This window comes from Mus caroli, unplaced genomic scaffold, assembly GCF_978045245.1.
Source record: "Mus caroli unplaced genomic scaffold, Mus_caroli_1 scaffold_17, whole genome shotgun sequence".
In the NCBI taxonomy this organism is placed as follows: domain Eukaryota; kingdom Metazoa; phylum Chordata; class Mammalia; order Rodentia; family Muridae; genus Mus; species Mus caroli.
The window spans coordinates 16,444,190-16,516,278 of NW_028227272.1; the positions used below are offsets into that span (position 1 = coordinate 16,444,190).

Below are 72,089 nucleotides of genomic sequence, written 5' to 3' on the forward strand. Positions count from 1 at the left end.
TTTTGTACAGTGTATTTTGATCCTATTCCTCCCATAACCAACCTCCTCTCAGATTCATTCCTACTTTTCTACCCACCCAATTTTGTACCCTCTTTTTAAGAAAACCCACCAGGTACAGTTTGTTTTAGCCACATACTCTTGTTTGCAAGATGGAACAAATAATTAGTAAGCAGTAACTCAGAATTATTGGTGATTATTATATAGATCCTAGCAGTGTGCAAGGTAGGCAGTGACCCAGCTATTGTTCTGTTTAAGACATATTAAAATACAAAGTCTGTGTGTGTCTTTCATTTGGAACATAAAACATTGAGATGGGAAGTGGCACTGGGTTTTATTAATTATTAGTTGATACAACAGATCTCAAAATAATAAAAGCAATATACAAGAAACCTATGGATAACATCATTCTTATTAGAGAAAAAAATCAGAGCATTTACACTAAAATCAAGAACACAATGTGCACTCTCCATTCTTCAAAAATGGACATCTGGGAGATACAAGTAGGAAAGTAAGAAATCAAAGTATCTTCATGTCCAGCTGATATGAGTCTATATGTAAAAGTTCCTTATGACTCCATCAAAATAGTCATACATCTGAAAAATACATCCAACAAAATAGCAGGATTCAAAATTTGCAACAACAGTAGTCTTCCTATATACAACAGAAGAAAACAATACAATTCCACAATGGTCTCAAAAATGTCTTGGAGTAAATTTAATCAATGAAATGAAAGACTAAAATGAATTTTTAAAAACACTGAAAAAAAGGAGTTAGAGATTTCAGAAAATGGAAAGACTTCATATGCTCATAAATGGGCAGAACAAATGTTATGAAATGGCCAAAATGATATAAATGATAACAAAATCTTGCTAGAGGGATCAACATCCCAGATTACAAAATATATTACAAAACTATAATGATAAAAATAGCAAGATACTTTAATTAAAATAGTTATTGGTCAATGGAATGGAATTGTGGATATACATATAAATCCACGCTTCCACAGTCATGTGATTTTTGATGAATAGGTCTTCAATACAGATTGAAGAAGAGATAAAAAACATTGTCAGCAAATGGTGCTGGTTAAATTGGACATCTACATGTACAAAAGATAGGGAGGTTTTGCTAGGTTAATGTCTCTCACTGTGCACAAAATTCAGTGACAAACAAATTAAAGGTCTTCATGTAAAACCTGATGCCCTGAATCTAATAGAGGAAAAATTAGGGAATGTATTTGAACTCATTGACACCAGAAAAGACTTTCTGTACTAACACCCAATGGACAAGCATCATGTCTAACAATTACTAGGACTGCAAGAAATTAGTTTCTCTGTAGAAAAGGGCATGATCACTTGAGTAATGATACAGACAACAGAATGGAAAAACTCTTTAGCAGCCACATATCCAACACAGAATCAATCCATAGAATACATAAGAACTAAAACTAAATAAATACATACATGCATACATACATACATACATACCAAGAAAAGAAACAAACCAACTAACACATGGACATAGAACTAAAAAGAGTGTTATGAAAAAATGAAACATGATGGCTGAGAAATAATTTTTTAAATGTTCAATAACTTTTGCTGTGAGAGTAACACAAACTAAAGCTACTTTGAAATTTAACCTCATTCCATTCAGAAAGGCAAAGGACTAAATAAATAAATGTATAAATAAATAAATAAATAAATAAATAAATAAATAAATAAGGACACTGGGATGGATATGTGGAAAGACAAATACTATTCATTGCTAGTGAGAGTGAAAACTGGTGCAGCCACTATGGAAATCACTGTGGAGGTTTCCAAATAGATCTACCATTTGATCCAACTGTACCATTATTGGGAATATCCCCAGTGGACTCTGTTTCTTACCTAGAAGGATACCTGCTCACTCATGTTCATTGCTGCTTTATTTACAATATCAAGGACATGGAAACAGCCAACATGTCTATCGACTGAGGAATCAATAAAGAAAATATGTTATGCAATGAATATATTCAAATTAAGAAAAACCATCTAGAGACTGCCATATCCGGGAATCCGTCTCATAATCAGCTTCCAAACGCTGATACTGAAAGAGGAAAATTACTGACCACCAGAACACTCACCCCAGAGTACATTCTGAACTCTCACACCAGAGTCAGACCCCCTCTCAAATGAAAACTGTTCCGGGGACATTTCTGAGATAAGGGTCTCCTGGAACGAACCCAGTCCAACCCCTCCCAACTAAGGACTGTGCCAGGGACATTTTTGAGATAAAGGGTGTGAGTAAAAACCTCAGTTTCAATGAATCAAGTACATGGCCAAAGTGTGGGACGCGGTTGCAAAAGCACTTTGGAAAAACCCTTGGTTGAATCACTTAGTGACGTAAAACCTGTATTTTCCCTGCCCTGTCCCCCCCTTACCCTTCTCCTATAAAAGCCTGTGAAAAGTTTGGGCTAATCGCCGGATCTCCTCTGCACACCTGCTGCATGAGGTCCGGCCCCAGATATCTGGTATTTATGTGCTTTTTGTTTGTTTTGTCTGCTTTCTTGTTGTTGCTATATTAAATCTTACTCTATACATCTTAAGTACCGGTCTCAGTGTCTTCTTGGGTGCGCGGCTGACCCGAGGCTTGAGTAAGTGCCTCCCTTTGGGAGTTTGGACTCTTTCAATACCATTGCATACACTAGCAAGCATTTGCTGAAAGGACCCTGATATAGCTATCTCTTGTGAGACTAGGCCGGGGCCTAGCAAACACAGAAGTGGATGCTCACAGTCAGCTATTGGATGGATCACAGGGCCCCCAATGGAGGAGCTAGAGAAATTACCCAAGGAGCTAAAGGGATCTGCAATCCTATAGGTGGAACAAAATTATGAACTAACCAGTACCCCGGAGTTCTTGACTCTAGCTGCATATGTATCAAAAGATGGCCTAGTTGGCCATCACTGGAAAGAGAGGCCCATTGGACTTGCAAACTTTATATTCCCCAGTACAGGGGAACGCCAGGGCCAAAAAGTGGGAGTGGGTGGGTAGGGGAGTGGGGGGGGAGGTTATGGGGGGCTTTTGGGATAGCATTGGAAATGTAAATGTGGAAAATACCTAATAAAAAATATTTTAAAAAAAAGAAAAATTATGAAAGTCATAGGTAAATAGATTGAGCTAGAAATAATTATTCTGAGTGATGTACCCAGGTCCAGAAAGATAAATGTCATATGCTTTCTCTCATGTGTCAATGTTAGTTTTGAAGTTTCAGATATGTGTGTTACATTTGGGATACTTTTAGAGGTCAGGAAATCATTAAGAAACTATGGATGTGCCTTTAAAAGGAAATGAGATAGAACACACAAGTATGTAGGGCTCAAGGGGGAAAAAACAAAACAAGAATGGTTAAATAGAGGTGCAGAGAGAGAGGACAGGATAGCAGGGGGGGAGTACAGGAAGAGACAAATAACTCTAAAGCCTTTCCAAATAAGTCATATGGCACAGGCAGGCAGAAGACACCCAGACTAGCCTGCTGCATGACCTGCCTGAAGAAGGAGCCACTACAGTATGCAAACATGTGGTAGAAAGATGGGGAAAAAGAGAAACAGAATGGTTTAAGCATTGTGAAGAGAGGAGGAACTGGAGAAGCAAAGGTAGAGAGTACTAGCTTGATGTGAGTAACCTGCACTGGCACCTGGGGCCATGGTAAAGTCCCTGCCCATGCTGCCAGTGGGGGTCATGCCTGGACCTATAGTCATGCAGCAGCAGATGTCCATGGCTCTTATTACCACTAAAGACCATGTAGACATACCTGATCTGGACTGTCATCTAGGAATATGAAGATGTCAAAGGGATTTGCAGAGCTTGACCCACCCTTCAATGACTGTAGCACTCAGGAGAGCTGGCTCTGCAGCTCTCCTGCTTGGATAGCACAATGGAGCTGGCCCTGGTGACAAAGTCAAAGTCGAGTAGTCCCTAAGGGTAGGAAAGCAGGAAAGATGAGCCTGCCCCTTGCTCAGTGGTATATTTTGTGAGCTAGCCAGGGCAGTGTAGGAAGGAGAGCTCACCATGTAGCTGTGCCACAGAAGAACTTGTGGACTGATGAACTCAGCTACTACCCAGATCTAGCGCTTTGAGTTGTCCCACACTAACGTCTACCTCATCAATAAACTACCAAAGTATGTGAAAAGGGGTTAGTCCTGCAGATCCAAAGCTGCAGGATCTCTATGATACCGGGCAACAACAGAATATCTGAGAGGAGTTCCAGTGAAGAGCCAGTATTGATGGTGGAGCAAAAACCAGAGGCCTCAACCCAGACCAATAACTCATTGCAATAAACATTTACAAGTAAAGATGTGTGGACAAAAGGGTATACTGTGGGACACACTATGACACACTATAGCTCCCATGGCAAGATGGCGGCATTTAGTTTATTCTAATTTATTTTATTTGGGGTGGGAGGTTGTAAGGATGGAGGATGGATATGAAGGGACAAGAAGATGGATAGCACAGGATCACTGTTAAAGAGGGACTGGTAAGAGACACAGGCAGTACAATATTACAATAAAACAGTGGGCTTATATGGAGTACTTGTTTCTATCCCATTGATCAATGTGCTTATTTTATTGACAATACCATACATTTTATTCACCAATTCTGTAAGATATAAAGTGGTCAGAGCTCCATAAAAACATTTGAAGAGTGTAGGACTGTGATAGGCAGCTTGGTCCCTTGTCAAGCACAGGCTTGAAACCCCAGTGATTCTGCAGGGAATAACCCTGCCAGGAATGGTAGGTATTTTGTCATGATCCTAGACACTAGGTTCTTGATATGAGGCCACATCTCTCCATAGGTTTGTGGCCATCGGTCACATAAGGGCAATGCCCCAAGCCCCTCCACAGGTAGAGGACTTGACCACAAGTCACATAGCCTCAAAACAGATCTCCATTTTAATGAGATACCTAAAGGCCTGGAGGCTTAGCCAATAAACTCTCTTTCCCAGACACTCCTCCCTACAAAAGGCATTTAACCTCAGTCCCACCCTGAGAAAATGGGGTACAGTTTTACTCATCATCACTGTCCACCATGACAATAAATGTCTTAAAACCATGGACTGTCTCTTTTCATCCAGATCTGCTGTATGGAGCAATGGAACAGGCCTTCACCTAAAGAGCAGCATCTAATCTCCCACAGAAGGCTTCTCAGCACTCACACCCATGGCCTCCACCCAGCCAAGCCACCAACTGAACAAGCCAAGGATTCTCTACCCCTCAGGACTCAGCCAGAGCTCCCCCCTCTTTTTTCCTTCTGCCCCAGGCTAGATGTGGCCTGAGGGCCCTCACTCTGTTCTCTGCTCTTCCTTGGCATCCAGCAGTGCCTGGGTACTTAAGAGCCTAAGAACCAGATGGCCCCCCCAAGCCATCTCTGACAGTCCCTGGGACCTCAGACTGCATTCTCTCACTCCCAGAGTGGGGTAAGCACAGTCAAAATGTGCCATGTCCCACCTCCCAAGCATCACAAGCCCTAAGCAGATGCAGACACCCACTAATCCAAGAGAAGAGCTTTGTTGTTGCTCTTCCCCTTGTGCCAGACCTTAGGGATGGAGATGCTGCTGTTCAACTGGATAAATTATATGTGCTCGATTTCATTGAACCTTAAAATATCAAGGGCCAAGTGGCAGCATTCATTTGACAAAGGCAAAGTAAGTATAGTTATTATAGTGCCCAGTTCAGGCAAATTCATGTCTATAATAGCACAACTCATATTGGGCAGTATACTGAAAATAGTATCTATAATGAAGTGACATGAACTTTTGATACTGGCTATTCAATCATAGTGTTTCCAGGAATAAAAGAGATAAGAAGTCTACTAAGCTTCTGATATTTCAGAAAACTCTGAATAAAACAATGAGGCAAAAAATAAGTTAATAAAAAATAGCTTAAGAAGTATATTCTTCCAGGCAGTGGTAGTGCACACATTTATTCCTAGCACTTGGGAAGTAGTGGCACGCAAATATCTGTGAGCTTGAGGCTAGCCTGTCCTACATAATGAGTTCCAGGTTGGCCACGGATACACAGATAAACCTTGTCTTGAGGAACAAATACAAACCAACAAACAAAAGTGTATATTTGTTTCTCTTATCTTACAGATACAGGCAAGCACGCTCATAAATGTGAAAAACTAACTCATGTCTTATAGGGCCCCACAGTCTTGAAGAGAGTCAGAGGTTTATCAAAGGCAGACTATTTCTTTATCTGCAACCTTCCTTTCATCCATTCAATGATTTTTTACATAAATCCATTCTCCTGTAGAAATGAAGCCAACATGGATAGAAAGCTTTTAGGCAGAACTTGTGTCCTTGTTCTTATTGGTAACTAGAGGTACAGAAAAGAATTCAGCAGGTGTACATGAGTTCCAGTTCTGATTTTGCCCTCTGTTGAATGGATAAAGGCAATAAATGAGAAACAAACAAACAGAAATAAAGGAAAACTATGCTGTTCCACCATCTGCACCCCTGAGCTGAAGCTGATCCACAGGCCACTGTGCATGGGTCCTACCAGGAGAAATCTATTCTTCCAGGAGTTCTTTCATTCCCCGGCTCGAGGTGAGACAGCCACTTTCTCTCCAATACAGCAGGGCAGCTAGGAGAACACAGGGTGCAAGAACACTGGAGCAGCTGGGACAGGATCCATCCGACCGACATCTGTACCCAGAGCTTGGGCTGTTCCAGAGCCCTCTGTACATAAGTTCCTTCAAGAGAGAGCTGGTCTCCCAGGAGTGCTAACACAAGCTTACAGAACCACAGCAGGAACAAGCTCCAGCTAGAGACAGCAATAACATCTAACACAAGAGATAACCAGATGGCAAAAGGTAAAAAGACTCCTACCAACAGAAACCAAAACTACTTAGAACACAGTTCTACTACCACAGCAAGTCCTGGATACCCCAACACACCAGAAAAGCAAGGTTTGGATTTAAAATCACATCTCATTCTATGATAACTAAACCATACAAAGACCCAACAAAGAAAGAGAACTTCAGAACAATTTCCCTTATGAATATTGATGCAAAAACACTCAATAAAATTCTCACAAACCTAATCCAAGAAAACATTAAAGCAATGAACCATCATGATCAAGTAGGCTTCATCCCAGGGATGCAGGGATGGTTCAATATATGGGAGTTCATCAATGTAATCCACTATATAAACAAACTCAAAAAAAAAATAAAACCACATGATCATTTCACAAGATGCTGAAAAAGTGTTTGACAAAATTCAACATCCCTTCATGTTAAAAGTCTTGGAAAGATCAGGAATTCAAGTCCCACACCTAAACATAGTAAAAGCAAACCAGTAGCCAATGTCAAACTAAATTGAGAAAAACTTGAAGCAATCCCACAAAAATCAGGAACTAGTCAAGGCTGCCCACTCTCTCCCTACCTATTCAATATAGTACTTGAAGTTCTAGCCAGAGCACTTAGATATGAAAAGGAGATCAAAGGGATACAAATTGAAAAGGAAGAAATCAAACTATCACTATTTGCAGATTGATATAGTATACTTAAGTGACTCCAAAAGTTCCACCAGAGAGCTCCTAAACCTGATAAACAACTTCAGCAAAGTAACTGGATACAAAATTAACTCAAACAAATCAGTAGCCTTCCTATACTCAAAGGATAAACAGATTGAGAAAGAAATTAGGGAAACAACACCCTTCAAAATCGTCAAAAATACCTTGGTGTGACTCCAACTAAGCAAGTGAAAGATCAGTGTGACAAGAACTTCAAGTCTCTGAAGAAAGAATTCAAGAAGGCCTCAGAAGATAGAAACATCTGGCATGCTCATGGATTGGAAGGATTAATATAGTAAAAATGGCCATCTTGCAGAAAGCAATCTACAGACTCAGTACAATCCCCATCAAAACTCCAACTCAATTCTTCATAGAGTTAAAAAGAAAAATTTGCAAATTCATCTGGAATAGCAAAAAAATCTAGGATAGCAAAAACTATTCTCAACAATAAAAGAACCTCTGGTGGAATCACCATCCCTGACCTCAAGCTGTACTAAAGAGCAATTATAATTTAAAAAAAAAAAAAACCTGCATTGTATTGGTACAGTGGCAGGCAGGTAGATCAATGGAATAGAACTGAAGATCCAGAAATGAACCCAAACACCTTTAGTCACCACAATATGAACTTACCAGTATTCCCAGAGCTCCCGGGGACTAAACCACCAACCAAAGGGTACACATGGTAGGATTCATGGCTCCAGCTGTATATGTAGCAGGGGATGGCCTTGTTGGTCGACAATGGGAAGAGAGGTCCTTAGTCCTGTGAAAGCTCTATGCCCCAGTGTAGGGGAATGCCAGGGCCAGGAAGTGGGAGTGGGTGGTTTGGTGAGCAGGGGGAGGGGGATAGGATAGGGAGTTTTCAGAAGGGAAACAAGGAATAGGGATAACATTTGAAATGTAAATAAAGAAAATATCTAATAAAAAAGGAAAGGAAAAATAAAATTTAGTGTAGGTGATGGATAGATTTTACTTCTTTTTAACTGAGAGTCATCTGTAAATAATGAAGATTATAAAAAATTAAAGTAAATTTCTTAGGATAACATGCTTGTTATATAAATAAGGGCCATGTTTGCATGATTATTGATGCTTCTGTATTATTTAGTTTTTTTGTCTATAAGCACCTATTTCTCTTTTTTTTGAACACTTAAAACCCGTTTTATTGAAATATAGCCATGCCTGCTGGTTTATACACATAAATGTGGCAGGTTACATCAGTGGTTCTCAGCCTTCCTAGTGCTGCAACTTTTTAGTACAGTTCTTCATGTGGTGACCCCCAAACATAAATTTATTTTAGTTGCTACTTCATAACTGTAATTTTGCTACTGCTCTGAACCATAATGTAAAAATATCTATGTTTTCCAGTGGACCATCAGGTTGAGAACTGCTGGGCTAGACCATCCACAAAGCCTAAAATTTAGTGAGAGTTAGAGTTTAAACATTGCCAGATACCACTCTTGGTGAAAATGCAGACAGAAACATTTTAAAATGAGATTCACTGTATTTTTTTAACTCTTTATTAAGAAGGATCCATGTCAGCACTGCTATGTAAACAATGAGAAAGATCAAGGGAAACACCTCAGGGATCAGAGACAGTAATATACATTGTCCTTTATATAATCAATGTATAACAGTTAAAGAGAGTTTAATCATTATTAAGCAAACATTTTTGCATACACAGCCTTCTCTTTAACTTTCTGTGCCTTTATCATATGTTTAACTTTAAGCAATTCTGCCTGGATAGCTTTATCTCCTGGGGCTAATCTCCTGTGCCTTCTTAAGATCAGCCAATGCTTGATCATATCCCTTCAATCCTTGCCATTCTTGAGCTTTTCGGTACAGTGCTTTAGTATTTGAAGGGTCCATTTCAAGAGCCTCTAAGCAACTGTCAATTGCTCCCTGCCAATTTGACATCTTCAGCTTACAAGTACCAATATTGAGCACACAACTTAAGGCTATAGGTTGCAGTTTGGGTCTACCTGCTTTCTCAATAACAGCCTTTGAACTATCCATATACCTTAAAACCTTCACATATTTTTTAATAGCCATCTCCCAGTTCTGAGACTTGAAAAAAGTACTCCCAATGTTTTCTAGTCTTCAGATATTAATAAAATTTTATCTACATCTTTTAAATCTATATCTGCATCCTCGGGGAAATCTGGATGACTGTCACCAGAGCCATCTTTGGGGAATATTCCCCAGTCATCCCCTTCTTTCAATTTTCCACATTCTGCAATAACACAGAGTTTGGCAGATTTTTCACCATTCACTTCTACATTTTCAAGCATCCTTGCCACACCTAGTCCTTTTATGACTTGACCAAATACCACATGTTTCCCATCCAAATGAGGAGTTGGAACTGTTGTGATAAAGAACTGAGAACCATTCATATTGGGGCCTGCATTTGCCATGCTCAGCAAACCCTCCCGATCATGCTTATAATGAAATTTTTCATCTTCAAATTTTTCACCATAAATACTTTAGCCACCTGTCCCATTCTGATTTGAGAAGTCTCCACCCTGCATCATATATTTCTTAATAATTCAGTGGAAAGGGCATCCTTTAAAATGGAGAGGCTTCCCGGTCATGGACCCAGTTCCTTTTTCTCCTGTACACAACACAAGAAAATTTTCTGCAGTTTGGGAACAATATCTGCAAACAATTCTAAAACAATTCGTCCAACTCACTCCCTGCCGATGTCCACATCAAAGAAGACTCGCGGGTTCTTGGAGTTGGAGGGCTTGGCTGCCAGGGATGTGTGGGACATCTTCACTGCAGGCGCTGGGAAGCAGGACACGGGCACCTCGTGCACGAGACCAGATCAAACTCTACCAGGCACCTATTTCTTTTTCTTTTTTTTTTTTTTAATATTTTTTAGTAGGTATTTTCCTCATTTACATTTCCAATGCTATCCCAAAAGTCCCCCATTTCTTAATCTTTGTTAATTCTGAAGCAAGATTCATGAAGAAAAAAATGTTTTTTCATGTAAAGTCTAAACAATATGAGATATGTTATTTTGATAACTAAAAATATTTAAATGAAAAAGTAGGTGAGTACCATGTCAGATATACATACATAAAATAAACATAGATAGTAAGAAAATCCATCAAAATATTCTTAAAATAAAAATGTTAATGTCAAAATACATTTCTTTAGGCAAACATCGGTAGGACTGACTAATTAAAGTCAATAATTATGGTTTATAATTTATAAATATCTACCACTTTTGAACATTATGCTAATTCTGTGTATCTCAAATATTCATTTGAGTAGTTAAATTTTTCCAACAAAAGCTAGAAAATACTCAATATCTTCCTTAGTCTTTCATGAAATAAGCAAAAATTTTAGGAATTGATATACTGCTTCAATTTGAATCACTAATCACTCATTGGTTTTAGTAGATGCCTCCAACATTCTGGAAATAATGACATTTTTTCTAGACTCTATTGCCATTTCCTTTGGTTACAAATTAGATTCTCTGGTATGCAGATGACTGATGCCTTTGACGGATTTTGTAAACACTAAGACCCACAACACAGATGATGACCACGATGATCGCAACCATAGGAAGCACAACTGTGTAGTCAGACAAACACTCGTTCACTATGAGAGAAAACAAATACAATATAGCAGGTAAGATTGGGTGATGGCAGACCAGAAAATAGACCAGAGACAAAAGGACATGAGTTTTGGAGTTAAACATATTTGTTCTTGACTTTTGCTTTGTTGATTGGTTGATCGATTGGTTGATTGATTGATTGTACTGCTCGGCATCTAACCAAAACTTTATGCCTAGTAGACAAGCACTCCCCTACTGAGATACATCCACAGCACTCATTATAACCTTGGGCAGATTAATTTACCTTTGGAATTCTCTCATTCATAAGATAAACATATAGTATATCTGATTCTTAAGTAATTACATAAATAAATAACTCCTATTTTTTTACCCATTAATACCAAATCATTATTATCCACATTTCTGGAATTTATAAAGCAGATTTCCAGAAGTGCTCCCTAAGAAGTAGGATGTTCCTATGTAAAAATAATAATAAATAAATAAATAAATAAATAAATAAATAAATAAATAGAATTTAAAAATACAAACCTTAATCACTCAATGTCCACATATTCTCTCAGATCATTTCACTTGCTTTTTAAATCATCATTCTCATTGTAACACTTTTATAGCATAACTCGTAACTGATGTTTGAGAATATCTATCATTTTCAGAGCTTAAATGTGAGATTTCATAAACTTGACACATTTATTTTGCTTCATTCCTCTGAGAATAACATACTCAGTTAATTAAAATGTAATAAATTTAGTCAGAGGCTCACCAATATCAACTGAAAAAAGATCAAATGAGCTGAGAATAAATGGAAATTTGGTAGAATTCTCAGTGGAATGTGGAGTTTGGGAGAACAGAGAAAATAAATGAAGAACTAGACCCATATCTTAGTCATAAGCAATCAGATGTTTGTTAAGTTTTGGAATGAACCAATCCTTCTATAGTTTCTATAGCCTGGGAATGATTCAAGGATGGCAATTACAGAACCCCCAAAATTAAAATGTATGCACCCAAGAAATAATATTTCCAATGAATTATTTAATTTGGCAGTAAAAAATACTTAGAGGATGTCTTATTTACAGATTCTGTTGTGAAGAGACTCCATGACCACAGCAACTCTTATAAAGGAAGCATTACATGTCAGAAGTTTATTTAGTTCATTATCATTATGATGAGAAGCATGACAAGCATTCAGGTAGAGAGGGAGCTAGAGAGGTAGCTCTGGGTTCTACATCTGGATTAGCAAGTAGCAGGAAGAAAAAGAGCCACTGGTCCTGGTTTGAGCATTAGACACCTCAAAGCCCAGCCCTAGTTACCTATTTCCTCCAAAAAGGCCATCTGTACTCCAACAAGGCTACACCTCCTAAAGGTGGCTCTCCCTAAGAGCCTATGGAAGCCATTTCCATTCAAACCTCCCCACAGAATTATAACATATATCTCATTATCTTGTTATTGCTACAAATTCTTTTTACTAGAGCAGAAGTCTACAACTGAAAAATATTAATTAATATTTTCTATGTGAAAAATAATGTTCTTTTAATTAAAATAAAATGAGAAGAAAAAGTTAAATAAAAATGAGGGGCCAGAATGATGGTTCAATGATTAAGAGCACTGGCTGTTCTTTCAGGGCATCCAGTTTTTTCCAAGGATATACATGGAACCTCATACCATCTGTAACTCCAATTCCAGAGGATATAACTCCATCTTCTGGTCTCCATGGTAACCAGGTATACAAATTGTAAGCAGGCATACATACAGGCAAAATATCCCCACAAATGAAATAGAATAAAATAAAATAAAATAAAATAAAATAGTAGTTTTGTAATACAACATTTTATAATGTAACTATATAATTTTCTCTCTTTCCTTTCTCTCCACCAATTACTCATGCACTTTCCTTGCTCTCTCACAAATTCATGGTCTCTTTTTCTTTAATTGTTGGTACATATTTTTATAAATATATAAATACAATCTGTTTAGTCCATATGTTATTGGTTTGTATATGATTTCAAGGATGACCTCTTGGTATTGGACAGCCTCTTGACAGAGCCATCTCTGGGGAAAACTACATCTCACTTTCTTGGCATCCCTTAGTCTCCTGTAGTTCTTAGTTTGTTATTGAGGCCTCCTGAGCTTCCTTGTTCCAAGTTCACTTGCCTATTCGTGTTGTCCTCACTTGCGGCTTGTTTAGGCACTTGTTCATGTTGATGAGACTTCATGGGTATAGCTTTTCTGATATTTCTAGGAAATACAACCTCGCAGCAAACTTGCTCTTCCTCTAACTTTTACAATTTTTCTGGCTCTTCTTCTGAAATTATCCTTGAGCCTTAGGTAGAGTAGTTGTGTAATAGATATATAATTTGGGAATTGGTATCATACAATTTCTTCTTTACTGTATTTTAATTAGTTGTGGTTTTTTGTAATAGTCTCCAACTGTTGCAAATAGTTTCTTTGATAAAATGTTGAGAATTATGCTTATCTGTGAGCATAAGCACAAATATTTAGAATGTAGTTAAGGGTTATGCTGATTTAGTAAAATGGAGGTTATAGATTCTTCCCCAAAATCATGACTTCAGTAAATCCATATAGTTTGCTAGGTTTTAGAATCAGGTATGACTTCCTTTTTGCTGAGTTGGTGTTAAGTTTATCACTGATAGGACTAAAAGAGAAATTGGTACCAGAAAGTAGGCTATTGTGACAGACTTGGACCAAGATTGTAGAAGGAGTTTTAAACTTTGTGCTAAAAACAAAAACAAAAACAAAACAAAACAAAATAAAACAAAACAGAACAGAACAAAAATGACAATGATGTTCAGAGCTTAATGGAATATCCTGGAAACATGACATATAATAAGAAAGCAAGAAAGACTATGGAATGCTGGCTCATTTCAGAGGAAGCAAAGACTCCGTAAGATATTTATGTGATAATTTCAATTAAAAACCTGTAGTTCTGGTGAAACCTAGATGAAAGATTGACTGTGGTAACAAGAAAATAGAACAACTAAAGTATAAGATTCTTTTTGCTTCCAGTTTCCATCTGCACCCCGGAGCTGACCCTATACCACATCTATCCTTACAAAAATTCCACCTTAAAAGAGCTGGTCACCCAACTAAAGTCACAGGGGAGACCACCACTTCTGCTCCAATACCTGGCCTAAATGGGACCTGCCCAAAGCCTACAGGACACAGGAACCAAGGAGCAAGTCAGGGACAGGATCCTTCCAGTTTCTATCTGTACACCATAGCCGATCCTGTGCCACAGCTCTATGTACCCAAATTCCACCCAGAGAGAGTTGGTCTCCCAATAGTGCTGGCATACCTAATATCACAGGCTCACAGGCTCACAGGCTCACAGGCTCACAGGAGGGACAAGATTCAGTTAGACAGAGCAAGACCAGGTACCACCAAAGATAATCATATGACAGGAGGCAAGAGCAAGAATGTAAGCAACAGAAACCAAGACTACTTGACATCATCAGAACCCAATTCTCCCACCACAGCAATTCGTGGATACCCCCAACACACCAGAAAAGCAAGATTCTGATTTAAAATCACATCTCATGATGATGATAGAGGACTTTAAGAAGGACATAAATAACTCCCTTTAAAGAATACAGGAGAACACAAGTAAACAGATAGAACCCCTTAAAAAGGAAACAAATGAATACCTTAAAGAATTACAGGAAAACATAACTAAACAGGTAAAGGAACTGAACAAAACCATTCAGGATCTAAAAATGGAAATGGAAACAATAAAGAAATCACAAAGGGAGACAACCATGGATATAGAAAACCTAGGAAAGAGATCAGGAGCCATAGATGCAAGCATCACCAACAAAATACAGGAGATAAAAGAGAGAATCTCAGGTGTTGAATATACCAGATAAAACATTGACACAACAGTCAAAGAAAATGCAAAATGCACAAAGTTCCTATCCCAAAATATCCAGGAAATCCAGGACAATGAAAAGACCAAACCTAAGGATAATAGGTATAGAAGAGAGAGAAGATTCACAATTCAAAGAGCCAGTAACTATCTTCAACACAATTATAGAAGAAATCATCACTGGCCTAAAGAAAGAGATGCCCATAAACATACAAAAAGCCTACATAACCCCAAAAAGATTGAACCAGAAAAAAATTCCTCCAGTCACATAATAATCAAATCACAAATGGACAGAACAAACAAAGGATATCAAAAGGAGTAAGAGGGAAATGTCAAGCATATTGAGGCAGACGTATCAGAATTACATCAGACTTCTCAACAGAGACTCTAAAAGCCAGAAGATCCTGGGCAGAGGTCATGGAGACCGTAAGAGAACAAAAGTGCTAGCCCAGGCTACTATATCCAACAAAACTCTCAATTACCATAGATGGAGAAACCAAGTTATTCCATGATAAAAATTTAAACAATATCTTTCCACATACAGACCTACAAAAGATAATAGATGGAAAAATTCAGTACAAAGAGAGTAACTACACACAAGAAAAAGCAAGAAAGTAATCTTCTTTCGACAAACCAAAACAAAGATAACCACACAAACATAATTCCACCTCTAACAACAAAAATAACAGGAAGCAATAATCACTGGTCCTTAATATCTCTGAACATCAATGAACTCAATTCCCCAATAAAAAGACATAGACTAACAGACTGGGCACATAAACATGACCCAGCATTTTGCTGCATACAGGAAATGCACCTAGTGACAAAGACAGGCACTACCTCAGAGTAAATGGCTAGGAAAACATTTTCCAAAAATATGGACCCAAGAAACAAGCTGGAGTAGTCATTCTAATATCAAATAAAATAGACTTTCAACCAAAACCTATCAAAAAAGATGAGGAAGAACATTTCATACTCATCAAAGAAAAAATCTACTAGGATGAACTCTCAATTCAGAACATCTATCCTACAAATGCAAGGAAACCAACATTCATAAAAGAAACTTTACTAAAGCTCAAAGCACACATTGCACCTCACACAAGAACAGTGTAATGTAATCAGTATAATATAACAGTGACCATATAATCAATCACAAATCAGACCTCAACAGATATAAGAAGATTGAAATAACATGATGCTGCCTATCAGATAATTACAGATTAAGGCTGGTCTTCAATAGCAACACAAACAACATAAGCCCATAAACACATGGAAGCTGAACAATGCTCTATTCAATGAGAACTTGGTCAAGGAAGAAAAAAAAAGAAAGAAATTAAAGAATTTTTAGAATATAAAGAAAATGAAGGTACAACATACCCAAACATATGGGACACAAAGAAATCAGTGCTAAAAGGAAAACTCATAGCTCTGAGTGCCTCCAAAAAGAAACTGGAGAGAGCATACACTAGCAATTTAACAACATACCTAAAAGCTTCAGAACAAAAAGAAGCAAATACACCCAAAAAGAGTATTCAGCTGAAAATAGTCAAACTTGAGGCTAAAGTCAACCAAGTAGAAACAAAAAGAAGTATAAAAAGAATCAACCAAACCAGGAGCTGGTTCTTTGAAAAAAATCAACAAGATCGATAAACCCTTGGCCAGACTAACCAGAGGGCACAGGAACAGTATCCAAATTTTTTAAAGTCAGAAGTGAAAAGGGAGATATAACAACAGAAACTGAGGAAATCCAAAAAAAAAAAAAAAAAATCATCAGATTCTACTGCAAAAGCCTATGCTCAACACAACTGGAAAATCTGAATGAAATTGATAATTTTCTAGACAGATACCAAATACCAAAGTTAAATCAGGATCAGATAAAAGATCTAAACAGTCCCACAACCTCTAAAGAAATAGAAGAAGTCATAAAAATTTCCCAAAAACAACAACAACTAAAAAGACCAGCACCATATGATTTTAGTACATAATTCTATCAGACCTTCAAAGAAGACCTAATACCAATACTCCTCAAACTATTTCACAAAATAGAAACAAAAGGTACTCTACCAATTCATTCTATGAAGCCACAATTACACTGATACCAAAACCACACAAAGACCCAACAAAGAAAGAGAACTTCAGACCAATTTCCCTTATGAATATCAATGCAAAAATATTCAATAAAATTCTTGCCAACCAAACCCAAGAACACATCAAAACAATCATTCACCAAGATCAAGTAGGCTTCATCCCAGAGATGCAGGGATGGTTCAATATATGAAAATCCATCAGCGTAATCCACTATATAAACAAAAGAAAAAAAACTATATGATCATCTCATTAGATGCTGAAAAAGCATTCAACAAAATCCAGTACCCATTCATGATTAAAGTCTTGGAAAGATCAGGAATTCAAGGCTCATACCTAAAGATAGTAAAAAAGCAATATACAACAAACTAGTAGCCAACATCAAACAAAATGGAGAGAAACTTGAAGCAATCCCACTAAAATCACAAACTAGACAAGACTGTCCTCTCTCTTCCTATCCATACAATATGGTACTTGAAGTTTTAGCTAGAGCAATTAGACAACAAAAGGAAGTCAAAGGGATACAAATTTGAAATGAAGAAGTCAAACTATCACTATTTGCAGATGATATGATAATATACTTAAGTGACCCTAAAAACTCCACCATAGAACTCCTACAGCTAATAAACAACTTCAGCAAAGTGTCCAGATATAAAATTAACTCAAATCAGTAGCTTTCCTATACTCAAAGGATAGAGAGTCTGAGAAAGACATTAGGGAGACAACACCCTTCACAATAGTCACAAACAATATAAAGTATGTTGGTGTGACTCTGTCCAAACAAGTAAAAGATCTGTATGACAAGAACTTCAAGTCTCTGAAGGAAAAAATCAAAGAAGACCTCAGAAGATGGAAAGATCTCCAATGCTAGTGGATCGGTAGGAATAATATAGTAAAAATGGCCATCTTGCCTAAAGCAATCTACAGGTTCAATGCAATCCCCAGCAAAAATCCAACTCAATTCTTTATTGAGTTAGAAAGAGGAATTCTCAGATTCATCTGGAATAACAAAAAATGCAGGACACCAAAAAACATTCTCTAAATAAAAGAACCTCTGGGGGAAATCAGCATCCTGGACCTCAAGCTGTACTACAGAGCAATTGTGATAAAAAAAAATAAAAATAAAAAAAAACTGCATCGTATTTGTATAGTGACAAGCAGGTAGATCAGTGGAACAGAATTGAAGACCAAGAAATGAACCCACACACCGACAGTCACTCGATCTTTGACAAAGAAACTAAAACCATCTAATGGAAAACAGACACCATTTTCAACAAATGGTCCTGGTTCAACTGGCAATTAGCATGCAGAAGAATGAAAATCAATCTATTCTTATCTCCTTGTACAAAGCTCAAGTCCAAATGGATCAAGGACCTTCACAAAAAAACAGATACACTGAAACTAATTTAAAAAAAAAAAGTGGGGAAGAGCCTCACACACATGGGCACAGGAGAAAATTTCCTGAACAGAACACCAATAGCTTATGCTCTAAGATCAAGAATTAACAAATGGGACCTCATAAAATTATTAAGCTTCTGTAAGGCAAAAAACACTGTCCATAAGACAAAACAGCAACCAACAGATTGGGAAAAGATCTTTAGCAATCCTACATCCAATAGAGGGCTAATATCCAATATATACAAAGAACTTACGAAATTAGACTCCAGTGAATCACATAACCCTATTTAAAAATGGGATGCAGAGCTAAAGAATTATCTGCTGAGGAATAAGAATAGCTGAGAAGCACCTAAAGAAATATTCAACATCCTTAGTCATCAGGGAAATGAAAATCAAACAACCCTGAGATTCCACTTCACACCAGTCAGAATGGCGAAGATCTAAAACTCAGATGACATCAGATTTTGGCAAGGATGTAGAGAACAGGAAGACTCCTCCACTGCTGGTGAGATTGCAAGCTGGTAAAAATTGCACTCTGGAAATCAGTTTAGCAGTTCGTCAGAAGATTGGACATAGTACTACCTGAGGACCCAGCTATATCACTCCTGGGCATATACCCAGAAGATGTTCCAGCACATAATAAGGACACATACTCCACTTTGTTCATAGAAGCCTTATTTATAAATCCAGAAGCTGGAAACAACCCAGATGTCCCTCAACAGAGGAATGGATACAGAAAGCATGGTACATTTACACAATGGAGTACTCAGCTATTAAAAACAATGAATTCATGAAGTTCTTAGGCAAATGGAAGGAACTGAAAAATATCATCCTGATGAGGTAACCCAATCACAAAAGAACACACATGGTATACACTCACTGATAAGTTGATATTAGCCCAGAAGCTCAGAATACCCAAGATGCAATTCACAGTCCAAATGAAGCTCAAGAAGAAAGAAGACCAAATTATGAATACGGCAGTCCTTCTTAGAAGGGGAAACAAAATACCCATGGGAGGAGATGCAGAGACAAAGTATGGAGGAGAGACTGAAGGAAAGACCATCCAGAGACTGCCCCACCTGGGGATCCATCCCAAATATAGTCACCAAACCCAGACACTATTGTGGATGCAAACACTATTCACAGGAGCCTGATATAGCTGTCTCTTGAGAGACTCTGCCAGTGCCTGGCAAATACAGAGGTGGGTGCTCTCAGCCAACCATTGGACTGAACACAAGGTCCCCAATGGAGGAGCTAGAGAAATGTCCAAAGGAGCTGAAGGAGTTTGCAGTCCCATAGGAGGAGCAACAATATGAACCAGCCAGTACCCTCAGAGCTCCCAGGGACTAAACCACCAACAACAGAGTACACATGGAGGGACCCATGGCTCCAACTTCATTTGAAGCAGCAGATGGCCTTGTTGGACATCAATGGGAGGATAGGCCTTGGTCCTGAGAAGGCTCAATGTCCCAGTATAGTGCAATTCCAGGACAAGGAAGCAGGAGTATGTGTATTGGTGAGCAGAGGGAGGGAGGGTGGGATAGGGGATTTTTGGAGGAGAAACCAGGAAAGGGGATAACATTTGAAATGTAAATAAAGAAAATATCAAATAACAATGATGATGATGATGATGATAAGAATAAGAATTTTTAAAAATAAAATTTTGAATATCTTTATTACATTTTATTATTTTAAATAAATTAAAATTTGAAATATAGAAAACAAAAAATCATGGAATTTGTAGGCAAATGTATATAACTAGAAATAAGTCATCCTGACTGAGGTAACTCAGACCCAGTAAGATGAATATGGTAGGTATTCACTTATATGTGGATGTTAACTTTTAAGTCATTAATAAGCAAGCTACAGTCCATATAAAAACAGAGAGTAGGTAGAGAGAAAGAGACTAGGTGAGAGAAATGGATCTCTCAAATATGGGGAAATAGAATAAATACTTTTGGAAGGATGGGAGCATGCTGGAAGGAGATCAAATGGAAAGGGGGAAGGAACATGGCTAAGCAGGGTAGCCCTTACTTTTGGGGGAATCACTAAAACAAAGGAATAATTGAAGGATTATATGGGAACCTAATACCATCGAAACTTCCTATAATAGATAGATAGATAGATAGATAGATAGATAGATAGATAGATAGATAGATAGATGAAGGTTATCAAGATGAAATGATGAAATTTCCAAGCAACAAGGGAGAAATAGCCCCATCTGGACATCTCTAATTATCCAATGAAGCTTTCTGGATAATGACTGGGTTACATCTAATCAAGTATTTGGCTAAGGGGGTCCCATGGGAACCCCAAAACAACCCAAGCTATTCCCAAGGCTCTCGTTGGTTGTGGTAGTTTGAAAAAATGACCACATTCACTCATATGCTTGAATGTTTAGTCACCAGGGTGTGTTATTATTTGAAAGAATTAGAAGGATTAAGAGATGTGGTCTTGAGAAAAGCACCGGGGCAGCTAGGGCGCAGGGTCGGCTGACACTCGCCAGCTACCCACAACACCCGCCACAGGATCTTAAGACTTCTGGTGAGTGGAACACAGCTTCTGCTCCAATCCAATTGTGCGCGGGACCTGAGACTGCATTAGTTAGGGAAGCAGAAACCGGCCTGAGTAGGGCCACAGGCCTCATCCGGCCGGATCAGCGCCGGGGTAGCTAGAGCGCAGGGTTGCCTGACACCCGCCAGCTACCCACGACCCCCGCCACAGGATTTTGGGACTGCTGGTGAGTGGAACACAGCTTCTGCTCCAGTCCAATCACGCGGGACCTGAGACTGCTCTGGTTGGGGAGAGAGAAATCCGGCCTACTTAGGGCCACAAGCCTCTTCCGGTCAGAAAAGCACCTGGGTAGCTAGGGCACAGGGTCGGCTGACACTCGCCAGCTACCCACAACACCCGCCACAGGATCTTAAGACTTCTGGTGAGTGGAACACAGCTTCTGCTCCAATCCAATTGCACGCGGGACCAGAGACTGCATTAGTTAGGGAAGCAGAAAACCGGCCTGAGTAGGACCACAGGCCTCTTCCGGCTGGACGAGCACCGGGGTACCGCCAGCTACCCACGACCCCCGCCACAGGATTTAGAGACTGCTGGTGAGTGGAACACAGCTTCTGCTCCAAACTTTAAACAGTGACAACGATAACAACTAACCCCAGAGATTACCAGATGGCGAAAGGTAAACGTAATAATCTTACTAACAGAAACCAAGACCACTCACCATCATCAGAACCCAGCACCCCCACTTCGCCCAGTCCAGGGCACCCCAACACACCGGAAAAGCTAGACACGGATCTAAAAGCATATCTCATGATGATGGTAGAGGACATCAAGAAGGACTTTAATAACTCACTTAAAGAATTACAGGAGAACATGGCTAAAGAGTTACAAGTCCTTAAAGAAAAACAGGATAACACAATCAAACAGGTAGAAGTCCTTAAAGAAAAACAGGATAACACAATCAAACAGGTAGAAGTCCTTAAAGAAAAACAGGAAAACACATTCAAACAGATGATGGAAATGAACAAAACCATACTAGACCTAAAAAGGGAAGTAGACACAATAAAGAAAACCCAAAATGAGGCAACACTGGAGATAGAAACCCTAGGAAAGAAATCTGGAACCATAGATACGAGCATCAGCAACAGAATACAAGAGATGGAAGAGAGAATCTCAGGTGCAGAAGATTCCATAGAGAACATCGGCACAACAATCAAGGAAAATGTAAAATGCAAAAAGATCCTAACTCAAAACATCCAAGAAATACAGGACACAATGAGAAGACCAAACCTACGGATAATAGGAGTGGATGAGAATGAAGATTTTCAACTCAAAGGACCAGCAAACATCTTCAACAAAATTATAGAAGAAAACTTCCCAAATCTAAAGAAAGAGATGCCCATGAACATACAAGAAGCCTACAGAACTCCAAATAGACTGGACCAGAAAAGAAATACCTCCCGACACATAATAATCAGAACAACAAATGCTCTAAATAAAGATAGAATACTAAAAGCAGTAAGAGAAAAAGGCCAAGTAACATATAAAGGCAAGCCTATCAGAATTACACCAGATTTTTCACCAGAGACTATGAAAGCCAGAAGATCCTGGACGGATGTTATACAGACACTAAAAGAACACAAACTCCAGCCCAGGCTACTATACCCAGCCAAACTCTCAATTAACATAGATGGAGAAACCAAAGTATTCCACGACAAAACCAAATTCACACATTATCTCTCCAGGAATCCAGCCCTTCAAAGGATAATAACAGAAAAAAACCAATACAAGGACAGGAACCACGCCCTAGAAACAACAAGAAGGTAATCCCTCAACAAACCTAAAAGAAGACAGCCACAAGAACAGAATGCCAACTTTAACAACAAAAATAACAGGAAACAACAATTACTTTTCCTTAATATCTCTTAATATCAATGGACTCAACTCCCCGATAAAAAGACATAGACTAACAAACTGGCTACACAAACAAGACCCAACATTTTGCTGCTTACAGGAAACTCATCTCAGAGAAAAAGATAGACACTACCTCAGAATGAAAGGCTGGAAAACAATTTTCCAAGCAAATGGTATGAAGAAACAAGCTGGAGTAGCCATTCTAATATCTGATAAGATTGACTTCCAACCCAAAGTCATTAAAAAAGACAGGGAGGGACACTTCATACTCATCAAAGGAAAATCCTCCAAGAGGAACTATCAATCCTGAATATCTATGCTCCAAATACAAAGGCAGCCACATTCATTAAAGAAACTTTAGTAAATCTCAAAGCACACATTGCACCTCATACAATAATAGTGGGAGACTTCAACACACCACTTTCACCAATGGACAGATCATGGAAACAGAAACTAAACAGGGACACAGAGAAACTAAGAGAAATTATGAATCAAATGGATCTGGCAGATATCTACAGAACATTCTATCCTAAAACAAAAGGATATACCTTCTTCTCAGCACCTCATGGTACCTTCTCCAAAATTGACCACATAATTGGTCACAAAACAGGCCTCAACAGATACAAAAATATTGAAATTGTCCCATGCATCCTATCAGATCACCATGGACTAAGGCTGATCTTCAATAACAAAATAAATACTAGAAAGCCAACCTTCACGTGGAAACTGAACAACACTCTTCTCAATGATACCTTGGTCAAGGAAGGAATAAAGAAAGAAATTAAGGACTTTTTAGAGTTCAATGAAAATGAAGCCACAACATACCCAAACTTATGGGACGCAATGAAAGCATTTCTAAGAGGAAAACTCATAACTCTGAGTGCCTCCAAAAGGAAACTAGAGAGAGCACACATTAGCAGCTTGACAACACACCTAAAAGCACTAGAACAAAAGGAAGCAAATTCACCCAAGAGGAGTAGACGGCAGGAAATAATCAAACTCAGGGGTGAAATCAACCAAGTGGAAACAAGAAAAACTATTCAAAGAATCAACCAATCAAGGAGCTGGTTATTTGAGAAAATCAACAAGATAGATAAACCCTTAGCCAGACTCACTAGAGGGCACAGGGAAAGCATCCTAATTAACAAAATCAGAAATGAAAAAGGAGACATAACAACAGATCCTGAAGACATCCAAAACACCATCAGATCCTTCTACCAAAGGCTATACTCAACAAAACTGGAGAACCTGGATGAAATGGAGAAGTTCCTAGACAGATACCAGGTACCAAAGTTGAATCAAGATCAGGTTAATGATCTAAACAGCCCTATATCCCCCAAAGAAATAGAAGCAGTCATTAATAGTCTCCCAACTAATAAAAGCCCAGGACCAGATGGGTTTAGTGCAGAGTTCTATCAGACCTTCAAAGAAGATCTAATCCCAGTTCTTCACAAACTATTCCACAAAATAGAAACAGAAGGTACTCTACCCAACTCATTCTATGAAGCCACAATTACTCTGATACCTAAACCACAAAAAGACCCAACAAAGATAGAAAACTTCAGACCAATATCCCTTATGAATATTGATGCAAAAATCCTCAATAAAGTTCTTGCTAACCGAATCCAAGAACACATCAAAACAATCATCCATCCTGACCAAGTAGGTTTCATCCCAGGGATGCAGGGATGGTTCAATATACGGAAATCCATCAACGTAATCCAGTATATAAACAAACTCAAAGACAAAAACCACATGGTCATCTCCTTAGATGCGGAAAAAGCATTTGACAAGATCCAACACCCATTCATGATAAAAGTCTTGGAAAGATCAGGAACTCAAGGCCCATACCTAAACATGATAAAAGCAATCTACAGCAAACCAGTAGCCAACATCAAAGTAAATGGTCAGAAGCTTGAAGCAATCCCTCTAAAATCAGGGACTAGACAAGGCTGTCCACTTTCTCCATACCTATTCAACATTGAACTTGAAGTCCTAGCCAGAGCAATTCGACAACAAAAGGAGATCAAAGGGATACAAATTGGAAAAGATGAAGTCAAAATATCACTTTTTGCAGATGATATGATAGTATATATAAGTGACCCTAAAAATTCCACCAGAGAACTCCTAAGCCTGATAAACAGCTTCGGTGAAGTAGCTGGATATAAAATTAACTCAAACAAATCAATGGCCTTTCTCTACACAAAGAATAAACAGGCTGAGAAAGAAATTAGGGAAACAACACCCTTCTCAATAGTCACAAATAATATAAAATATCTTGGCGTGACTCTAACTAAGGAAGTGAAAGATCTGTATAATAAAAACTTCAAGTCTCTGAAGAAAGAAATTATAGAAGATCTCAGAAGATGGAAAGATCTCCCATGCTCATGGATTGGCAGGATCAACATTGTAAAAATGGCTATCTTGCCAAAAGCAATCTACAGATTCAATGCAATCCCCATCAAAATTCCAAATCAATTCTTCAACGAATTAGAAAGTGCAATCTGCAAATTCATCTGGAATAACAAAAAACCTAGGATAGCAAAAACTCTTCTCAAGGATAAAAGAACCTCTGGTGGAATCACCATGCCGGACCTAAAGCTCTACTACAGAGCAATTGTGATAAAAACTGCATGGTACTGGTATAGTGACAGACAAATAGACCAATGGAATAGAATTGAAGACCCAGAAATGAACCCACACACCTACGGTCACTTGATCTTCAACAAGGGAGCTAAAAACATCCAGTGGAAGAAAGACAGCATTTTCAACAAATGGTGCTGGCACAACTGGTTGTTAACATGTAGAAGAATGCGAATCGATCCATTCCTATCTCCTTGTACTAAGGTCAAGTCTAAGTGGATCAAGGAACTTCACATAAAACCAGAGACACTGAAACTTATAGAGGAGAAAGTGGGGAAAAGCCTTGAAGATATGGGCACAGGGGAAAAATTCCTGAATAGAACAGTAATGGCTTGTGCTGTAAGATCGAGAATTGACAAGTGGGACCTCATGAAACTACAAAGCTTCTGCAAGGCTAAAGACACCATCAATAAGACAAAAAAACCACCAACAGATTGGGAAAAGATCTTCACCTATCCTAAATCAGATAAGGGACTAATATCCAATATATATAAAGAACTCAAGAAGGTGGACTCCAGAAAGTCAAATAACCCCATTAAAAAATGGGGCTCAGAACTGAACAAAGAATTCTCACCCGAGGAATACCGAATGGCAGAGAAACACCTGAAAAAATGTTCAACATCCTTAATCATCAGGGAAATGCAAATCAAAACAACCCTGAGATTCCACCTCACACCAGTCAGAATGGCTAAGATCAAAAATTCAGGTGACAGCAGATGCTGGCGAGGATGTGGAGAAAGAGGAACACTCCTCCATTGTTGGTGGGATTGCAAGCTTGTACAACCACTCTGGAAATCAGTCTGGCGGTTCCTCAGAAAATTGGACATAGTACTACCGGAGGATCCAGCAATACCTCTCCTGGGCATATATCCAGAAGATGTCCCAACCGGTAAAAAGGACACATGCTCCACTATGTTCATAGCAGCCCTATTTATAATAGCCAGAAGCTGGAAAGAACCCAGATGTCCCTCAACAGAGGAATGGATACAGAAATTATGGTACATTTACACAATGGAGTACTACTCAGCTATTAAAAAGAATGAATTTATGAAATTCCTAGCCAAATGGATGGACCTGGAGGGCATCATCTTGAGTGAAGTAACACAATCACAAAAGAACTCACACAATATGTATTCACTGATAAGTGGATATTAGCCCAAAACTTAGGATACCCAAGATATAAGATACAATTTGCTAAACCCATGAAACTCAAGAAGAATGAAGACCAAAGTGTGGACACTGTGCACCTTCTTAGAATTGGGAACAAAACACCCAGGGAAGGAGTTACAGAGACAAAGTTCGTAGCTGTGATGAAAGGATGGACCATTTAGAGACTGCCGTATCCAGGGATCCATCCCATAATCAGCTTCTAAACGCTGACACCATTGCATACACTAGCAAGATTTTGCTGAAAGGACCCAAATATAGCTGTCTCTTGTGAGACGATGCCGGGGCCTAGCAAACACAGGAGTGGATGTTCACAGTCAGCTATTGGATGTATCACAGGGCTCCCAATGGAGAAGCTAGAGAAAGTACCCAAGGAGCTAAAGGGATCTGCAACCCTATTGTTGGAACAACATGATGTACTAACCAGAACCCCGGAGCTCTTGTCTCTAGCTGCATATGTATCGAAAGATGGCCTAGTCGGCCATCAATGGAAAGAGAGGCCCATTGGACTTGCAAACTTTATATGCCCCAATATAGGGGAATGCCAGGGCCAAAAGAATGGGAATGGGTGGGTAGGGAAGTGGGGGGCGCTATGGGGGACTTTTGGGATAGCATTGGAAATGTAATTGAGGAAAATATGTAATAAAAATATTAAAAATCAAAAAAAAAAAGAGATGTGGTCTTGTAGTAGTAGGTATGGCCTTGTAGGAAGAATGTCATTAGGGTGGGCTTTGAGACATCCAAAGTTCGTTTTCTCTCTCTCTCTCTCTCTCTCTCTCTCTCTCTCTCTCTCTCTCTCTCTCTCTCTCCTCTCTCTGTCTGTCTGTCTCTGTCTCTCTCTCTCTGTCTCTCTCTCTCTGTCTCTCTCTCTGTCTCTCTCTCTCTCTGTCTCTCTCTCTCTCTCTGTCTCTCTCTCTCTGTCTCTCTGTCTCTGTCTCTGTCTCTGTCTCTCTCTCTCTCTCTCTCTCTCTCTCTCTCTCTCTCTCTCTCTCTCTCTCTCCTTCCTGTTCAGGATGTAGCTCTCAGCTGCATCTCTAGTACCATATCTGCCTGCCAACAAGCTCCCTGCCATGATAGTAATGCACTCAGCCTCTGAAACTGTAAGCAAAATCCCAATTAAATACTTTCTTTTATAAGAGCTGTCTTGTTTGCAGTGTCTCTTCACAACAACAGAACAGTAACTAAGAAAGTGGATCTCCACAAACTGATAACAACGGAATCACCAAAAGAAGGGGGAGACAAAGCTCCAACTAGATACCTCTTGCCACCATTTGAAACTTCCATAGTCCAATGAGACCCCATAGAAACTCCAATACAACTGAGGTTATTACCAAGGTTATAACTGATGGTAAGGCCTTATTGCTGAAATTCAACTCATTGAACACAGAGAAGTCAAGCTTTGCCTACCTAGAGCCTTCACACCTATAGATTCATAAAATACTACTAAACTATACTTGTCATGTTACCCAAAGAGAAAGGTAACCATCAACACAGTTACAAACCTTCCATCTTATAGATATGCTGGTGCAATGGTGACACAAAACTTGTAGGAGTTACCAACAACTATCTGATTTGAGTTAAAACCTACTCCATGAGAGGGAACCAATACTCAGTGCTACTTGGGCAGTCAAGGACCTGAGGACCTATGTTATCCTAGTCCCAATTACTACTGCTCTGACAAAAGAACATAACAATAAAGTGATTCTTAATGATGTTCTGTTGTGCCTGTAGATATACAGTTAGCCCCTCCCTTCAAATAAAATAATTGGAGAGAACTGCAGTGTCCTGAGTCAAACAGTAGAGGGAGACAAAGGTACAGTAAGCTCAAAATATGATAATAAGAATCATAAATTGATAATAAATAGATATATATTTTTTAGATACTTAAAGGTGAGAAATGAAGTAAATACCTTTTGAGCTTTATGGGATGATATTTTGAACTGTTTGTCAGGGATGAATTTAAAGGAAATTGACACCTTGTCAGTTATCATTGTTGCAATGTTAGTGTCTTCTCAAAAGACAGAGCCCTAGATAAAAAATTACGAGCCTTAGAAAACAGATTAGAGAATTTTATAGGACAGAAAATGCAGAAATTCATAGGTGAGACTGAGCAACAGAGAGATAAACTTGGAAACAGCCTAGAAAAAACACTAGAACTAAAGGTACAGAAATTTATAGGTCAAGATAAGCAACAGAGAGAGGAAAATGAAGGTTGGAGACAGGCGCTGAAAGTAATATTAGAGCAAAAATTGCAGAATTTCATAGATCAGACTGAACAGGAAATAGATAGTGATAAAATTTGGAAGCAGAGTCTAGAGGATAATTTACTAAAGCTAATAAATCAAAATAAGGAATTTAAAATATTAAGGAAAATATTCAGGTGGAGACAGAAGATAAAACTAGAGAAAGCTAACCAAGGGTTATTAGAAAACAAACTTTAGTTTATCCAGTTAGTATGCAACAAAGGCCAGCAGATGATGAGCATCCACAGAATTATCAGGAATTTGAATGGCAACCCATAGATGTGTTAGAACTGAGAAAATTTAAGGAAAGTATCACTAATTTTGGAATGTATTGGCCATTTGTAAAAAAAAAAAAAAATCCTGCCTTCTTGAGCTACTAAAAATAGAATAACCCCCCCCCAAGACTGGAAGAATATGGATAAAACAAATTAGAACCTGGGTCATATTTACAATGGTTCTCATGGTAAAGAGAAGATTCAAAGGAGATAGCACACACACACACTAAAAATAAAAAAAATTAGAGTCAGTGTAGAAATATTTCTAAAGGTCAGCTGCTTGGTGAAAGTCATCTTGCTGAGTTAGAGGTGCAGGCTGAATATGATGAAGAAATCTTGACATTGTGTTGCTTGGCAGCCTTATGTCTGGGAGAAATTTGCAGAAACAAAGAAAAGACTTGAGCCATTTCTTCAAGTCATGCAAAGTCCAAAAGAAATATTCCCTGGCTTTTTGCAAAGTTTGACTACTGTTATAGAAGGAAGTACATCATATCCATTATCAAGAAAGGCACTAATCGAGTCTTTACCTTGTGAAAATGTGGATGCTGAATGCAAAGAAGTAATGAGACCATTGAGAACAAGGTCAGCATCAATAGATGAGTGGGTTAGATATAGAGTTGATGTTAGACATCGATCACATGATATGACCTTAATAGGAGAGGCTGCCACTTGAAGCTTTGAGAAGACCCAAAATTTCAAATGTCTTAATTGTGGTGAGCAGGGTCATTTCAGAATAAACTGAAGAGAAAACCAAATTAATCCCCAAAGGGAGCATGGCAGAGGTCAACAGTAGACTAAAGAATGTAGAGCAACGGGGCAACACTTTACCAAAAAAACTCCCAGGGGAGCCTCTTGCAGGCCCTAATGTCAGGCAAGGAGAGTTCTCTTCCTCAGGACAATTAAACACCACTGCTCTGAAAGCAGACACCATGGGACCAAATAACAAGGCTGAGACAAATTCTATAAACAACTCCAAAAAATTAACAAGGGGCCAAAAACGAATATTTTGACAAACTTCTACAGAGGATCAAAAGCCCATGCTAAGAATTTTAATAAACAATATTGAAATTGAAGGAATGGTCGACATTGGAGAAGATGTCAACATTATTTCTTCAAAATCTTGACCTGCAGGTTGGACAGTTCAAGAAGTAGGCATCAAATTTCAAGGAGTTAGAACTTTATCCCAAATAAAGCAAAGCACCAGATATCTTAAATGTACAGAGCCTGAAAGTCATATAAGAAAATTAAGGTCATATGTGGTTGATATAGCCATAAACTTATGGGGAAGAGATCTGTTATAAAAGTGGGAAACAAAAATTAATATCCCTTCAGTGTCAGAGACTGGCCACAAAACCAGCCAGGCTCCTAACCAATAAATAAATAAATAAATAAATAAATAAATAAATAAATAAATAAATAAATAATAAAATTAGTTAAACAATGTTATCAAAGATAGTTACAGTCTGTCCAGGCTGTTCATAAACAAGACATAGCAAGAGCTAACAATTCAGCTTTACTTCAAGGATCTACGGCAGATAAAACACAAACAGCATTACCATTTAGAAGGTTAACTGACCAACCTATTTGGACTGATCAATGGGTTATGACAAATGAAAAACTACAAGATGTAGAGCATCTAGTCCAGGAGTAGCTGGAGTCTCAGCATATAGAGGAGCCCACCAGCGGTTGGAATTCTCTGGTATTTGTCATCAAAAAGAAGTTTGGCAAGTGGAGGATGTTAAAAAGTCTCAGAGAAATTAATAAGATTATTCAGCCAATGGGTTCTCTGTGACCTGGAAGCCCATTGCCTTCCGTGTTGTCTAAGGAATGGCCTATTATAGTTATTGATCTAAAAGATTGCTTTTTCACACTTCCTCTAAATAAATATGATACAGAAAACTTTGATTTCTCAGTACCTACCCTTAATAGAAGTTGTCCAATAAAAAGATATCATTGGAAAGTTCTACCATAAGGAATGTTAAATAGCCCCATCTTTTGTCAATATTTTGTACAACAGCTATTGGAGATGATTCATAACAGTTTCCTCAATCCATTATTTAATCATTATATGAATGATATTCTATTGGCTGCTTCATATATGAATATCCTAAAGGAAATATTTGATGACGTTTAAAAAAAGCTTGCTTTGCTGGGGATGGCCAATCACCCCTGAAAAAGTACAGAGAGGGGATTCTATTAATTATCTACAATATAGAATAAGTCTACAAAGGGTTAGACCACAAAAAGTACAAAAATACCCTATTTAAAAAAAAAGAAGAAAGGGGGAGATTAAAAAGAAGAAACCATTTAAAGAATCAATGAATTTCAGAAGCTAATAAGAGACATTAACTGGCTATGGCCTACAATTGGCTTGTCTACTCAGTCAAGGCTGAGAAAGAGTTAGCTCTGGTAGAAAGGAAATTACAAGATAAACATCTAGATCATATGTATTCAAACGTGGACTGCATCTTAGTTATCTTTCCTTCTACTCATTCACCTACAGGAATTCTTATGCAGAGGAATATTACACCTTAGAATGGATATTTTTAGAACATAAACAGAGTAAGAAATTAAAAACCTACATAGAATACGTTTCTGAATTGATACTAAAAAGAAAAGAGGGATGTTGACAATTAGTTGGAATGAATCAGCTGAAGTTGTGGTACTTTTACTAATGCAGAGATTGCCTTTGTATGGACACAAGATGAACGTGGGCAAAGAGCATACAGTATTACTTGGGAGAGATTAAGAACAAATACCCCATTTTTAAAAAGAAGAAAGGGGGAGATTAAAAAAAAAAAAAAGAACAAATACCCTAAAAGCAAGCTACTTCAATTTGTAAAAAAGAACTAATTGGATTTTCCCTCTTATAATAAAAAGAACTCCAATTTCTGGAACCTCAACATTTTATATTGATGCTAATAAATTAAGAAAGGGAAGATACAGATCAAAAGATATAAATAAAGTGGTTGAGGGTCCCTATAAGTAGGATTCAAAAATCTGAATTGTATGTAATGCTTATGGTTATCAGATTTTCAAGAGTCTCTTAATATAGTAACTAACTCTCAATATGCAGAAAGGGTTGTTTTACACATAAAATCAGGATGATTCTGAACTGAATCCACTATTTACTCATCTACAACTAATGATCAGAATTAGGAGTCATCCACTATATATAACACATAAGATCCCATTCAGGTCTGCCAGGTCCTCTGGCATAAGGTAATAATGGAATTGAACGGATGTGTGTGCTACAGGCTTTGGAACTCCATTTAAAAAATGTTAACAGTAAAGGTTTAAAGAAAGAATTCTCTATCATCCTGCAGCAAGCCAAGGAAATTGTGAAGCAATGTCCTACTTGCTCATTTTATAATCAAACTCCATTACCCCCAGAAAGTAACCCTAAAGGTACCCAAAGAAATGAAATTTGTCAAATGGATATGTCCCACTTTACAGAATTCAATAAACTGAAATGTGTCCATCATACTATAGAAACATATTCAGGATTTCGACAGTCCACTGCCTTAGCTTCAAAAAAAGCTGATTCTGTAAGTATGCATTTGTTAAACATTATGGCCATTACAGGTATACCCATCATAAATTAAAACAGACAGTGAGCCTGCATATGTCTCTAATAAGATGAAGCATTTTTTTTTACATATACTACAGGACAAGTTCCCATCTGGTTTGGAAGCCACTTCCACAAAATAAATAAACTTCAATTGGTTGTTCCTCAAGATGGCTGGTAGCATCATAAGTAAACACCTCCACTCTGTTCTGTAGAGCTTTACAAGAGCCCTTGACACTTCATATCTGGGAGTCTAGAAAAATAAGTGTTTGACATAGGAACAAGGGGACCACATCTCTCCAAGCCAGATGTGTGCTATTACCTATAAGTCACTTAGAAGAAACCTAGACCCTGCAGGCTCTCTTAAATCTTCCATATGCTTCACTCAACCCCTTAGGAATGTGGAAAGAACTAAGACACCTCCAAAAAGGGCAAGTGCATTTCATAAGGAAGCAGAAACCACAGAGTAGTTGCCAAGATTGCATAAGCTTCCTGTTTAAACTAATGAGTGTAAAAGGAGAAACTGTAGACAATTTTCCTCCTCTGATCTCCTCCTCATCAAGAGCACTGTGCCCATGGCCCTTGTACCTTTTTCTTTAAATTTCATTCACACAATAGCTTTCTCCTTTTAAAGTGACTGTTATTCATAAAATATAGCATTTAAAGAATGACATACATCTTTCCACTTGAGCATCACAATTTTTTTTTTGAATTACAAAATCTAGGAATGTAGACTTGAGCTAAGGCAGTAACCAAATGGGAAACTTTTGGGTGATAGAATGGTAGGAGTTTGTGAGAGTTCAATTGAGAAGGTGAATGGCAAAAAGAATGAAAGAATGTTGGTCTCTTCCTTAGGGTTTCCTTAACTATTAATTATTTCTTCCTTAGAAAAACAAAGAAAAGAGCTTTTATGCATCTGCTTGTGAGCATTCATAATGGTAACCAGATGTGAGACAGGTCTTGTTTGCTAGATCTATCCCTTTCCTTCTTCACAGATTTTTTTTTTTGCAGTTAGACAGACAACTGTGTGCCTCATTCTGAAATCACATGATTAATGTTAGAGGATATTTTGCAAGAAGTAAATATTTTCTAGAAGTTAGACACTCTAAGATCAGTTTTTGACAGCTTAACTGTGGTGATACTAATATTAACCCTATGACAAAGACAAAAAGCAAATGCAGAAACTCTAAGAGAGAAAGAAACCCTTCAAAAACATAGGATCCAAGCAAACAACAGCTGAACTCTTAGTTCGATAAATGAAAAAGAAGTTTTTCCCCCCCTAGGCACATCTTTAGTTATATAATGGAACCCAATGTAAAATAAGATTCATGTTAGAAGTTCACACGAAGCCTCTAAATATGTTCGAAAAGTACTTATAATATTTTTGAGTTCTTATAACAAAGATATTTTAGGTGATGTATATGACTAGTCTGATCAAACATAGAAGACTGAATAACACTGCTTTCTAAACATAGAAAAGGTGGTTGTGGTGGTTTGAATAATAATGGTTCATGTGGGCTCATATGTTTGAATGCTTACTCATCAGGGAGTGGCACTATTGAGAAGGATTAAGAGGATGAAAAGGTGTGGCCTTGTAGTACATGTGGCCTTGTTTCAAGAAGAATATCACTAGGAGTAGACTTTGGGCTTCAAAAGTCTGTGCCAGACCAGGTTCTCTGTTTTCTCTCTAATATCTATGGATATGGATATAAAGCTCTCAGCTCCAGAGCCATGACTCCCTATATGCCACATGCTCCTCACTACAATGATAATAAACCAACCCTATGAAACTCTTGAATGCCCCTTTTTATGAATTTCTATGGTTATGGTATTTCTTCATAGCAAAAGAACAGTGACTAAAACAAAGGCTTTTCTAAAAAGTGACCTACCTAGCCCTGGCCTTCATCTAAAGCTAGTTCCAGACAAGCTCTGTGCTGTAGTTCAATTTCAAAGAAAAAATCAGATGCATGTAAACTAAACTGACTCGGAGACAATGACCAATGATGCCTTATATTCCAGAAAAGTGACTCTGACAGAACTTAACTTCATTCTTGAATATGGACAAAGCACATCTTGCTTTTCCCTCCTTACAAATGGGAAGAATCTATTACAAAGTCTTTTTTAAATCTCTTACTGAAGATGTTTAAAATGTCCTCTGAACATGATGGAATTGTTTAGTCTTCAGCATTTATGAGAGGAGTGAACAATGTTTCCCCTCTTTTTTTGGTGTATGCGTGTGTGCCTCTGTGTGTGTGTGTGTGTGTGTATTTGTGTGTGTGTGTGTGTGTGTGTGTGTGTGTGTGTGTGTGTGTGTGTGTGTGTGTGTTTAAATGAGTGAGTCAGATGAAGAGTCATCCTACTGGGGTAAGTTGGCAGGCACAGGTGGAGTTATATATATATATATATATATATGTTTTTTACATGTAAGCATAGGGTGAGTACAGCCCTTAAAACTTCACAGAGTTATGCTACTATAGTAAACCACATGATCTGGCCCCTAGACAGTTTCAGAATAAAGACACCTTGGAACTGCCTCTTAGGTCCTTAAAGTCTGCTTGTGACTTGAAGACATTTAACTTACCATTTCCAAAGGAGTCTCCTTCGAAATCAAAGGCCTGAAGGTGGATATTCATTGTTTTCATTTGAAGCTGAGCTGACAGCTGGATGCTCTGCTCACTGACACACTTGAAGGAATGCCCAACTACTGTCTCAAACATCATCAAAGTATTCTTCTTTCCCTGGTAAGTCTTCTCTGAAGACAAAGTAAATTATGATATGTGACAAACCTGACAATATCAATTGAGTTCCAGGTGCCACTACTATGCTCATGTATAGCCAGTTGCCTTCCTTCAGATGGGGTAACCTTGGAGTCCTGCCATCTTTTATTCATGAAAAAATACTCTAGGTGTACAGACTACTTTTATGGCAATTTCACCACTTTTGTGAAAATTAGCAAGTTGGCCTAAGATGATGTACTAAATTATCTATTTATACTACTATATCATGTGATATAAATCTGTAGTTTTTTATCTATTATCTCCCTACCCACATATCATTCATTGGCCTATCCTATTGCTGCCATCCCCATTAACATGAAGTCTTATATCAGTACTGTAATGATAATGAACTGCTGTTACTAATACTAGTACCGATACCACAATAACATGAAAACCACCATTACTGTTTCTACTATTCTTTCTGCTAATATTGCTGAGCTCTTAATTATATGAACATAGAACTGGTATCCCTATAAGCCTCTAAGTTAAACTCTAGTTTGATATTACTTTCCCACCTTTCATAAGAGTTGACTGCACTATTACTGGCTAAAATCTTGTTCATCTCAAGATAACATTAAACAATTTCTATTAGCACACATGATACTTATTCTCTAATCTACATGAGGCAAGTGTAAGTTAACATATGAAAATTAGTTTTTAGTTGTTTTCTTTTACTTACATTTAATTGCCATCACTGAAAAAATCCCCTTGAGCAATATCAATAATATCAATAAAATATAGTGCACACATAAACAGATAGATATATAGATATAGATATAGATGATATAGATACAGCTATAGATACAGATATAGATATAGATAGATAGATGTTATATATCATAAATAAATTGACATATATATATTTATATTTCAAATATTATCCTCCTTCCTGATTTCCTCTATGAAAACACCCCTATATCATCCCCCCCTCCTGTTTCTATGAGAGAGCTCACCCACCCACCCACTCACTCCCACCTCACCACCCTAGCATCCCCCTATGCTGGGGCATCAATGATATAGCAACATTTTAAACAGACTTTGTCCCCACAGTTTTACTTCTTAAAAATATCATTACTGGGAGATAATAAATTATGTTTAAACCAATAAAATAATAATACTTATTTAAAACCAGAATGTTCCAAAGGTAGTGACTGGCATAGTGGATGAGCTCAATACAAATGTGATATCTAAAGCTAGACTTTTTAGGGTAATATCTGAGGGCTTCCATAAACTCATTAGATTCTGTTGGAAACATTATCTCTCTAAACATGAACATTTATAAATTGTTTTAAATGTCTCTCTATGGGTAATTTTCCATAAGGTAAGCAAAGTAAATGTTCATAAATGCAAATCTGTTATACCATTCACTTAACCCAAATCTTCCTATGGTATACTAATATACTTTAAAATAAAGTCTCAAGTCTTTAGCTGACCTGCCCATAGGTTCTACATGCTCTAGACCACATGTACTGTGTGTTCACTTTCTAGGGCATTAGAAACAGCACTATTGTTCCTTAGCTGCTGTGGTAGCTTAAATGAGAAAGTCCCTCATGGGCTCTGACATTTTAATATTGGTCTTCAGATGGTGACACTGCTCAGGGACATGGCCTTATTGGATGAGTACATCACTGCCTCAGCTTACAAATCAAGATGTAACTCCTCAGTTTCCTGCCCCATTCCTCAGTCATTATGCCTTCCTGCAGCCACACTTTTCTCCCATGATGTTAATGAACTCATGTCTTTGGAGCCATAAGCCAAATATACCCTTCTTTCTAAAAGTTACCTTAGCTATAAAGCTTTACTGCACCAATATAAAAATAGTAAATATAGCTACTTTAACAAGCTCACTCATTAAAACCCATGGATCTTTTATTACTGCCATCTGGGAAAATTGCCTCAAATAAGATGTCCCTAAATAGAGATATTGTGCTCAAACATCACATTTTCAAAATAGTCTTTCTTCTCTGGAGGCTTCCCAAAGTACACACTAAATAGCTCTCCATTCTTTGACATTCTAGTTTTTGCTTACTCACAGAACTGATTATCACTTATTAATATAATTTAATGTGGCTGTATATAGTACTATTTCTTTCTAGAATGCAAGCTCTACTATTACAGAATCTGACCAGCTTGGGTATTATGGCTAACACAGACAAAGGTTGGTACCTAGCAATAGCATAATTTTGTAGCATAACATACAATTAAGAATACAGAATAAATTTCACTCCAATATCAAATCAGTTAAAAAGGAACTAAACTTATAATTTGGTATTGTTAATATAATCTAGACCACCATAGTCCATGATCAGATGAACTGAAGTTAACACAGATTTTGAATTCCCCCCAAAGATTTAGTTACATGTTGTTTTTATTAAAAAGCAGCATCAAAAACTATCAGAGTCAATGATAAGAAAATAAGATAATCCGACAGCAATGATGTGAGACCTGTTCTTTTACTAACCTGTATTTGAGATGGTCAAATATGCTCCAACTTCACTAATATAATATAAGTTTTCTTCCTGTAAAAGAGCAATGTGTTAATCATTGGGTAATATCAAGTTTTAGGCTTATATTAATGGCTACTCAATACTTGATATGAGGGCTAGTGTATGTTTGTGCTAGTCATAATTATATTTGAAAACTTCTAAAAGAATAAACATATTATACAAATAAAAATACGTAATGAATGACACCTAGACTCAGATTTCTCTATTTCTTACTTGTTACTAGAGTCTAAAACTAATATTTCCCCAGGAGAATTTCAGTTCTACCAAGTTTCCAAAATGCAATTACATCTAGAAGATGGAGTGGAATGATTAGTAACGGTGGATGGTATTAACTTAAAGTACCCATTCTCATGATTGTACTGGATGGAGTTTGAAGGACTCATCAACCCTTAGATAAAAATAACATTGCATCCAACAGCTGAGGTTCATTCCAGTCAGTGATAGCCCTGTACCATCTTGGGTGCCAACTTGGAGGACCCTAGCACACCCAGGATTTTGGAATCACTGAGACCAGTCTATGCAGGAGAGCACGTGGGAAGAAGAAACAACAGAGCTCCTTGGACAGGGTCCCTTCAGGCCTTCATCCTCAGCAAGGAGGCAGAGATGAGACCCAGACCCCTGTGCACCTTCCCTGCAAGAGGAGAGCTTGCCTACAGAGATTGCTCTGACCACTGGGACTTAGGAGAGAGTTGGACTCCTAGGAGTGCTGACAGAGGCTAAAGAATCACAGGAGGAGCAAGCTCCACCCAGAGACAGCTAGAAAATCTAATACCAGAGATTACCAGATGGTGAAAGGCAAACCTAAGAATCTTACTAACAGAAACCAAAACCACTCAACATCATCAGAACCCAGTGCACCTCCCACCACAAGTCCTGGATACCCCAACACTCCCGAAAAGCAAGATTCAGGTTTAAAATTATATGTCATGAAGCTGGTAGAGGATTTTAAGAAGGGCATAAATAACTCACTTAAAGAAATACAGGAGAACACTGCTAAACAGGTAGAAGTCTTTAAAGAGGAAACACAAAAATCCATTAAAACATTAGAGGAAAGCATAACCAAACAAGTGATAGAATTGAACAAAACCATCCAAGATCTAAAAGTAGATCTTGGAAGTAGAAACAATGAAGAAAACCCAAAGGGAGACAACTCTGGAGATAGAAATCCAGGAAAGGAATCAGGAACCATAGATGTGAGCATCAGCAATAAAATACAAGAGATGGAAGAGAAAATCTTAGGTGCAGAAGGCTCCATAGAGAACATGGGTACAACAATCAAAGAAAATGCAAAATGCAAAAAGATCCTAACTCAAAATATCCAGAAAATCCAGTACACAATGAGAAGACCAAACCTACGGATAATAGGAGTAGATGAGAATGAAGATTTTCAACATAAAGGGCCAGCAAATATCTTCAACAAAATTATAGAAGAAAACTTCACTAACCTAAAGAAAGAGATGCCCACGAACATACAAGAAGCCTACAGAACCCAAATAGACTGGACCAGAAAAGAAATTCCTCCTGACACATAATAATCAGAACAACAAATGCACTGAATAAAGACAGACTATTAAAAGCTGTAAGGGAAAAATGTCATATAAAGGTAGACCTGTTAGAATAACACCAGACTTCTCACCAGAAACTATGAAAGCCAGAAGAACCTAAGAAAACACAAATGTCAGCCCAGGCCGCTATACCCAACAAAACTCTCAACTACCATAGATGGAGAAACCAAAATACTCCATGACAAAATGAAGTTCACACAATATCTTTCCATGAATCCAGCCCTTAAAAGAATAATAAAGGAAAAACACCAACACAATGATGGAAATTACGCCCTAGAAAAAGCAAGAAAGTAATCCATCAACAAACTGAAAAGAAGACAGCCACAAGTACATAATCCCACATTTAACAAGAAAAATAACAGAAATAATCCCACATTTAATAACAAAAATAACAATTACTTTTCTTTAATATCTCTTAATATCAATGGACTCAATCCCCCAATAAAAGACAGACTAACAGACTGGCTACACAAACATGACCCAACTTTTTACTGCTTACAGGAATCCCACCTCAGCAAAAAAGATAGACACTACAGCAGAGTGAAAGACTGGAAAATCGTTTTCCAAGAAAATGGTCCCAAGAAACAAGCTAGAGTTTATTTATTTAGTTAGTTAGTTATTCTAATATCGAATAAAATCAACTTAAAACCCAAGTTATAAAAATTAAAAAAAAAAAGACAAGGAGGGGCACTTCATACTCACCAAAGGTAAAATCTTCTAAGATGAACTCTCAATTCTGAATATCTATGGGCAGCCACATTCATTAAAGAAACTTTAGTAAAGCTCAAAGCACACATTGCACTTCACACAACAATAGTGGGAGACTTCAACACCCCACTCTCATCAATGGACAGATCCTGGAAACAGAAACTAAACCGAGACCCATTGAAACTAACAGAAGTTATGAAACAAATGGATTTAACAGATATCTACAGAACATTTTATCCTAAAACAAAAGGATAAACCTTCTTCTGAACACCTCATGGTACCTTCTCCAAAATTGACCATATAATTGGTCACAAAACAGACCTCAACAGATACAAAATTATTGAAATTGTCCCATGCATCCTATCACATCACCATGGACTAATGCTGATCTTCAATAACAGCATAATAATAGAAAGCCAACATTCATGTGGAAAATGAACAACACTCTACTCAATGATACCTTGGTCAAGGAAGAAATAAAGAAAGAAATTAAAGACTTTTTAGAGTTTAATAAAAATCCCAAATTTATGGGACACAATAAAAAACTCATAGCTCTGACTGCCTCTAAAAAGAAGCTGGAGAGAGCATACACTAGGAGCTTAACAGCACACCTAAAAGCTCTAGGACAAAAGGAAACATATTCACCCAAGAGGAGTAGATAGCAGGAAATAATCAAACTCAGGACTGAAATCAACCAAGTGGAAACAAAAAGAACTATTCAAAGAAACAGTAGCGGGTTCTTTGAGAAAATCAACAAGATAGATAAACCCTTAGCCAGACTAACTAGAGGGCACAGGGACAGTATCCTAACTAACAAAATCAGAAATGAAAACGGAGACATAATAACAGAACATGAGGAAATCCAAAACATCATCAGATCCTACTACAAAAGGTTATACTCAACCAAACTGGAAAACCTGCATTAAATGGACTAATTTCTACACAGATACCAGGTACCAAAGTTAAATCAGGATGAGATTAATGACCTAAACAGCTCCATATACCCTAAAGAAATAGAAGCAGTCATTAATAGTCTCCCATCCAAAAAAAGCCCAGGACCAGATGGGTTTAGTGCAGAGTTCTATCAGACCTTCAAAGAAGACATATTTCCAATTCCCCTCAAACTATTCCACAAAATAGAAACAGAAGGTACTCTACCCAATTCATTCTAGGAAGCCACAATTACTCTGACACCTAAACCACATAAATACCCAACAAAGAAAGAGAACTTCAGACCAATTTCACTTATGAATATCGATGCAAAAATACTCAATAAAATCCTCTCAAACCGAATCTAAGAACACATCAAAACATTCATCCATCATGACCAAGTAGGTTTCATCCCAGAGATGTGGGGGATAGTTTAATATATGGAAATCCATCAACGTAATCCACTATATAAACAAACTCAAAGACAAAAATTACATGATCATCTCGTTAGATCCTGAGAAAGCATTTGACAAAATCTAACACCCATTCATGATAAGTCTTGGAAAGATCAGGAATTCAAGGCCCATACCTAAACATAAGAAAAGCAATATACAGCAAAACTGTACCTAAAATCAAACTAAATGGAGAGAAACTTGAAGCAATCCCACTAAAATCAGAGACTAGACAAGGCTGTCCTAGCTCTCCCTACCTATTCAGTATAGTTTTTGAAGTCCTAGCCAGAGCAATTAGACAACAAAAGAAGATCAAAAGGATAAAAATAGGAAACAAAGAAGTCAAGCTATCACTATTTGCATATCATATGATAGTATACTTAAGTGATCCCAAATATTCCCAGAAAACTCCTAAACCTGATAAACAGCTTCAGTGCAGTAGCTGGATATAAAATTAACCCAAACATATCAGTTGCCTTCCTCTACCCAAAGGATAAACAGGCTGAGAAATAAATTAGGGAAACAATACCCTTCACAAAAATCACAAGTAATATAAAATACCTAGGTGTGACTCTAAGTTAGTGGAAGATCTGTATGATAACAACTTCGAGTCTCTGAAGAAAGAAATCGAAGATCTCAGAAGATGAAGAGCTCTCCCATGCTCATGAATAGGCAGTATTAATATAGTAAAAATGGTCAGTTTGCCAAAAGTATTCAACAGATTCAATGCAATCCCCATCAAAATTCCAACTCAAATCTTCACAGAGTTAGAAAGAGCATTTTGCCAATTCATCTGGAATAACAAAAAATCTTGGATAGCAAAAACTATTCTCAAAAATAAAAGAACTTCTGATGGACTCACCATCCCTGACCTCAAACTGCATTACAGAACAATTGTCATAAAAACTGCATTGTATTGAACAGTGGCAGGCAGGTAGAACAATGAAATAAAACTGAAGACCCAGAAAGAAACCCACACACCTATGCTCACTTGATCTTTGACAAAGGAGCTAAAACCATCTAGTGGGAAAAAAGACAGCATTTTCAACAAATGGTGCTGGCACAACTGGAAATTATCATGTAGAAGAATGTGAATTGATCCCTTCTTGTCTCCTTGTACAAAGCTCAACTCCAAGTGGATCAAGAACCTCCACATAAAACCAGATACACTGAAACTTATAGATGAGACAGTGGGGAAGAGCTTGAAGATACAGGCTCAGGGGAAATTTTCCTGAACAGAACACTAATGGTGTGTGCTATAAGTTCAAGAATAGACAAATGGGACCTCATAAAATTGCAAAGCTTCTGTGAGGCAAAGAACACTGTCAATAAGACAAAAAGGCAACCAAGAGATTGGGATAAGGTCTTGACCAATCCTAAATCCGATAGAGGGCTAATATTCAAAATATACAAAGAACTCAAAAAGTTAGACTCCAGAGAAACAAAAACCCTATTAAAAATGGGGTACAGAGCTAAACAAAGAACTCTCAACTGAGGAATACTGAATGACTTGAGAATCGCCTAAAAAAATGTTCAACATCCTTAATCATCGAGGAAATGCAAATCAAAATAACCCTAAGATTCCACCTCACACCAGTCAGAATGTCTAAGATCAAAAATTCAAGTGACGGCAGATGCTGGAGAAGATGTGGAGAAAGAGGAACACTGCTCCATTGCTAGTGGGATTGCAAGCTTGTACAACCACTCTGGAAATCAGTCTGGCGGTTCCTCAGAAAATTGGACATAGTACTACTGGAAGATCCAGCAATACCTTTCCTGGGAGTATACCTAGGAGATGTTCCAACTGGTAATAAGGACACATGCTCCACTATGTTCATAGCAGCCTTATTTATAATAGCCAGGAAAGAACACAGATGTCCCTCAACAGAGGAATGGATACAGAAAATGTGATACATTTACACAATGGAGTACTCCTCAGCTATAAAAATCAATGAATTTATGAAATCTTAGGCAAATGGATGGATCTGGAGGATATCATCCTGAGTAAGGTAACCCAATCACAAAAGAGCATACATGATATGTACTCACTGATAAATGGAGATTAGCCCAGAGGCTCAGAATACCCAAGATACAATTCACAGACCAAATGAAGCTCAAGAAGAAGGAAGACCAAAGTATAGATACTTCGATCCTTCCTAGAAGGGGGAACAAAATACCCATGTAAGTAGTTTCAGAGACAAAGTGTGAAGCAGAGACTGAAGGAATGACCAGCAAAGACTGCCCCACCTGGGAATCCATCCAATATACAGTCACCAAACCCAGACACTATTGTTGATGCCAACAAGTGCTTGCTGCCAGGAACCTGATACAGCTGTCCCTGAGAGGCTCTACCAGTGCCTGACAAATACAGGAGATGCTCACAGCCATCCATTGGACTTAGCACTGGGTCCCCAATGAAGGAGCTAGAGAAAGGATCCAAGGAGTTGAAGGGGTTTGCAGCCCCATAAGAGCAACAACAATATGAACTAACCAGTACCCCCAGAGGCTCCAGGGACTACACCACCAACCAAAGAATATACATGGTAGGACTCATGGCTCCAGCTACTTATGCAGCAGAGGATGGCCTAGATATTCATCAGTGGGAGGTGAGGCCCTTGGTTCTGTGAAGGCTCTATGCCCCAGTATAGGGGAATTCCAGAGCCAGGAATCAGGAGTGGGTGGGTTGGTGAACAGGGCTAGTGGGGAGGGGATAAGTTTCAGAGGGAGACCAGGAAAGAGGATAACATTTGAAATGTAAATAAAGAAAATATCTAATAAAATTTTTTAAAAAATAAAGATTTGAGATGGTGGAATACCTGGGCCTGGTGAAAGAAGTGGTCTCTTGTTCTAAGGACATGAAAACTCTACTAAGTCACAGGTGCCACTTGAAAACTTCACTAAGTCACAGGTACCATGAGAGGCATCCTAGGAGAGTCACAGTAGCAGGAACCACAGCCTGGCAGCCCTGGAACCTCCCAGGTCAGAGTAGCTGCAGGATAGGGAAACTTGCCAGAATGGACCAGAGCTGTGTTCTCTGGTGCTGCTTAGAAGGACACAGCTTTCAAATTTATATTGTCTAATTCTTTCCATTGTAGAGTTCCCTTGGTCACTTCCAGTCTACACATATACCCACACCTATGGCAGATTGGCATACCTGCTCCCCCACCCCACATCCCTGCCGGTCTCCCAGGAGGTCTACTCTAACCAGGGGCATAGGTAAGACACACACCCCAATAACCATACCAGCTGGTACCCCACAGAAACCTGCAGACATGGTATCTATCCAGCCCTATGGACTCCCAGAGTCTGAGGTCTGTACCTGCACCTATAATCAGGGTAGATTGGCCCACCCACCACTACCAACTCCAAAACTCTGTCTGTCTCCAAGAAGGCTGCTCTAACAAGGGGCAAAGGAGGCCTGCTCTAGCCAGAGACACAGCACTGCAAGCCTCCCAGGAGGACAGCTCCACCTCCTCTGCCTGCTCCAACCTGGAAGACCAAGGATAGTTAACACCAGAAACAACCATATGGTGAGAAGCAAGCACAAGAACATAATGAAGAGAAGCCAATGCAATTTGGCTCCATCAAATCCAAGCTCTCCTACTACAGCATGCCCTGGATATCCTAACACAACCTGAAGGGCAATTTTCTGACCTTAAATCCCATTTAATTAAGATGTTTGAGGCCTTTAAACAGGATAAAAATAATATACTTAAAGAAATATAGGAAAACACAGGCAAATATGTAGAAGCCCTGAAAAAGGAAACAAATAAAGCCCTTAAAGAACTACAGGAAAATAAAGTCAAATATGTGAAGGAATTGAAAAAAATACTCCAAAACTTTAAAATGGGAAAAGAAACAATAAAGAAATCACAAATGGAGGCAACCCTAGAGACAGAAAACTTAGGAACTTCAGATGCAAGAATCACCAACAGAATACAAGAGATGGAAGAGAAAATCTCAGGTGTAGAAGATAATGATACATCAGTGAAAGAAAATGCAAAGTGTAAAAGGTTCATAACTCAAAACATCCAGGAAACTTGGGACACAGTGAAAAGACCAAACCTAAGAATAATAGGAAAAGAAGAGGATGAAGATTACCATTTCAAAGAGCCAGAAAACGTCTTCAACAAAATCATAGAAGAAAACTTCTTCCCTAACCTAAAGAAAGAGATATATACAATTAATGTACAAGAAGCCTTCAGAACACCAAGCAAATTGGACCAGAAAAAAAAATCCTTCCCTAACATAATAATCAAAACACTAAATTACAGAATAAAGAAAGAATATTAAAAGCTGCAAGGGAAAGCCGGGCGTGGTGACGCACGCCTTTAATCCCAGCACTCGGGAGGCAGAGGCAGGCAGATTTCTGAGTTCGAGGCCAGCCTGGTCTACAAAGTGAGTTCCAGGACAGCCAGGGCTACACAGAGAAACCCTGTCTCGAAAAACCAAAAAAAAAAAAAAAAAAAAAGCTGCAAGGGAGAAAGACCATGTACCATATAAAGGTAGATCTATCAGAACACATGACTTCTCACCAGAGACTCTAAAAGCCAGAAAATCTTGGAAAGGTATTGTAGGCTGCACTGGTGCTGTTTGTATTCTGATGTTAATTCTGCTTCCTAAAGAGGGGCTGCCCCATCAAGGAATAGATCACATACTCAGGTGATTTCATGTGAAACGTCTCCCCATTTTAACTGGTCAAATAAAGGCTGGAGCCTGTGGTTGGGAAAAGGAAGGGAAAGGTAAGAGGTAGGACTGAAGGTTTTAGAAAGTGGAGGAAGAAGAGGTGGAAGGAAGATGGAGCAGAACCACCTGTCCTGGAGAAACTGCAAATAACAACCATAGTGTAGTGGTATAACTGCCCAATCCAGGGGTATAGCTTATAAATATTGCAATGAGTTGTGTAGATTTGGCATAGGCTTATTGGTGTTGGAGATTTACTGCAACAGACAGGAGTCTTGTCTACCCTAAGAGACCACAGATGCCAACCAAGACTACTATTCCCAACAAAACAATCAATCACCATAAATGGAGAGGTAAAGTATTCCATGGGGAAAAAAAAAACCCTAATTTAAACAATATATTTTTACTATTCCAGCTCTAAAGAGCATACTAGAAGGAAAACTCCAACACAAAGAAGGTAACTACACTCAAGAATACACAACAAATTAATCATGTCACAACAAACCCAGAAGACTAGGATCACACACACATAGGAGCACCTCCAACAACAAAAAAGAAAGAAAGAAAGAAAGAAAGAAAGAAAGAAAGAAAGAAAGAAAGAAAGAAAGAAAGAAAGAAAGAAAAAGAGAAGTTAAAAATCACTAGTCATTAATACTTATCAACATCAATGAACTCAATTTCAAAAAATAAAAAAGGACAGGGCTAACAAACAGGATATGTCAACAGGATCCATCATTAACAAAGATAGACAGTACCTCAGAGTTAAGGGCTAGAAAAAAATTTTGCAACCAAATTATCTCAAGAAATGTGGATAATTGCAGGCTAGTCTCCAGTTGAGCTGAGGAACCCTGGAGGGTGATAATCCACCTTCATGACATGGTAGACGTTCCCTTATGCTCCTGGAACTCCTGCCTAAGTTACCGCCCCCCACATCCCCCACAAGAGAAGCATGGCTAGAAGTCTCATAGGCAATGGCCCAAGCTTCTAACCTTCAAGCTAAACTCCTCCCCAGTTACCTAGCAACAGCAAAGACCTAAAAAAAAAAAAAAAAAAAGGGCTGTTCAGCCCCTGCTTGCTCTCTTACCTCTTACTTGTCTCTCTCTTACTTCTTACCCATTCCTCTCTCTCCTCTCTTTGTCTTCTCCTCTCCTCTCTCTTATTCTTTTTCTCTCTAGCCTTCTCTCTCTCTCTCTCTCTCTCTCTCTCTCTCTCTCTCTCTCTCTCTCTCTCTCTCTCTCTCTCTCCCTTCTCTCTTTCCCCCTGACTTTCTATAATAAAGCTCTAAAACCATAGAATGTCTCTGCTCATCAAGGCCCACTGCGCTTGGAGGATGGGACAGGCTTTCTCCTAATGAGCCATTTCTAATCTCCTGTTAAAAGGCCTTCCTGTGCTCCAGTCAAGATCCACTCTGCCTTCACTCTCAAGGGTGTTGGGAACCTCTCTTCCCTCGTCCCTCTCTCCTATAACCCAGGTGGCTTTAGCAAAGTAGCTCCGGGAATCCCAGGTAGGGCTGCCCCTTGGCCACCCCCTGAAGAGTGGGTCAGAGGCTTGAATGCCCACCCAGGGATGAGTGGAAAGTGTATGGCAGCTCTCCCATGCCTGGCAGACCAGAGAATAGGTAAAACTCTGGTAGGGTGTGGGTCTTTCACTCCCCCCTCTTCCCAAGGGCCCCCTTTTTAGTTCCCAACAAAGAAAGAGGCTGGAGTATTTTGTTTTTTGTTTTAAAAATCCTCCAATATGAAGTCTCAATTCTGAACATCTAAACATTCATGGGGAGGTGCCAGGGTGGGATACCCAGGGGGTCATCCACCCATAGAAGAAGGAGAAAAGATGGGAGAAGGATTATGGGGTCAGTGACCAGGAGGGGAGCATCAAATAAGATGTAAAGTTAATAGGTAAAAAATAAGTAAAAAAAATAAGTAAAAAATTAATTAAAAATTAATAAATTTTTTAAAAAAGAGAAAGAGAAGGGGAAAGGCACTTCATACTCATGGGGGAATAAAACCACCAAGATGAAGTCTCAATTCTGAACATCTGTGCCCCAAATGCAAGATCACCTGCATTAGTAAAAGAAACTTTACTAAAGCTCAAAATATACATTGAACCTCATACAATAATAGTGGGATACTTAATCACCCAACTGTCACCAATGGACAGGTCATTGAAACAGAACTAAACAAATACACAATGAAACTAACTTAAGTTATGAACCACGTGGATTTAACAAATATCTATAGAACATTTCACTCTGGTTTCCATCTGCTCTTGGAGCAAATCTTCTGCCACAGGTCTCCTTACCCAAATAGCACCAGGAGAAAGCAAGCCCCCCAGGAGTGTGGACAGGCCTTTGAGCACAGGTAGGACCACCACTGCTGCTCAGAGGAACCCGCACTGAAGCTGCAGGACACAGGAACCAAGGAACTGCTTGGGACAAAAGTCTTTTGATTTCCATCTGCGCAAGAGCTGATCCAGTGCCACAGAGCTACATATGCAAATACTGCCAGGAGAAAGCTGTTCTCCCAGGAGTGCCTCCCAGGTAGTCACTTCTCTTCAAATTCCTGGCCCAAGAGGGACCCTCAGAGAGCCATCAGGAAACAGGAACCAAGGATCACCTGGGAGCAGGATCTCTGGAGAGAAACTTGAAGGAATCTCACTAAAATCAGGGACTAGACAAGGCTACCCTTTCTCTCCCTATCTATTCTGTATAGTACTTGAAGTTCTAGCTAGAGCATTTAGACAACAAAAGGAGGCCAAAGGGATACAAATTGGACAGGAAGAAGTCAAGCTATTACTATTTGCAGATGATATGATAATATACATAATGACCCCCAAAACTTCACCCTAGAAACCCTACAGCTGATAAACAACTTCAGCAAAGTGGCCGGATATAAAAGTAGCTCAAACCAATCAGTAGACTTAATCTACCAAAAATTAAATGGGCTGAGAAAGAAATTAGGGAAATGACAACCTTCACAATAGTCACAAATAATATTGAATATCTTGCTGTTACTCTAAAAGCAAGTAAAAGATCTACATGACAAGAACTTCAAGTCTCTGAAGAAATAAATTGAAGAAAACCTCAGGAGATGGCAAGACCTCCCATGCTTGTAGATTCGCAGGATCAATATAGTAAAAATGGCTGTCTTGCTGAAAGCAATTTACAGATTCAATGCAATTCCATCAAAATTCCAATTCAATTCTTCCGAGAGTTAGAAAGAGCAATTCTCAAATTCATTTGGAATAACAAAGAACCCAGGATAATGAAAACTGTTCTCAACAATAAAAGAACCTCTGGGGGAATCAGCATCCCAGACCTGAAGCTATACTACAGAGCAATAGTGATAAAAACTGCATTGTATTGGTACAGTGAAAGGCAGATAGATCAATGGAATAGAATTGATGACCCAGAAATGAACCCACACACCTACGGTCACTTATTTTTGACAAAGGAACTAAAACCATCCAGTAGAGAAAAGACAGCATTTTCAACAAATGTTGCTGGTTCAACTGGCAGTTAGCATGTAGAAGAGTGCAAATCGATCCATTCTTATCTCCTTGTATAAAGCTCAAGTCCAAATGGATCAAGGACCTCCACATAAAACTAGATACACTGAAACTAATTTTAAAAAAAAAGTGGGGAAGACCCTCAAGCACAGGAGTACAGGAGAAAATTTCCTGAACAGAACACCAATAGCTTATGCTCTATGATCAAGAATTGACAAATGGGACCTCATAAAATAGCAAAATTTCTGTAAGGCAAAGGACATTGTCAACAGGACAAAACAGCAACCAACAGATTGGGGAAAGATCTTTACCTACCCTACATCTGATAGATGGCTAATATCCAATATGTACAAAGAACTCAAGAAGTCACACTCCAGTGAATCACATAACCCTATTAAACCCTATTTAAAAATGGGGTACAGAACTAAACGAAGAATTCTCAACTGAGGAATACTGAATGACTGAGAAGCACCTAAAGAAATGTTCAACATCCTTAATCATCGGGGAAATACAAATCAAAACAACTCTGAGATTCTATCTCACACCAATCAGAATGGCTAAGATCAAAACCTCAGGTGACAGCAGATGCTGGAGAGGATGTGGAGGAGAGGAACACTCCTCCATTGCTAGTGGGATTGCAAGCTGGTACAACCACTCTGGAAATCAGTTAGGTGGTTCCTCAGAAAATTGGACATAGTACAACTGAAGTATCCAGCTACAGCACTCCCTGGCATATACCCTGAAGAGGCCCCAACATGTAATAGGGACACATGCTCCACTATGTTCCTAGCAGCCTTATTTATAATAGCTAGAAGCTGGAAAGAACCCAGATTTCCCTCAACAGAGGAATGGATACAGAAAATGTGATACATTTACACAATGGAATACTACTCAGCTATTGAAAATGATGAATTCATGAAATTCATAGGCAAATGGATGGACCTGGAGGGTATCATCCTAAGTGAGGTAACCCATTCACAAAAGAACACACATTGTATACACTCACTGATGAGTGGATATTAGCCCAGAAGCTCAGAATACCCAAGATACAATTCAGAGACCAAATGAAGCTCAAGAAGAAAGAAGACCAAATTATGAATACTTCAGTCCTTCTTAGAAGGGGGAACAAAATACCCATGGGAGGAGATACAGAGACAAAATGTGGAGGAGAGACTGAAGGAAAGACCATCCAGAGACTACCCCACCTGGGGATCCATCCCATATACATACAGTCATCAAACCCAGACACTATTGTGGATGCCTTGCTGACAGAAGCCTGATACAGCTGTCTCCTGGGAGGTTCTGCCAGTGCCTGACAAATATAGAGGTGAATGATCTCAGCCAACCATTGGACTGTACACAGGTCCCCAATGGTGAAGCTAGAGAAAGGACTGAAGGAGCTGAAGGAGCTTGAAGCCACATAGGAGGAACAACAATATGAACCAACCAGTACCCCCAGAGCTCCCAGGGACTAAACCACCAACCACAGAGTACACATGGAGGGACCCATTGCTCCACCTGCATATGTAGCATAGGATGACCTTATTGGACATCAATGGGAGGAGAGGCCCTTGGTCCTAATAAGTCTCGATCCACCAGTGTAGGGGAATGCCAGGCAGGGAAGTAGGAGTAGGTAGGTTTGTAAGCAAGGGGAGGGGGAATAGGGGCTTTTTGGAGGGGATATCAGGAAACTGGATAACATTTAAAATGTAATTTAAAAATATGTAATTTTTTTAAGGTTAAAATAAGATATTTCACCCCAAAACAAAAGAATATACCTTCTTCTCAGCAACTCAAGGAAACTTTCCCAAAGTTGACCATATACTCTAACACAAAACAAACCTCAACAGCTATGTAAAGATTGAGATAATCCCTTGCATTCTCTCAGATCAACAGGAAATAAGGCTAGACTTCAACAACAAAAACAACAGAAAGTCCACATATTCATGGAAATTTAACAATTCTCTACTCAATGATAACTTGGTCAGGGAAGAAATACAGGAATAAATTAAAGACTTTCCAGAAGGAACAACATACCCAAACTTATGGGATACAATGAAAGCAGTGTTAAAAGGAAAATTCATAGCACTAAGTTCCTTCATAAAGATCCTATACTAGCAATTTAACAGTACATCTGAAAGCTCTAAAACAAAATGAAGCAAGCACACCATGGAAAAGAAGGTGGGAAACAGTCATATGTGGGGTTGAAATCAACCATTTAGAAACAAAGAGAACAATACAAAGAATCAACAAAACCAAGAGCTGGTTCTTTTGAGAAAATCAACAAGATAACAAACCCTTAGCCAAACCAACTAAAAGGCTCAGATGCAATATCAAAATCAACAAAGAAATGAAAAAAGGAGACAGACATAACAACAAAAACTGTGGAAATTCAAAATCATCAGGTTTGACTAAAAAAGCCTATACTTGACAAAACTTAAAAAGTCTAGATGAACTGGATAATTTTGTGTACAGATACCACGTGCCAAAGTTAAATCAAGATAAGGTAAACTATTTAAACAGTCCCATAAACCCTAAAGAAATAGAAGCAGTCATTAAAAACCACCCAACCAAAAAAATCCCAGGTCCAGATGGTTTTAGTGCAGAATTCCAACAGATATTCAAAGAAGAGCTACTAGCAATATTCCTCAAACTATTCCACAAAATAGAAACAGAAGGAACACTACCTAATTCATTCTATGAGGCCACAATTACCCTGATACCTAAACTACACAAAACCCAACAAAAAAGAGAACCTCAAACCAATTTTGCTTATAAACATTGATGCAAAATATTCAATAAAATTCTCACAAAAGGAATTGAAGAGCACATTAAAAACAACAATCACCAGGTCCAGTAGTCTTCATCCCAGGAATGCAGGGATGGTTCAGTACATGAAAATCCATCAGTGCAATCCATCACATACAAAAAAAAAAAAAAAAAAAAAAAAAAAAAACTCAAAGAAAAAAATCACATGACTATTTCATTAGATATTGAAAAAGCCTTCAACAAATTCAGGATATGATATTGAGGAGAGAGGAAAGAGGCCCAGAGGACCAGGAGAATAACATGAAATATGCAGCTACTGGGGTGGAGGTTGGGGAAACTCTAAACAGTGGAATAACCAAATTCATCTGTTTGCCCTGCCCTGAGATATCTGCCCATTGTAGTCACTTCTTTTCCTCTATAACAGGTATGCTTGTAAAGAAATGATCCCATTTCTCATTTTTAAGTAATAAAATAGAACTTGCAGATATTAATGAGAATTTCTTGCTTACTGCCACAAAGCAAGTCAGTGGTAGAGTTAAATTTATATATGACTCAGACCTCAACACCCAAGCCTTTCCACTCTGCTTTGCTCTCTATCTCCTGTTCAGGAAAACTCAGAGCCTCCCAAGACCATGAGTTTTTACTTCAGGGATTGGAAAGAACCCATTCTGTTATTTGATCTTGGTTTTAAAATACCCCACTTATATGATTTCCACTGGGAATTTCCACCAATCTTTTCATCTATGCCACTTCCTCCTTGCATAATCTGCAAAGGGCACTGGTGAGTAGACCTGCCCCGCATAGCTAAGGTTCTCCTAAGAGACACTGAAGCCCTACTTGGAGTGACCAAAGTAGACTGAAGGAGAAAGCAAACATGATGTCAACACTTCCTTTCTTTCCCTCCCAAGCTCCTTATTCTTATCTAAAAAGACCCCAAAGAGGCTCTTGGCTACTTCTGACAGGATCTAGCTTGAAATTTAGCACTGAATCACTGGCACTAGACTGAGGTGAGTCCAAGCCTTGCTAGAGGCAATCACTGTGAAGAAATCCATGCCGTACCTTGGTAAATGTGATATTAACAGATCCACCCTGGAAAGTCAAGAAGAGATTGGATTTTTGGGAGTCACATTTCCCAGATGCATGGGTTAGGCTGGGGTCAATGTTGAAATGTCTTTGGGTTGCAGAATCCTAAACCAAATATGATAGGTCCAATCAGTAAGAGACAAGAGAAAAAAATCAAGCCAGAAGTATAAGCTATTAAATAAGTGGATGCTCATTTAAAAAACAAACAGCCATGCAGTGGTGGCGCACGCCTTTAATCCCAGCACTTGGGAGGCAGAGGCAGGCGGATTTCTTAGTTCTAGGCCAGCCTGGTCTACAAAGTGAGTTCCAGGACAGCCGGGGCTACACAGAGAAACCCTGTCTCAAAAAAACAAAAACAAACAAACAAACAAACACAAACTCCCCAGTTGTATGACATCATCTTACTTCCAAACATATGCTTAAAGGCTTTCTTAAAAGAAATTCCCCCATAATAGGTAGTTTCAATGGGTAACTATTAGGAAGCAAACTTAATGAAATTCAAATTTTGTTTTGTTCAATGTACTGAAGGTGATGGAGAGAGGAGTTTGTACTCTAAGGTACTTCTATATCAAATATGGATATGAGTTTTCTTTGGTTGAAAACTATGTAAAAATAATAGTTTATTGTGACTCTTTTATAAATAAAATACTTTATATAACCCCTTTCCATAATCTTGTTAATTTGGATTTTTGTATTAATATTACAGTGGGCTAAAACCATGGAGAATATCAGATTCCACTGTCTCATGTCAGAAAGGAACTGAGGCTACGAAGTCATTACAGAGGAACAAGGGCAGGCTGTGATTGTCATCCAGTATTGCTATTATTGCCAATGCTGGCTCCAAGAAAGAAATAAACATGTTGAAGTTCTCCTTGCTTTCTTTATTTATTTTAAATTGTCTTCTGGAACACATTCCTTATGATAGAGAACACTGGAAAGATGGACCCACAACTACCTGTCTCACCTAAAGACATAGTGTAGAGAGCTGTTCATTCTTAGCAAGAAAACTTCAGTCAGAATTTGAAGATAGCATTATTGTCCTATGACCCCCAACTTACCAAATCCTTTTCTTGAACAATCAGTGCTATTCCCATCTCTGCTTTAATACAGAGCCTGCTTCCATTTAGGACTTCATAAGTTCCGATCTTGGCTGGTGATGACCAAGTTACAAGAGTAGGCCTAGGAACTGGGGGCACAGGTGAGGTTGTTGATCTGTCCTTGTGTGTAAGTGCTGATGTTCCTAAGACATTAGTGGACAGAGTTGGCCTCTGATTGGTTGTGCTTTTGTGTGATGCTGTGAAAAATGTTTTGGGAAGGGTAGTCTGACCACCAAGTTGTGTAGTTCTCCCAGTTATATAGTTGACAGTGGCTAGACTAGCTCTGGTTGTAGGAACTGGTAAATGTGCAATTGAACCAGAGCCAATGGTATCTTCAGTAGATGAAGCAGTCATGTGTGCGTTATTAGATCTGACAAAGGTATAGGTAGCTGAGCTGATGGGTGGAAGGCTCTTTGTAGTTACTGGGGTTACTATTTTCATTGTTATATGGGCTGTGTTTTCAATGGCTGAACTTTCAGCAGCCATTTGAATGTAATCATCCTTGAATCTTGATGCTAAAGTTATATGAGATCTTTGGTTAATCAGTTGTAGTAGAGGTTTTGTTGTGATCTGTTCTGTTGATGTTGCAGTATATTGAAGATAGCCTCTGGCTTTTGGAAATTCTTTTTCTCTTATTTGATAGCCATGTAAAATTACTGCAAATTAAGAAAGCAGAAGTGTTACAAGCAGTGACCAAATGCTTAAAATATCCCTCCCCCATCTCCACTTTAATATGCTCATTAGTAAACTGACATATACAGCTTCATATCTAGGGGAAACTTCCAAGAGTTTCAACAATAAAGTGATGATCACCAAAGACTCTAGACCAGGCCATCACTATAATGTTTTGGTTTGTACATGTTTATGATCACGTAGCAAATATTTGGATGTAAACCTTCATCTGCATAGGTTATGATAACAATGCACACCAAAGCAATCATATTCAACTGTGAAACCAAAAAGAAGTCATAAAGTGCTCCAGGGCAAAGAGCAGCTATGACAACTTCATAGACTGAGGCAGCATTAGAGTTAAACAGTTTTGTATTTTTCATGGAATCATGTACTTCTAAATTTGGAATAAGTCTCACAAGCCATTTAGTTTAAACCACAATATGATGGATAAATTGTGGTTAATTGATATATATTCATACAGTTTATACTTAACTACTCCCAATTTCTTGCAAGATGTTTCCTTCCATATTCGTTTTCGAAATATAAACCAACTTTATTATTTTCTTAATCTTTTGAGCTTTCTAGTCTTCATTAACTAAGAAAAATCAAGATATAATTGCTCTCATCTTTAGTGACTTGGTTTAAATGGCAGATCTTCAGAGAGCTGTCCTCCTTATAGTCAACATCTTCTGTCTCCATGCTTCTCCATCTCAGTGATAAATTCATTGTTTGACTTCACCTGTCAAATTTTGTACTCATATATGGAGATAGTATCAAAACATTTTATGATCACATTGCCAGTAAGAATGAGTGGAATTTCATTCTTAAAAAGTCTTTATTTGCTGGTTTATTTCTTGGTTATGCAGCACATTCACTAGATTAAAAGCTAAAATTAAAAATCATGTGTATAGTTTTTACCACAAATATGAGTTAGATAGGTGAGTAAAAAAGGAAGACACCCTTAAATACATTCTAGAATTATTATAAAGCTTTAGCAAGTTGGTTTCAATGAAAACCTTCAGGACCACTGAATACACAGTGTCTGTCGTTGTCACGAATTTTTCCAGGGATAACCTTTAAAGAGTTAGATACCTCTGTCTATATTTCATCCAGATTCTATCCTTGCCTCTTTTTAGGCATATATAAATCCAGAAAAGTAGACAAAGTTCTTAAACTGGCTCTTGGAAACTCTTTGATGAGATGTGCTGGAAAATAGCTCTGTCCATTCAAACTTCATTGGTTATATTGTATTTACTCAGACATTTGTAGTAACTGTAGTTGCTAGGTTCTGAGATGCGGCTTGAGAATAAAGGATGTGGCTCTACTGGTATTTATGAAATCTTTGGGTTCATAACTGTCAATATAGTCTATAAGTATCTTTAGGTCTCCTTTCATTCAATACATTTTAAGTGGTTAGTTGTTCTGTATTAATAGGTAGCAGCAAGGCTTTTGGAACTTTAGCTACTGAGGATCACACTCAAGACTTTGCATATGGTGGCCAAGCACTGTACTACTGAGTTCCATTCCTTACCTGTAAAATTTGAAATTACTGAAATTTATTACATAGCAGCTTTAAGCCAAAGGTACCTTTTCTTTATCCTACCACAGAGACACTTGCTCAACAATGTTCATTTCTGCTCTTTTCATAATAGCTAGAAATTGGAAGCAGCCTAGATGTCCCTCAACAAGAGAATGGATAAAGAAAATGTGGTACATTTACGAGAGAGAGAGAGAGAGAGAGAGAGAGAGAGAGAGAGAGAGAGAGAGAGAGAGAGTATTATTCTGCCATTTTTAAAACATGAAGTCATGAAATTCATAGGTAAATGGGTAAAACTAAAAAAAATAAAATAAAAATAAATTATCCTGAGTGAGGTATCCCATACCCAGAAAGACAAATATGGTATTATTTGCTTATATGTAGATATTAATTGTTAAGTCACACAGAACCACAGAGGATATGTACAAAGCAAGAATCAAGGATCTAGGTAAAACAGACAAATCTTATTTGAGAAGAAAAGTAGAATAGATAGTTAGGAATGGGTAAGAGAAGGCTGGAACTGGAGGATCAAGTGAGGAGATGGAGAAAAGAGAGAGAAAAGGGGAGGACTTTGGGAAGATACAGTTGAAATTAAGGATAATTTGAGGGGAAGTTTGAAAATCTAACACAATAAAAACTTCCTAAATCAAAAACATATATGAAGGCAAATGGAAAATTCCAAACAATCCCCACAACACACTAAACATGGAGAAGTCCAACTAGTGCATACGTAGATCTTTCACTCCTATGGACCAGCATCATTAGTATATCACACTACTCTGCACACTAAACTAAAATAGAAACATAAACAGCAACCCAGTCATAATCCTTAGATCAACAATGTTGTCCTCACTGTAATATGTGCTAGGGAAATGGTGGCCCAAAGCTTGTGTGTGGAATTAATAAAACAGCATCTTATTTGACCTAATGGCCACTCCATGAGATGGAACACTGCTTGAGTGACCAGATCAAGGCAGTAGACAACAAAAGGACATAGGGTAAAATCAATTACTATTGTTCTAAAAAAGAAAAGAAAAGAAAATGTAGCAATAAAATTACTCCAATGACACTGTGATATACTCATAGATCATTGCCTTGCTCAACCATCATCACAGATACTTCTTACAGCAGCAGATGAAAACAAATACAGAAACTCACATCCAGACAATGTGGAAAGGATAAGAGACCTTGGAAGACTCAGTCCTAAGTGGGATGTCTCTATTAAATCCCTCCCCTTAGGGTTCAGGGAGCCTGTGGAAGAGGAGGTAAAGAGTTTAAGTCAGAGAATGGAGGACACCGAGCAAACAAGGCCCTCTAAATCAAGTTAAGCAAAGTTCATATGAACTCAAGACTGAAACAAAATGCACAGGAGTCTGTACCAGGTCCTTTGCATGTACATTATGGATACAGTTTAGTGATTTTATTGGATTCCTCAGTATGATAACAAGTGGATCTCTAAATTCTTGTGCCTTCTCTTGGGCTCTTTTCCTATACTGATTAGTCTTGTCCAACTTCACTGTGATAGTTTTTGCTTTAATTATATTTTGTTATATTTTTTTAATGAATGAATGAATGAAAGAAAACCTGGCCACTATGATAAAGGTTAACAACTGTATTGTTATACCTTCTGGGAAAGTCAGTTTTCTCCAATAGAGTGACACTGAATATTTCAACCATTTTAGGATAGGCTTCATGTTCAGGCATAGTTGACCAACATATGGATTCCACAGTTTTTAGTGTATTTATATTTGGTTACAGTTTGGTGGGGGGGGTGTTGCTGCCTTTTTACTGTTTTGGGGTCTTGGGGGCTGAGGTTTGACTTTGTTTACTTGATTGAAGGTCGTTCTGTAGGGTTTTGTTGGATTTTTCTTTTAGAAAGGACTTAAAATTATTTGGGTAAGAAGGGGGAAAGGATCTGGAATGTCTTCAGAGATGGGAGGAATATAATTAAAATATGTTTAAGTTTAAAACTTCTTTTAAATAATGAAAATATAATAAAAAAAGAAGAAAAAGTGAGGCCACCTAATCTCAGAAGAAGAAAATTTGCATTTCTCATATGTAAGTACTAGCCAATAAACAATTGTGTGTGTTTAGTGTATCACTTAGGAAAGAACATGAAATTGTAATAACAAAGACAAAATGCTTACTAATGTATTAAACACACACACACATGTAAATATTCAAAGTCCTGCCTCTTCTTCCTTAGCAATGAAAGTTTAATTATAAGCTGAGCCTGTGTTTTTTGTAGTAAGGGGCCTTTAATCCTATTTTTACTTCTAGAGGGATGAGAGTATGTGCATAGGCAGCAATTTTTACTTTTTCTTCTAGCTTAAAACATTAAATTGTGGGAAGTTATTCCCACAATGTTAGTTAGTGGACCCAATGCTAAGCTAACACGACCATTGTACTACATTGCCAAATTAAGTCATTTTTTTCTGTACTTCTGAGAGCATGAAATTATAATTCTGAAAGCATGACACAAACAAAAACTACTTGGATTAAGGCAACTATCATTACCGCACAGCTTCCTTAAGATTCATGTAACAACTGAGGCCACAGTGTCCTCCACCCCATGTAAGCAGTAGAGTGTAGACTAAGTCAGTGATCTCACAAGCTAAATTCAGTAGTTGTAGGAGGAACTGGAAATTTTTTGATACACTTGCTAGTAGAACAGAACAAGAACCAGATAGAACTCATTATCTTTCTCACAGCATACTCTAGTGAGATTAGGTACTTAAACAGCCATTTAAAGCTTGGCTCCCAAGGCTACCTCTCTGACTTGATGTGCAACAGCACTATCTTAATAACATTTTTGATGCCTCAGTTTACACCTTTGTGAAGTGGTGGAACTGATCAGATGACTTTTGATATATCTTCACATGTCACTATTTATATAAAATAAACAACATATTTAAGATAAACAGAGGACAGAGTATGAAACCAGCTACAGCTCCAATTCCTAAGCTCTGGCCTAGTTCTCTTAAATCAAAGTGATTTTTATAAACTCACATTGATATGGTATCTGTACTAATGTAGGTGTCATAGGCAATGTCTTCTGGTATCGATTCTTATTTTAACTCACAGAAATTCCATTCAAACCATAAAGGCCCTTGGGAAAAAATAGGTCTGCCCCACCTATGTAAGATAACAGATTTTAAATGTTCTCCCACTACATACCTGTAGTAGCAGAAACAGCATCTATAGCCCTATAGCCCTCCCTGCTTCACCTTTGGTCCAGGACACAAACATGCATTTAGATTTTAGAGAAATGGATAAAGAATGGCCACCACAGAAAATGGGGTGTGTCACTTACCAGTCAGGGACAGGAAGAGTACAGCTACTGCAGAGATCTGCCCAGGCATGACAGGTAAGATTATTCTACCACTGTTGTGTGCTTGGGTCTTCTGAACTGTAGGAATGGATTCAGTTTCAGAGCAGATCCACAGAACACCAAGGAACATCAAGCTCGTCCACTTACGGCAGGGAAAGTGATCTCACATCATGAGAGGTAGCTAATAGAGCCAAGCCTTGTTCTGCACCATGAGGGAAGCCACAGGCACCTCATAGTGAGAAAGTAAACACTTACCTCTTCCTGGAGTGTTTGAAAGAGATGAAAGTATGGGTGGGGGCTAGTTAGGGTGGAGGGAAACAAATTATTTTTCCAGGAATGGTGGCAGATCTGGGGAATCTCCTTCCCTTATGAGATGGGTCTCCTCTTTTTTTTTAATTAGATATTTTCTTTATTTACATTTCAAATGTTATCCCCTTTCCTAGTTTGCCCTCTGAAAATCTCCTATCCCCTCCCCCCTTCCCCTGCTCCCCAACCCACCCACTCCCAGTCCCAGTCCTGGCATTCCCCTATACTGGGGCATAGAACCTTCACAGGGCCAAGGGCCTCTCCTCCCATTGATGACCAACTAGGCCATCCTCTGCTATATATACAGCTAGAGCCACAAGTTCCACCATGTGTTTTCTTTGATTGCTGATTTAGTTCCAAGGAGCTGGGGGGCGGGGGGAGACTGGATAGTTCATATTGATGTTCCTTCTATGGGGCTTCAGACCCCTTCAGTTCCCTGGGTAGTTTCTCTAGCGCCTTCATTGGGGACCCTGTGCTCTGTCCAATGGATGGCTGTGAGCATCCAATTCTGTATTTGCCAGGCACTGGCAGAGCCCCTCAGGAGACAGCTATATCAGGCTCCTGTCAGCAGGCTCTTAGTGTCTGAGTTTGGTGGTTGTTTATGGGATGGATCCCCAAGTGGGGCAGTCTCTGGATGGTCGTTCCTTCAGTCTCTGCTCCGAACTTTGTCTCTGTAACTCCTTCCATGTATGTTTTTCCCCCCTTCTAAGAAGGATTCTGAGCTTCTGGGCTAGTATCCACTTATCAGTGAGTACATATCATGTGTTTTCTTTTGTGATTGGGTTACCTCACTCAAGATGATATCCTCCAGATCCATCCATTTGTCTAAGAATTTCATAAATTCATTGTTTTTAATAGCTGAGTAGTACTCCATTGTATAAATGTAACACATTTTCTGTATCCATTCCTCTATTGAGGGACATCTGGGTTCTTTCCAGCTTCTGGTTATTATAAATAGGGCTGCTATGTCTCCTCTTTATGTAATAGCTTGAGACCATTTCTATAAATTTTTGCCAGCCAGTTTCTCAAGCACAAAGTTGTGGAGTAGTTCTAGAGTACTTTCTGTGTGCAAGGCATGCCACTGTGATGTTTATTGTTTCCTCATTTTGGAGGGTGTGTGTGTGTGTGTGTTTGTGTGTGTACTACAGAATAATGATGAAAAGCCAAGAGGCCACAGCAGAGTTAAAGAAGTTCTGGGATTAAATATATTTTTCCATTTTAATCAGTTCTACATACGTGTTATTTAGTTTATAAATATACAGACATTTGGATATATCTTATATTAACTTCTAGTTTAACTTTATGGTTAAAACAGTTCTAGAACTTAAATCTTACAAATTTTTGAGACTTCTTTTCTGACCAAGACTGTGACTGTATTCGTTTTATAGATTCTTACAATGCAGTACCATGGATGAGGCAACTCAGATGCCAGAAATGTACTTTCCTAAAATTCAGATAGTCTGAAGTCTGAGATCGGTCTGTCACTATGCTTATTTCTTCTAAGTCTAGTAGACTGGAGGTGGTGGTCATCCACTCTGCATGCCTGTGTTCTGCTCTCCACTTCTTACGCCTATGCTTACAGCCTCATTTTACTTTTCAAAGACTCCATCTCCAAATATAGTCATATTTCAAGACAAAAGAGTCTTTTACCTATTAATCTGTTGGTGGAGAGGAATGATACATTTCCCATAACAATGGGTTAACTTACTAAACTTTAGCTATGCATTTGAGAAGAATACATTATCACACTTGTGTTCAATTCCTGTAATAAACACCATGGTCAAAGCAACTAGAAGAGGAAAGGATTAATTTCAGCTGGTAACTCCCAGGTCACAGTTCACTCCTGATGAAAATTGACACAAACTCAAGTCAGGAATATGAGAGCAGAAACTATTTTCAGTAAGTATAGAAGAATTCTACTTACTGGCTTGCTCCAATGGCTTTCTCAGGTTGCTCTTTCATACAACTCAGAACAACCTGACCAGAGGTGGCACCACTTCCAGTATGCTGGTCCCTCCCACATTAACAGAGAAAATACCCTACAAATCTGCTCACAGGCTAATTTTATGGAGACTGAGGACAGGACTCGCTCCCCTTTTCTTCCAGAGACTTTAACTTAGTCTTAGTCTAGAACTTCTCTAGGAGTTCCCCAGGACTCTAGTACCAGATTAGAACTGCTAAGTCCTCCAGTCTCATGAACTGAATAACTACTGGATTCTTGGCCTTTCTTTCTGTAGACAGCCATTGTGCTACAAAGCCTGAAAGCTACTTTAAATCTGATTTTTTTTCACTCTCTCAGTTCTGTTCCTTTAGTGAACCTTGACTAATATAGTTTGTAGTAACAGGAGTGGTCCTATAGAAACAGATTTCTAAGTTTTAAGTATCTAAAACACAGTCTGCAATTTGGCAATGCCTATAGATTGAATAATAGCACAGTAGCATGGATAACATTGGAAGCCCATGTTTAAAATATTTAAAGGAATAACTGTGAGGGACAAGAAATTCAGTGACTTTGGGCAATTTGTTGTAAAATACAGAAAATTGTGATGGTGCTGGTTACTTCTATTAGCTCTGGATAAACTACACAACAAACACATAAGCTCACAGAAAAATATCAACTGGCTCTGGATTAGCCTAACAGTCTAAAAGTTTTTAAGTGTACCATGAAAAGACATCTTCTCTCCAGTGGCCATGGAATTCAAGTTACAAAAAATGAAACCTAAGCTTTCATGAGATTGGCTGCAAAAATTCAACTCCCAGCTTCAAAGAGTGTGTGTCACTAAAGTAAAAACACAGATTGGTAATGACTGGGATCTTGCAATTCTGGGTGGAAATGTGTGGGAGGACCCTAATGAAGCTGAGGACTTTGAACCCTCAAATTCTTAAGAGTTTTTCTCATCTGAGGAAGAAGTCTTTCTACCCTTAACAGATGATGCATCTTCACTGCCACCACCATGCCCTGTAATATTGCCCATTCTACCATTGCCCCAGGGAATTATTCCATCATTTTGTCTAAACCAGGAGAGACTTTTCTGAAGAAGATGCCAGGTATAGCAATACTGATGTCCCTCAATGCCCAACAACAGTTACTTTTAGACCAATAAGACTAAGCAGGCTTCTCCTATATGTGAGATAGAAACTGTAGTCCATGATGAAGTTTGATACTACACCACTAAAGAGCTTAATAAATTCACTAATTCACTCAAGCGGAAGTCTGAGGAATATGTGTGGCCATGGATTTTAAGAGTGTGAAATAATACTCAGGATCTAAGGCTGTTTCACAGCCCTCTGTACACAGGTCCCACCAGGAGAGAGCTGGTCTCCCAGGAGTGCTCTCACTTCTGGGTTCAGAGGTGGGATAGCCATTTTCTCTCCAATAATTTTTCAAAGCAGGACTGGTGAGGAGTGCACAGGGCACAGGAACAGTGGAGCAGCTGGGACAGAATCCTTCCAATTACCATCTGCACCCAGAGCTAAGGCTGTTCCACAGCCCTTGGTACACAGGTTCCAGCAGGAGAGAGCTGGTCTCCCAGAAGTGCTGGCACAGGCTTACAGGCTACAGGAAGGACAAGCTCCAGAGAGAGACAGCAAGACCAACTAACACAAGAGATAACCAGATGTTGAAAGGCAAGCACAAGAACCTTACCAACAGAAACTAAGGCTTCTTGGCATCATCAGAACCCAGTTCTCCAACCAAAGCAAGTCCTGGATACCACAACACATGAGAAAAGCAAAATTTGGATTTAAAATCACATCTCATGATGCTGATAGGGGATTTTAAGAAGGACATAAATAGCTCCCTTAAAGAAATACAAGAGAACACAGGTAAACACGGAGAAAACCTTAAAGAGGAATCACAAAATCCCTTAAAGAATTAGAGGAAAACACAACCAAACAGGTGATGGAATTGAACAAAACCATCCAGGATCTAAAAATGGAAGTAGAAACAATAAAGAAATCACAAAGGGAGACAACTCTGGAGATAGAAAACCTAGGAAAGAGATCAGGAGTCATAGATACAACAGAAAACAAGAAATAAAAGAGAGAATCTCAGGCACAGAAGATACCATAGAAAATATTGACACAACAGTAAAAGAAAATGCAAAATGCAAAAAGATCCTAACCCAAAATGTCTAAAAATCCAAGACACAATGAGAAGACCAAACCTAAGGATAATAGGTATAGAAGGGAGCGAAGATTCCCAACTTAAAGGACCGGTAAATATCTTCAACAAAATTATAGAAGAAAACTTCCCTAACCTAAAGAAAGAGATGCCCATGAACATACAAGAAGCCTAAAGAACACCAAATATATTGGACCAGAAAAGAAATTCCCCCTGTCCCATAATAATCAAATCACCAAATGCACAAAACAAAGAAAGAATATTAAAAGCAGTAAGGGAAAAATGTCAAGTAACATATAAAGGCAGACCTATCAGAATTATACCAGACTTCTCACCAGAAACTATAAAAGCCAAAAGATCCTGGGCAGATGTCATACAGACCCTAAGAGAACACAAATGCCGGTTTTGTCTACTATACCCAGCAAAACTCTCAATTACCATAGATTGAGAAACCAAGATATTCTGTGACAGAAAGAAATTTACACAATATCATTCCACAAATCCATCCCTTCAAAGGATAACAAATGGAAAACTCCAACACAAGAAGGGAAACCACACCCTAGAAAAAGCAAGAAAAAAAATCTTCTTTAAACAAACCAAAAAGAAGATAGCCACATAAACATAATTACACCTATAGCAACAATCACTTTTCCTGACTATCTCTTAATATTAACGGACTCAATTCCCCAATAAAAAGACAGGCTAACAGACTAATTACTAAACAGGACCCAACATTTTGTTATATACAGGAAACCCACCTCAGTGACAAAGACAGACACTACCTCAGAGTAAAAGGCTGGAAAACAATTTTCCAAGAAAATTGTCCCAAGAAACAAGCTGGAGTAGCCATTCTAATATCAAATAAAATTGACTTTCAACCTAAAGTTATCAAAAAAGATAAGCAGGGACACTTCATACTCATCAAAGGAAAAATCTACCAGGATGAACTCTCAATTCTGAATATCTATGCTCCTAATGCAAGGACATCCATATTCATAAAAAAAAAAAAACCAACTTTACTAAAGCTCAAAGCATACATTGCACCTCATACAATAACAGTTGGAGACTTCAACACCCCACTCTCATCAATGGACAGATCATGGAAACAGGAACTAAATAGAGACACAGTGAAACTGACCGAAGTTATGAACCAAATGGATTTAACAGATATCTATAGAAAATTTTATCCTGAAGCAAAAGAATATACCTTCTTCTCAGCACCTCACAGTACCTTCTCCAAAACTGACCATATAATTGTTCACAAAAGAAGCCTCAACAGATACAAGAAGACTGAAATAATACCATGCATCCTATCAGATCACCACTGACTAAGGCTGGTCTTCAAGTTCTCAGCATAAATGGGAGAGTGTTAAATCATTTCCATCCCATCCCAGAGAAATTTGGCAGTGTATAAAGGCAGTTTGATTGTCATAATTTTTAAGCAGGTGGTAGATGTGGAGACATGTTATGGAGTGGAAAGAGACTAAAACTGCTACTAAACACTCTATAGTGCATATCCCAGATTCAGCATCAATTTATCTGGCCCCACATGACAAAACTCACAGTCAACAAACCCTTGCCTGAGCTTCTCAGTATTGAACTTTAGGAGAGTCAACGATCTCAGCTGCATTCCCAGGGTAAGATGCAGAGTCTGTTCTCCACTTTAGGTGCCCATGGCCAAGTCCACACTGATGCCTCCCTCTCCTGAGAACAACGTACATCCAGGCAGGGATGGTGGCCATCTGTCATATGAGTCAAGGGCAGTATTTCATGTGTCCTGCCCTCACTGACACTACCTCTACTACCAGGACACAAGTCTTCACCTCTGCAACACACAGCAGTGCGAGAGCCAGACAACACCTTGAAGCACTCCTCCATGATGTGGGTGGCCCTGAAGCATCAAGAAGAAAGTCAGAAATCCACTAGCCTGACTATTCAGCAGCTAGGTTTTCTCTCATCTTCTGCACCCATCTTTCCTATATTCTTTCCTTCATCACATTTGGTACTTTTTCTCCTCTCCAGAAAAATGGACTTGAACCCACTGGTTTCACAAAAGTTATTCAACAGGAAAAGACCTACTAAGTGAGATATGGGGACAAAAGTGAAACTCTCATAGTAGCACTAGGAGAATGCATTGACCCAGACAATGCCTACTAGGTGATGCCCATGTTTGCCACTGAGATCCTTCCAATCAGGATCCCTTAGTTGTAACAAGAACCCAGCACTGTCAAGAAGGTGATGCTGGGTGGCATGCAAAACTCAGCTTCCTAATTGGTCCAGGTGTTAATGGGGGAGAATCCTGAAAAGAGAGAGAAAGTAGCTGAGGAGAGAGGGGCAGCTGACAAATGATGGCAACGAGGAAAGTCATGAGAAAGGCAAGAAGAAAGTTTCTTCTCCTTTTCCATAGTTTCTGCTTCTGCATCACTTCTAGAGTTTCCATGGTGATAAGATACCTGCATAAGCAGCTTCCTTGGGGAGCCAAGTAAGGAATTGGCTTCATGGTAGGAGTTTAGATGGTCCCACTGCCCAACAGCAGGGTGTGGCAAGCAATGCTGTCTCAGGAATACAACCTCACTATCTCTTACTTCTATTCCATCTTTCAGTGAGATGGCATTTCTCACTGTTTGAATTGAGAAAAAAAGGGGGGGGGCTCCCAGGATGATTGATTATCCTAAAGAAGGATCTATAGTGTTCAGACACAAAGCCAGAGATTCCTGAACTGAAACTGACTAGAAAGCCTCCTCCCTGAGAACTAACTCATGGTACCAAAAGCAACTAATAGGACTCTGATGCCTGTGAACCACCACAACCAGCTTGAAATAACACCCTAAGGGTGCAATAGTGATACCCATTCCTTGGCAGTAACCAGCATCTAACTAAATATAAGAACCACTCATCAAGAGGGAAATTGTGCCTGGTATCAGAAACCTAGGCAACTACTCAGAGCTATTGAAATCACAGATCTTAGGGCAGAACCTACCACTGCCATTTTATTAAACCAGCATACTACTTAAGTATATTCTAAATATTTGTCCTTATACCCCAGATGAATATAGTTTTCGTCCTCTTCTCTTTGCAACAGATGGAGACTTAGAGACAATTACAATGAATAAGAATGTAGAATTGTGGACCCCAGTCCCAACTGATACATCTACAAAACAACTGCTACACCTAAAACTCAAGGAACTCTGTGGAAGAGAACAGAAAGATTAAGAGCCATGGGGATCAGGAAATGTGTTATGAAACTGTCTTCTGGTAATGTCAGAAGCTACACCCATAAAGTCTCACCAATATGACTGCCTAAGAATAAACTGAACAAACACTACAACAATAGACAAGCTAAAGTGGATAGAGGACCTATGAGATCCTAACCCTACACAAAGAACTACAGACAGCTAAGAAATGCTGGGAGCTGGAGAAACAGCCTTTTCCAGGGAAGAGCAAACCAACTGGTCATTCAATACTAAATGGTCAGCTCTGAAATGCATATACACAAGTAGCATTATACAGACAGAGTAGGTTATAGGTTATATTTATATTTATATATGAATATACATAATCATACAATAACAGTTAGTGAAAACATGCTAATGAATTTGAAACAGAGCAAGGAAAGGTATATGGGAAGATTTAGAAGGAGGAGAAGGTAGAAGGAATGATGTAACTATATTATAATCTCAAAAGTGAAAGAAATAATCTTAAAGAAAAACTGTAAAGTGCTTTCTGCACCCTGGGTTGGATGGGACCTGAGGTAACCCAGGAACTGAAAAACAAGTTCCAGCCAATTTGCAGGATGTGATGAAGTAGAGTTCCAGAAACAAGTAATGCTCGCTAGCTGCTTTCTTGGACCCTAGTAAGACACCCAGAACTACTTAGCTGTCCACTGAAAAGTGTGAACATCTATTGTAGGTTTAAGTTACTTGGGTTTGAAGATCTTGTTAAACCTAGAAATAGCCAATCCATACTTGGGAAATTAGTGAGGGATGATAACAGAGGAACCTGGCTTAGTCGTGTTTGCTCCTTATAGGAAATGCCACATGAGACATGTTTAGGTGATTGTCCTACACTGGTGCCTACTGATGTCAGTAATATCAGTGAAGATGGAGAAAAACAGGCTTCCTGTAAAGTCTGCAAGGGGCCTTGTCCTCTGTCACCACCCTCTATGATCCAGAAAGGCACACACAGTGTTGAGATACCAGGGGCCACAGAGCCACCTGCTGACAGACAGGGTGCAAGTCCACCTTGGTGACTCTCATACTAAAGAGGGAAGAATTGGCAGGCAATTATAGAAATGCAGGCCTAAGGAATTCAGGCTACTTAGAAGACTGAGCCCTGGGGGCAGGGATGCGCCAAGATGGAAGCATTGTTTGCTGTTACTGGCTCCCTACAGGAGAGAGATCAGAGGGAAGCCCAGGGCTTCAGAGGTGTGTCAGGCACTTAGCTCAACTATTCCAGGGCTTACCTTAGCCATGTCCACTCTAAAATACAAAAAATATTGAACTTATAAAAAAGACAGATACTCCAAGCTCTACTGAGGTCCACTTCCCTCTCTCTGTGCCACTTGTGACAGAGACAGTGAAAGAAACTAGCATGTTAATAATGGAAGCCAGTGACCTCTGCTGCTCTTCCACCTCCTCTGTGAATGTGGAGGTAAACGGGACACCCATAGGACCCTAAGCTGGTTTAGAACTAGGTTTTCATTGAGAAGTGCACATTTTATATCTCAACATAGTGTATACATAGAAAAAAAGGTCAACAAAATTAAAATGAAAACATATAGAGCAGTATTTCCCCTTACACTCAGTGATGCCCTTGTCTGTCTCATCCTGTCCCTTCCCATCCAGTGTCTGTTCTATTCTACAGAATAGAGTTGAAAACATGATGCAGGAGGTGGGACTAGAGAAGTCACAACATCTCAACATCCAAATGTTCTGGACCTCAGTCTCCCAGTGATTTTGATACAGAGACAATACTCTATTCACCTGGTCTCACCATGGCTCCTGGAAAACCCAGGATTCTCAGGGCCTGTAAATCTTGGGAGAGCACCCTGCAGACCAAGCACCAGAACACAGGGAGAAGGGTGTAGCTCATAGGCATCAAATCCATGACAGTTATTGATCATCAGGCCAAAGACCGTAAGTGGGCTCTGACCTCTGAACAACGGTCCCTCCCTTGCCTTGCCCCTGCTAGTTCCTAATCTGCCTTTGCCTGTACCTTAAGTTACCTACATGTTTAGTCCTCTCCTGCCTTCACTGACATAGGTTCGACTGCCCTGTCTTGGTTATAAAGGCTTTAGCAGCACTGAAGGCACACAGTCTCAGTCAGGATCTTTCCAGTCACCAGAATGGATGCAAGTGAGCAGAGAGGCAGCCACTATTCTCTGCTCGAAATCAGCAGATCTGGGTTTGAGTCTCATTGCCACTCAATAGAGATGTCATTTATTCTCTTTGACTATACATCTTCTTTTTAAAAAAATCTCTAAAATCAGAATAATTCCTAGTTTACAATGCTGGTAAGAAGATTAGATATAATTCAGAAAAATGAGATCCCTGTTCATCATAGAAATTTAATAAATAGTACTTGTGATGGTTATGGCTAGTAATGACCACAGTAAAACTGAAGCAAGGCTCTTTGGGCAGCTCTGGTCTTTCCAGTATGTTAGCATACTTATTTTGGGGTAGAATTCACTTTCCATGGCTCATCTTCATATACTCTCAGGATATAAGAAACTAGTTATAAAAGTAGCAAATGGTTTTAAACTAGAGCACACAATCACACACACAAACACACACACACACACACATGTGGCGGGGGAAAGGTTTGACAGATTGTTGGTGGTGATTGGTGGTTTATGGGGTTTTTTGTTTTGTTTTTGTTTGTTTGTTTGTTTGATTGATTGATTGATTGATTGATTGATAACAGCAAACTTTTAAAGGACAGGTACATTCTTGCAATATGTGGAGAATGACTGTTCTCAAAGCCAGCAGCTGGCAAAGGAGATGTTCTCTGAGTTTTGAAGGCACTTTCAGGCTGTGTGGCAAAATAAGTAGACTGTTAATTGAGGTTGGGTAAGAGGAAAAGTGAACCACAGACCTTCGTAGACAAATGCTGTAGCTCAAACCACACGGTTCCCTGCATGGATTCGGGAATATAGTTTTAATAATTTTATAGTTCTAATGTGTAATTCTGATTAAAAATACTGAATAAATTTACCAAATAAACCTGTCAGTAAATTTAAAGTAGCCTTAACGCTCTGCTCCTCCCTGTTCCAGAGACAGCCACATCTTCTTGTGCAGTGCCCTCCTCCTCCCATCAACAAAATGGTGGAGGTCGGTGTGAACGAATTTGTCTGTATTGGACGCCTGGTTACCAGAGCTGCTATCAGCTCTCCACTTGGCAAAGTGAAGATTGTTGCCACCAGTGACCCCTTCATTGACCTCAACTACATGGTCTACATGTTCCAATATGACTCCACCCATGGCAAATTCAATGGCACAGTCAAGGCTGAGAATGGGAAGCTTGTCTTCAACGGGAAGCCCATCACCATCTTCCAGGAGCAAGATCCCGCTAATGGGCTGTGATGGCCATAGGGCTGCCCAGAACATCATCCCTGTATCCACTGGTGCTGCCAAGGCAGTGGGCAATGTCATCCCAGAGCTGAACGGGAAGCTCACTGGCCTGGCCTCCCGTGTTCCTACCCGAAATGTATCCGTTGTGGATCTGACATGCCACCTGAAGAAACCTGCCAAGTATGATGACATCAAGAAGGTGGTGAAGCAGGCATCTGAGGGACCACTGAAGGGCATCCTGGGCTACACTGAGGACCAGGTTGTCTCCTGTGACTTCAACAGCAACTCCCACTCCTCCACCTTTGATGCTGGGGCTGGCATTGCTCTCAATGACAACTTTGTAAAGTTCATTTCCTGGTATGACAATGAATACGGCTACAGCAACAGGGTGGCAGATCTCATGGCCTACATGGCCTCAAAGAAGTAAGAAACCCTGAACCACCCACCGGAGCAAGGACACTGAGAGCAAGAGAGAAGCCCTCGGTTTCTGAGGAGTCCCTATCCCAACTCAGCCCCCAACACTGAGCATCTCCCTCAGTTTTTCCATCCCAGACCCCCATAATAACAGGAGGGGCCTAGGGAGCCCTCCCTACTCTTTTCAATACCATCAATAAAGTTCGCTGCACCTCAAATAAATAAATAAAGTAGCCTTAACAAAATAAATGTTTTTG

General features: G+C 38.8%; 1 protein-coding gene and 1 pseudogene across 1 annotated transcript; both read right to left on the bottom strand.

Annotated features, from left to right (window-relative positions):
* Positions 1-9,199: 9,199 nt before the first annotated feature.
* Positions 9,200-10,311, bottom strand: LOC110311254 (peptidyl-prolyl cis-trans isomerase D pseudogene; annotated as a pseudogene).
* Positions 10,312-11,013: 702 nt separating this feature from the next.
* Lamp3 (lysosome associated membrane protein 3) lies at positions 11,014-60,451 on the bottom strand. Its single transcript, XM_021184516.3, has 6 exons — positions 60,403-60,451; positions 54,842-55,536; positions 53,760-53,888; positions 38,044-38,101; positions 35,387-35,557; positions 11,014-11,147 (listed from the first exon to the last, which is right to left on the bottom strand). The coding sequence occupies exons 1-6, from the start codon at positions 60,449-60,451 to the stop codon at positions 11,014-11,016; spliced, it is 1,236 nt and encodes a 411-aa protein (XP_021040175.1).
* Between the last annotated feature and the right edge of the window lie 11,638 nt (positions 60,452-72,089).

What these genes read in the sequence shown, in the direction of transcription:
- Lamp3 (XM_021184516.3), bottom strand. Translation starts at nt 60,451, where the DNA reads ATGCCTGGGCAGATCTCTGCAGTAGCTGTACTCTTCCTGTCCCTGACT. An exon ending in TTAATATCACATTTACCAAG is followed by an intron (nt 38,102 to 53,759) that starts GTACGGCATGGA and finishes GCTCTTTTACAG; the next exon opens with GAAGAAAACTTATATTATAT. An exon ending in AGGAGACTCCTTTGGAAATG is followed by an intron (nt 11,148 to 35,386) that starts GTAAGTTAAATG and finishes TTTCTCTCATAG; the next exon opens with TGAACGAGTGTTTGTCTGAC.